Source organism: Girardinichthys multiradiatus, chromosome 7, assembly GCF_021462225.1.
Source record: "Girardinichthys multiradiatus isolate DD_20200921_A chromosome 7, DD_fGirMul_XY1, whole genome shotgun sequence".
Classification (NCBI taxonomy): domain Eukaryota; kingdom Metazoa; phylum Chordata; class Actinopteri; order Cyprinodontiformes; family Goodeidae; genus Girardinichthys; species Girardinichthys multiradiatus.
The window spans coordinates 30,848,650-30,911,356 of record NC_061800.1 but is presented as its reverse complement, the minus strand read 5'-3'; the positions used below and the strand labels follow the sequence as shown (position 1 = coordinate 30,911,356).

The following is a 62,707-nucleotide window of genomic DNA, read 5'->3' as shown; positions in this document are numbered from 1 at the left end:
GGTTTATATCACATTCTCCTAGTCTACGCAGGTCATTTTTAACATAAAGTGGTAATAAATCCGGAGTAAAGTTTGTGAAAACATGAATAATGTGTACAAGTTTGACCAGATCCCGCTCCTAGATATCAATGTCACCACTCATCTATGCCTTCCTGAATTGTGGGAAGAGAAGTAAACATGTTTAAATCCCATTGTATTAAGTTTGCTGTGTTCTGGATTGTCCAAAAGGGTTCCTTGAAGGAATGCTATTTGGGCTTTTTCTTTCTTTAATTTAGACAAAATTTTATACCTCTTGATTGAGTCAAGTACTACATGATATTATTTTAGTGAATGTCATCGAGACCAGTCTCTCTTTAACAACTTTAAGGGTCCTGGGAAGTTTCCCCATCCCTAGAGGAACAAACAAGGGTGAACAAAAGAACGTGAAACAAAGTGGCAAACATCAAACCTGGAGTTAAATGTTTAAAATGACTTCCTATGTTGGGATTTGTGGAAGAAGACCCTGATCGGCCTCAGTGGGAGGCTCTAACAGAAAAAAGATTAAAAACCCTGTTAATGAAAACTGGTAGAGCGGCCTTTATCTTGGTGGCAAAGCAGTATGGGTTGAACATAAACCACAGAAAAAACTAACAGTATAAAAGGACTTACCAGCGTAAAATCACAGCCACCGCAAAAAAGTACGAAGACACCTTCAGCCACTAACCAACTCTGCTTAGTCCATTTGTTTGCTGAAGGTGTTGGGGAAGATCTTCTGAAGGTTCAAAGCTTTTCTTTATAGTTGATGCCGGATCAGGACCTGGACTAATCTGTCGTGATTCCACTTTTCTCCACGTAAACCCCTGTATCTGCTCCATCATTGTCTCTGGGCATCTTCACAGAAAAGCTTCTGCTGGTTGGATCTTCAAATGCCTCCTTGACTGAGTAGTAGATTTGGGCTCCATTCTTGTGTTCAACCCTCAAACTGGATGCAAAAAAGCCTCTGGAATTGGGTTTGATTTTCTCTCAGAACTCTCCTGATATCCGCATATTCTCTTCATGATCTCTCTGTTGTTTTGAAGCTTAAAACCTTAACAATTATGGAGCGTGGTGGAACCTAGAAAGGTGACGTTGTCCCTCCTGAGCAGTTTCGCTCTTTCTATTTGCAAATCAGGCTTACCTCGTTAAATTTAAATCATCACGAAACAGTCCCTCAAGGAATGTAATCATTTTTCAGCGATTCTTTCTCTGCCTCCTCAGGTATGCCTCAGCTCAAGGCTCAAGCGACTTTCCAGGTCCATCAGTCCCTTATCCAACCTTCAGTGTAACTTTAGCATCTCAGATAAAACTTCCTCAACATTTTGTATTTGTCCTTCTGCCTATGTAATTCCCCCGTTCTGCTTCATCTATCCTTGTATTTATCTTTGTGATTTCATCTTCAATAGCCTCTAATTGCCCTTTATTTTCTCTCGCAGTATTACTTCCCAGTCAGACATTTCTTGGCTTCGGGCTTGCATGTCTGTGGTCTTTGCTAGTCGTTAGCTTTAGCTGCTTGCTAAGGTTGCTGTGCGCTTCAATAAGTTGTTTCATACTCAAAAACTCTGTAGAAATGTGAATCCCTTCATGGACTTAATAGGTTCACTCACTTCTCATTTTTACATGGGGGCTTTTTCGCGCTTCTCAGGTGCTGACGATAGCTCTCGCCGCCATCTTGGTGGTGGTCAGACCAGAAGTCCTCTTCCACATCCACATCCTTGTTAACTGAAGAACTGGTGTAGGTTCATGCCCATCCAAAAAATGGCAACGCATTTCACAATTTAAACTAAGTAGTGATCCTCGACTGAATAACACAATATATGGGCAATTACTTTTGAAGAAATTTAATTATTATTTAATAACGGTCATAAACAGTGCTCTGTGTGTTTTGTTCCTGGTCCAAGTGGAACCTGAAAGATGTAGTCAAATCAGCCATTATCTCTCTGTGTTGGTAAAGACAATCCTCTGATGCAGAACAAAACAAAATGCAAATCAAACTCTTTATTCAGCAGAATGCAGAAACAGAGTTAATGTGGCCAACAGAAAAATAAATGAAACATGTCACAGATTTTTCCACATGAGATGCAGGGCAAATTTTGTGAGGGACATCTGACAGGGTTCCCCTGTCCTCCTGAAGTGGAAGTAGTCCCGGGAAATAAACAGTTTTGTTTCAATGAACACAGCTAGTTAGGGAAAAACAAATCGAAAAAGTCAGATTTTGGAGGGCTTTAATTTTGAAGTTCCACATCAGATCTTGATGAAATGTGGTGAGTGACATCTGGAAGTGTTCTTCTGTCACCCTGATGTGAGACTAATCTCTGGAAACAAACAGTTTTGTTTAATAAATATGGTAACTAAGGGAAAATAAATGGACATTCTTATGGAGGCAAACAATGAACACACAAATGACCACACAAAACAGTGCCAAAAATAAAAAATATATCTCTGTATTAACAGGCGGACATAAACTTTTTTATAGAACATAGATTGGCCTTAATGACACTAACCAACTCGAGTCAATATATGCAAAGAATATGGCTTTTATTTTGAAGGATCTTAGAAAGCCATACTGCCGTAATTCATTGTGTTTGCGTGCATAACAAAACCGGGCTGATTTGACCGTCATTTTCGAAGTTGAGGCTGGCTTTCTATGGTCTTCCGTTGTGTCAGCGTTATCCGCTGGTTTATTCTCACACGGTCCAGCTTTCATACCACCGCTCGTCTATCCTTCTAAAGGTGAGCCTGCATTTAGGTGAAAGTATTTGTACACAGCGGCAGACATCCGCCGGCTGCTGTTTGCAGACAAAACAGCGGACATGGGTGGGATTTAAATGGGAGGGGAATCAGCTGTATGAAGGGTTGTATTGTCCATTTCACCCACTCCTATAAGAAGTCGCGCATTCGTATAGAACACCTCGTTTATGGTCTTGTTTATTCATATGTTTGTGTTTGTAAGGAGGTAAGATGATGATGATGATGCGCTCCGACAATCATGGCTGTCATGCAAAAGAAAGCCCCTTTCTAACCGGAGTAAATCCAGGCTATCCTGCTTTTTTTTTTTTTTTTTTTGCTACATCCGCTGTTGTTTTACCGATTCATCCAGATGGTGAGAGATGTGTCATTTCCTGGACGTAAACAGTCTGCAGCAGGACACAGAGAAAAGATAAACAATTCTGTGCAAAATTTAGCAGAGGAGGCCTGCTAACTGAGGATTAAATAACAAGTAAGCTTTTCCTAACTGTGCTCACTTCCTCTCTGTTTGTGTGTGTTTGTGTGTTTGGATTACCTTCCAGTAATCTGCGTTTTAGTTTTTACAAATGCAGTGTGTGGGGCATAGATTTCAACCCACACATAACACATCAGAAAAGTAGCCAACCATTAAGAGTTCACTGGTTTCAAGGAAAGGATGGCACAGGTAGAGGAAGCCCACACTGAAGGTGAGAGCAGCCCTCAGATGGTCTCCTTAAGATCAGATGTCTCAGCGAGCCAGGGGAACGATGGAGAAGTGGGGCCATCTATGAGGAGGAAGAGGAGGAAGAAGAAAGAGCCCCGTCCCGAGTCCATCATTGTGTACCGCTCTGAAACGGAGAGAACACCAGGGGAGCAGAGTGGTGAGGAGGGAGGAGAAAGGAGCACGGAGGAGGGAGCACAGTTCCTGGGAACACCAACAGGAGAAGGTGAGAGGGTTGTCAAGTAGTGTCCAACTTGTAGAGCAATGTGCAACTTATTCTGACTGTAAAATGCTTTGAAAATGTATTCACATCCCTTAAAGTTTTTTAGTCACAACCACAAACCTCATTGCATTTTATTGGAATTTTATCTGACAGACCAACACAAAGTAATGGATAATTTAAATTGAAAAGAAAAGGATGCATGGTTTTCTTTTTTTTTTTTACAAATAGAAATCCAAAATGTGTGACTGGCATTTATTTTCATCATCCTTTGCTCTGATATAACTCAGTTGTGTTTAATTTAATCTCAGTATAAAAACAGCTGTTCTGTGAAGGCCTCATGGGTTCTTTAGAGAACATTTAGGAACAAATAGCATCATGGAGACCAATGGAGACAGCAGACAGGTCAGATAAAAACTTGTAGAGACATTTAAAACAGGTCTGGGTTATAAAAAGATTTTCCGATCTTTGAACATCTCACAGATTCAATCCATCATCTTTAAACAGGGCACAACAAATCTACCAAGACAAGGCTGTTCCTCTAAAATGACAGGCTGGGCAAATAACCCAAAAGTCCAAGAGCTGCTGTGGGAGGAAGCCGGGGTACCCAGAAAGAACCTATGGATGCAAACTCCAGGGTTTGACTCCAGGACCTTCTTGCTGCCAGGCAACAGGGCCACTAATTGTGCCACTGTGCAGTCCTAATCAAGTGCTATTATTATTATTATCATTATTATTATTTTTATACCTGTGTAGCAAGGTTGTTACTCGGTGACAAAAAATAGAACAATGGACTGTGAACAATGTCTGCTACCTGTGTGACCCCTTCTCTTTTCCAATGGTTATAATCAGTCTGACAGAGAAAGGTATCCCAATCCTTGTGGTTTTTAGTGACCATCAGTGGGACCCTTTGTGGGATTCCTTGAGACGACATTGTTGTAAATAAGCACCGTTTAACTAAATAGTCTGAACTGAAACTATCTCTGTAGTTATGCTGCTATAGGCTTAGGCTGCTGGAGGACATAATGAACACTTTCACCCTCTTCGCTACATTCTCACACTACTCTCCAATTTTGCATTATTTGCTGTTATTTCAGTTTTTAACTTTATGTTCTCTCTCTATTCTCTTCTTAGAAGCTACACCTGGCCTGGCTCTGTATCTACTTGTGACACCTTTCTGGAGAGGGGAATCGTCCGAGCTTCTGCTGTCAACAACTTAATGCTCACCCTCTACCGATGATCCACATGGCCCTGTCTTTCAGTGTTTAACCCTTTCTCTCTCCTAGACATGACGATTGACTGAGTTTAACTGTGACTAACTCTATGTGCTCTCTTTCAGACTCTAACCTTGAAAACTGGCTCAGAGTTTATCTGTTCTTTCTTTCTAGGTGAAACAATTAAAGGAGCTACATCCATTAACATTTACTTTTCCTTCCCATAGAAAGTACTCCTGGATCAGTGCTTCTTTGTTCTTTTTGTGTCTCTGCTCTGTTCTCTCAAACCCCCAGTCAGTCGTGGCAGATGGCCTCTCACACTGAGCCTGGTTCTGCTGGAGGTCTCTTCCTGTTAAAAAGGAGTTTTTCCTCTCCACTGTCGCTAAATGCATGCTCAGTATGAGGGATTGCTGCAAAGTCAACGCCAGTGACTGTCCACTGTCTCTACATGCTCATCCAGGAGGAGTGAATGCTGCAAGTCACTGACTGGATGCAATCTGCTGGGTTTCCTTAGACAGAAAAACTTTTTATCCAATTTGAATAAATAACTGAATCTGACTGCACTGTTCAATGATTAGGATTAATTGGAATGTATGTACATGACTTTTGTGAAGTGCCTTGAGACAACATGTGTTGTGAATTGGCGCTATATAAATAAACTGAACTGAATTGAAAATTGCCACTGCATGTACATATTTTAGTTATCAATATGAATATCAATATGCACTGTGATTTGGTTACTTAGTGCAATGAAAAGAAAAGAGATACATGAAAAATATTCAGTTGAGATTTAAGCTTTATACACAAAGAAGTATTGCAAGTTCATGCTGATAAACACTTATCTGAACTTTTAGCCCGCAGAGACTAACAGAAGCTTTCCTGTATTGCCATTTTATCAGAAAATTAGTAATAGCTAATTAACAAGTAAGAAGTCATTATTTGTCTTTTTTATATATCAAAACTATACAATGAAATGAAATTGCATTTCTCCTCTCCAGAGGATAAGAAAGGATGCTTTTATGTCCAAGTAAAAAAATAATTTTGGTCTAATCAAGAGTTCCCGTGCAGTTATGTAATAAAAGATGGAAAACGTTATAGTTTTAGATTTACAAATGCATATAAATAATCAATTAATAAAAAAAAAATGCTCATTCAGATTATGAAGGCAGGAATTAGCATTGAAAGGATTAAGCCTTATTCTGCGGGTTACCTGGTACCTCCCAGTGGGAGCATATCTCAGGGCAGACCTGAATCTCGCTGGAGGGACTACATTTCCCTTTTGGCTTAGGACTGGCAATGGGATTCCCTAGAATGAGTTGGAGAGTGTAGCTGGGGAGAGTTCTGGGCTTTCTACTGGACCTGCTTCCAGATACGCAGAAAACGATGAGTGGATGGATAGAAAATGCCTCAAAAAAGCAAAGGCCTTTTTCCATTTTTTTCTCTTGTGACATTTTTTGCTCATGTTGTAAAACACATTGTGAACCTGGCTAAGTTGAAAAATATGCAGTTTTCTCTTACTACATTGCATGCACTCCCTGCAACCTATCATTTACAATTTAGCTCAGACCTGAAGCACGCACTAGTTTTTCTGTTTTACTTTTAATTTGAAATCTGTTAAAAATACTTGCATTTAGATAATTACCTAACTGATTAATGATTAATAGGTACATTTAACATTAATTATTTGTTCTTAGATGACCTATGGTGGCCAGTGGTGCAAATTTTGGGTGACAAATCTGGAAATATATGAGTGGGGACAACCAAAAAGTCTTGCTTTTTGTTGGAACCCTGTTAATAGACTTCGCAGATCTCTGGGTGTAATTTTTTTGATATCTTACATTTTATAAAATGTCTGAAATGGGTTTTTAATTGCATTACTTGATTTACTTTTAATTGAAATACAAGTTAAGCATTTATATCTTTGTTTCTATATTCTGTGGTACTTTAAAGATCAGTCAAAAGGGCTGTTGTTTATCTCTCTCCTACTTTTATCTCTGAACAGGAGGGGGCTGGAACCTTCCTCCAGACAGCCGGTATGTGACACTTACCGGCACCATCACTCGGGGAAAGAAGAAGGGCCAGGTGGTGGACATTCACGTCACTTTGACAGAGAGGGAACTCAGGGATCTGGCCAAGTCAAAGGAGCGTCTCAATGCAGAGTGCGAGGCAGGGGAAGGGTCCAAACGCAGCTGCTCCTTAGGAGTTTGCCAGGGACCCCACGTGGTGCTGTGGAGCATCTCCTGTGCTCCTGTGGTTTTCCTCCTTTCCTTCATCACCTCCTTCTACTACGGCACGCTCACCTGGTACAATGTCTTCCTAGTGTACAACGAGGAGCGGACGTTCTGGCACAAGATTACCATTTGTCCCTTTCTCATCATCTTTTATCCTGTACTCATCATGCCATTGGCGCTGTCTCTGGCTCTGTACTCAGCTGTGGTGCAGGTGTCCTGGGCCTTCAGCGAGTGGTGGCAGGTAGTGCGGGACCTGGAGAAAGGCTTTTGCGGCTGGGCCTGTGGGAAGTTGGGGCTGGAGGACTGCTCACCTTACAGCATCGTGGAGCTGCTCGACTCCGATACAATTTCTGGGACTCTGCAGAGCAAGGCGCCCAGAGAACTTGCCCAGACATCATCAGTTTGAAGGAGCAGATGCTGATGTCATGGCAAATACAGTGCCTTGCTACAGTATTCATAGGCCCTTTTCACATTTTGTCAGGTTAAAACCATAAACTACAATCTATTTTATTGGTGTTTTTTGTGATTAACAAACATAAAGACCACCTTTTGTTGCACTTAAAGCTGCTGACCTTTTGTGGTATGTCTTAACAAGTTTTACACATCTAGAGTCTGACGTTTTTTATCCATTCTCCTTTACAAAATAAATCAAGCGTAGTCAGATTAGATCGAGACCATCCATGCACATTAATTTTGCATCGCTGCCTACATATGGCTTTATTTGAACCCTGGTTTTGTCATCACCCCTTTATAAAAGTCAGATTTGTAACAGTTGTCCTGTTAACAGATGTTCCCACCTGAGCTGTGGATCTCTGCAGTTCTACCAGAGTTATTATGGGCCCCTTGGCTGCTTCTCTGATTATTGCTCTCCATGCCTGGTCTAACGGTTTGGGTGGACAGCCATGTCTTGGTAGGTTTGCAGCTGTACCATACTCTTTCGATTTTTGAGTAATGAACTTCTCTACAACTTTACCACTGACTTGTCTGTTGTGTTCCTTGGCCTTCATGCTGTTTGTTTACTGTTCTCTAACAAACAGAACAGCTAGACTCTGTTTCTTATTATAAATCCGCTAGATTACAATTTTATTCATGGGTATCCGAGTAAATAGGGAGGAATAAAAATGCATGCCACTCTTTCAGATTTTTATATGCAAACCATGTATCATGTCCCAGTAAAATACATTAATGCATATGGTTTTTTTCTTAACAAAATGTGAAAAAGGTTCAAGGGGTTTGGATACTTTTGAGAGGTATTGTATTTCTGTTGGCGTCTGATGCTCATGTGCTTTCATGTGCTTTTAACTTTTCATTTCAGTTTCAAGACAAGCACCTAAAAAGGATTTTTGTAACTAAGAATTTTTTTCAGATTTCCTCATTTCAATTCCAAATTCTTAATTTGATTTAAATTTGTTTCTTTATTAAACTATTTAGGACAAAACCATAAGGACATTTTCCTTAAAATCAAACGTGAAAATGTTTAAAAGCTAATTAACAAATGATTCCTGCAAGATATAACTCAGTATGCACTACCTAAGCTGTTAAGGTGTTGAATTATTTTTACAAACTGTTATTAAACTATGAGCATATTCGGGTATCAAGGGTCAGTTTTTATGTTTACAGGTTTTCTACATATGCCACTTAACAGCTACCAGGGATTACTACACAGATCTGAGAGACCTTTTATGACACATTGGAACTGGCTCAGAAAGCCATACTGGAGATCCAGTAACATCTTAACCAAGTTTCACTTTATCTGTAAATATCTGTAATGAACATTGTTATTCGCTGTGCAATGGCATCAGAGAGCAGCACTTATTTGTTTGTTAAGCTGTTGTAATCACTTGGATGTTGGAGCCAAAGCCTCTTGCTTTGGAAGTTTTGCATGACCTGTTCAAGTGGGAAGAACACTATTAACCCATTATCAACTAAAACACTATTTTGAATTTTGAAGCACTGGTTATCTATTATTTGATATTGTTTTTTGTATTGTCAGTCAGTATAAAAAAAACAGAAACAGTGTGTTGCTGGTCTACTAAAATTCAGACTTTCCATGTCCTTTTTAGTATCATAGCTTTCTATATTCAACCAACTTGCACAGTTTTGTTGCAGATTAATGTTCTATAAACACTCTTATGCATAGAGTGTTTATAGAACATTAATCTGCAACAAAACCGTGCAAGTTCTATAAACACTCTTATGCATAGAGTCAGCTCAAGGTTAACCTGTGTAATTTTGCATTAAGACAAAATTCTGGTTTGCTAATGTAATAATTGGTATTAAATGATGAACTGTGGTCTGTTGAATATGATGTCATATTTTGAATTGTTAGAAATTGGCGAATAACGGTGAATATTTAATTCTGCTGAACGTTTAATACCGATCAGGAGGATGTCTGGAGTTACTAAAAATATTTTAAACACAGTAAAACATGGTCCATGCTAGTGAATATCCAAGAACATGACTGCATGTAGCAATAGTGAGGAAAAGCTCCAAGGTCTTTCAAAGAGATGCACCAATCAGGATTTTACCAGCCAGTACCGCTTTTCTTGAGGTCTCTGTTTTCTTTCTATTGAATAAAACTCATACAAACTCATTTGTGTAAACACTGTTTAAATTCAACAATTAAATGTGACAAGCATTCATCCAAAAAGACAAAGTGCTGATAGAGGGAGTAGTTTTGAATCCGAAAGAAAATAAAGGTTACACGATTATTCACTCTTAAACATGCATTTATTAGTTTTTTACAATTCTCAAAGTGCATTATGGGATTGGTTAATGCATTAAAAGTTGGAAAATCAGGGAGATTTCCGTTCTGATGCATTGACTAAAGAAGAAGAAAAAACAGAATTTTCAGTATTTGATCTGTCAATCACTGATTAGAGCCAATCAAGGAAAATTAGCCGATGTGGTGCTTCACTACTTTTTATTTTATTTTTATAGTCACGTTTTTATTCAGTCTAAACTCCTTTAAATGAACTGTATGTGAACCTGAAACGTATTGTGTTGTTTTCATTAAAATAGGTGTAGCTGTCTAGTTGAGAAATCTCGTCAGATTCCCACATGTTCTTATTTTAAAAATCCTCTCCTTTTCCTGCATTTATTTCTGTTATCCTTTCAGAAGTTGTTCAAACTACTGTATGTGTTTTGTACTCCAGCACTTTGGTATAAACTAATTCAATGGATATTGGTTTAGATGAATCAGATGATTTAAATGCTTGGTGTTTGTTTAGGAATATTTAACTGTATGGCCTCCCCTTTCTGAGTATGATCTTCATGTTTACAAGGAAAAACTTTTATGTGGTTGGGGACTGAATCATTACTTTTTGTAAAACCTTACAATGGAAAACAAAGAATAAAAAATGAAATAAAGAGCTGCATCACTTCAGTTGTGGGATATTTTCATAATCGATACCCCTACTCTTGCTGAAAAATAACAGGTTATGACCAGATCTTACTTTCTGTGGATGCATGTAGTGTTAGCTCTGCTGCCTGGCAGCACGTAGGTCCTGGGTTCAAATCAAGGCAGGATGCAGCTTCTCTTTTCCCAGTTGATGTTTGGTTTAATGTTAGTTTGACTGTCCACTCTAAATTGCCCTCAGGAAGAAGTGTGTGTGCGCATAATTGTTTGTCCTGTATATTTCTGTTACCCTGCGATCAACTGGCAACCTGCCCAGTCTATTGACTGCTGTGGAATGGCACCAGCCTGCAAGAATTAATGCATGGATGGATGCATGTATTCACAAAGAGAAAAATTACATGTGACTCTGCATGTTGAGATCAGATTATGAGCACAACATTGTTACACTAGTTGTATACATTCCAACATACTGAATTGGACTGCATGGTTTGGATCATTTCCAAGGAAGATGTTCTGAACATTTCCAACACGGGAGGAAGTCTCTGGTTAGACCCTGGACTTGCTAGAGTGACTATATCTATTGACTGACACAGAAATGCCTTGAAGTTGCTCTCAATGAAGCGGTAGAAATGACTGAAAAGATGTTTCCCCCAAATTCTCTGATCCAGATAAGCAATAGAAGTTGAACTGAGGGATGCAATTAGGTGCCCAGCAGGGATGTCAATTCCAATCCTTCTTGTTGCAAGGCACCAGTGCTAACCAGAGGTGGGTAGTAACTAGTTACAGCCTCAGTTACATTACCTTTTATAAAAAATATATTTTTAGAAGTAGTTTTCCTGCCCTGTATCTTTCACTTTTACTTGAGTAATATTATTTTGAGATATTACAAGTCTTACTTGACTACAATTTCTGGCTACTCTACCGACCTCTAGTTACTTCACTGATTAAAGAACAGGCATGTTTTAATCCCAAAATGCACCAGATACACTCACACATCGACAGTTTATGTTAAAGATAGATTTTGTGTTTGTACACCATCTTCACTGTTTTATTTTTGTTTTATATCTGCTGAGCCATTTGGAGGTCAATTCAATATAGAATTCGCAGTATATATTGTCACTGAAACTACTTTGCCTTCTTCTAACATGTTTACTGTAAGCAATAGCTTCAAACGTTTTATGTAAAAAAAAATTGATTTGAAAGAGTGCTTCTTTTGCCTGATTTTTAAACTTTGTAATCATGTAATTTATTTGTACATATATATTTTTCAATTTTAGTCCTTAAAATACCAGAATTTGTATATAACTTATTTGTCTGTCTGATTATGTCATTTTTAAAATATTAAATCAGATGTTATGATGAGTTACTTGAGTAGCATTTTTCCATATGCTTTTGAACTTTTACTTGAGTAATTTTTTGGATGACGTTTTACTTGAATAGAACTATGTTGAAGTAATGCTACACTTGAGTACCCTATTTGGCTACTCTACCCCACCCTGGTGCTAACTAACAACTGGTTCACACTTTGGGGCTGTTGACAGACAGAACTTGTTTGGCAATAAATTAACTTGAAAAAGCCACCCTAATCTTAATGTCTGCAAGACTTGGAGAAATACCTGAACATATACAATAAGAATAATTTCTAATTCTCAAATTTTTAGAGATCCAATTAGTTGAATAATAAAAATCTTTTGTTAGAATTCAATTCAGCTTAAGTTTGGTTTGTTTTTAAACTAGATGATTTGATGCATACTTATAATATTATTTTATGTTTTACGGGAGAGCGAGCAGAGCCACATTATCTGATGTAGGGAGCCACATAAAACGCAAGAGGGCGTTTGACCTACATCTGATAATTTTTTTTAAAATATAAAATAAGAGTTCACATCATTAACAAAATTACACTGACCTGTAACCGTTCCGTTAAACATATAAATGATATTTTCCTGTCCAAAACCCATGATAAATACATGGGAAGCTTTCAAATAGAAATCTACGCGGTCGACGGGTCCATTGTGAACAGCCAGTTGTTGTTTCTTTCCGGAGTAATAACACAGTGACACACCCCAGTTGCGAGGGAAAACGAACAGGATGGCAGGAGGAAAAGTAAGTTATTTTTTCATTTTTAATGTGTTTTAATTTTACCCAGGCTGGTGTTAATTAGTCATGACATTCGGTGCATAATATTCAGAAGACACTTTCATTTTTTTGTTTTTTGTTTTCGTTGTTTGAAATCGTTTCAAGCTGCTTGTTTTCGTCCAGGTTAGTCTGTTCATGTTGAGAAATGTCTCGACCGGTCTTTGGTCACGCCTCTAGCCTCAGTCTCAGCTCATTTTTATCATGGTGAGGTTGTGATTTTACAACACGAAAATATCTAGTTTTAACGCATTAAAAGAAACCTGCACAACATGTTCATTCTTAGATATGCAAGTAAGACAAACACAGTGCTGGCTCAGCTGTGGTTTAAGCATAACTTAGTGAGATGAGTTGCAGGTTTAGTGACAGAAAGAATATGTAAATATTTAGACTATTGTAAAAAAAAAAAAAAAAGGTTTAAACAAGTCTGAGAAACCTGTTTAATGACCCCAGCGGTGTTTGCTCTGCAGTCAGCCTTGGTTCTCTGCATGGATGTGGGCTTCTCCATGTCCAACTCTGCCCCAGGTGAAGAACCTCCCTTTGCACTGGCCAAAAAGGTCATCCAGAAGTTTGTCCAGCGCCAGGTACAGCAGCACAGTCACTGAGGAAACCACAACCCGCTCAGGTAACGTCCTCAAAATTAGCCTCATATCTTAATGCTGTCTTTTTCTGTCAGGTTTTTGCAGAGACTAAGGATGAACTGGCTTTGGTTCTGTTTGGCACGGATTCTACCAAAAACCCTCTTGACCAGGATGGGCAATACCAGAACATCACAGTGCATCGTCATCTTACGGTGCCAGACTTTGACCTGCTGGAGGAGATTGAACATCAGATCCACCCTGAGAATCAGCAGGCTGACTGTATCCTTTGTTACGCTTATCAACACAACTGTGCAAGTTCCCTCATAGGAGGATCTAGTACAAATTTCTGTTCACACCTTAAAACTAAATTTATTCATGTTTACAGATGGATCTGAATAATTTGAATATTTTTGTTAATTTTTTATGGCCTATAGTTAATAAACCCCCCAAATTTAGTTTTTCAGAAGGTTACAGTTCTGTGTAAAACTAGTTTCACTGCAAATTGCATGTTTCAGATCATTTTATTGAATTTAATATCTAAATAAGATAACCTGGATAAATACAACATAAAGTTTCTAAATGTTTAATTTTTTAATGGCAAAAAGCTATGTAAACCAACCTGGCCTTATGTAAAGAGCTGATAGCTCTCAAACCTAAAGAATAAAGAAATAACTTTAATAGAACCTGTCTGGTGGCAAGAAGTAGGCTAAAAGATTTCAAAAAGCAACATGTCATGCCTCCATCTAAAGAGATTCAACAACAGATGAGACAGAAAGTCATTGATATCTGCCAATCTGGAAAAAGTTAATAAGCCATTTCGAAGACTTTGGGACTCCAGTGAACCACAGTCAGCCATTATCTGCTAATAGAGAAAACTAGGGATGGTCGTGAACCTTCTCAGGAGTAGGTGGCCTAGTAAAACTGCTCCAAGAGTGCATCGACAATTCATCCGGGTCACGGAAGAACAAAGAACAACATTTCAAAGCCCTGTAGGCCTCACTTGCCTCAGAGGTCATGATTCAACAATGAGAAAGAGTCTGGGCAAAAACGTCATCCATGGGAGAATTCTAGTGCCAAAAGCTCTGCTGACCAAAAAGATCCCAAAGGCCCATCTTAACATCTACCATAAAAAAACACCTTGATGATTCCCAAGACTTTTGGGAAAATGTTCTGTGGGCTATTGAGACAAAAGTGCAACTTTGGAAGGTGTGTGTCCTGGTACATCAGATGTAATACTAACACAGAATTTCAGAAATGGGCCATCATACTCGCAGTCAAACGCCGCCGGTGGTGGTAATGTGATGGTGAGGGGTTACTTCTCTGCTTCATGTGCTAGATGACCTGCCATAAAATCCTGATGGAGAATGTCTGGCCATCAGATCATGACTTTAAGGTCAAATACACTTAGGTTATGCAGCGAGATCATGATGTGAAGCACAATAGCAAGTCCACACAATAAACAAAATGTAGTTCTTTAAATGGCCTAGTCAAAACCCAGAATTAACTCCAAATCTGCATAACTACAGAATGGCATGGAGGTGATCAGCTTCTCCTCTGTTTGTTCTTTTATGAGCTCCTTAACTCATGTTTAACAGGGCTGGATGCTCTTGTAGTCTGCATGGATCTTCTTCAGACAGAAACCCAGTAAGAATCGATGTGTCTCACTTCAAAAATAGAAGAATCAAAAACGGACAAAACTTTTTTTCTGTATTCCATTCATCCCTGTGTCAAAAAGACTATCTGATTGTGCCTTTTTTTTTTTTTAAAGAGGGAAGAAATGCGATCGCCTCAATATCGTCTTCCTGACTGACCTGAGCACTGAAGCCAGTTCAGACAATCTGGATGTTATTATTGAGAACGTGAAAAAAGCTGGAATCACCCTGCAGTTCTTGTAATAACAACTTTTCATATCACTAAGGAAAACAGCTTTTTCTTTACTTGTGGAAACATTAAGATAATTTTCTATTCTTCTATTGCATACTGACTTTTTTTGCCTTTACCAACTTATTGATTTCCAGTTTGCCTTTTCCATTGGAGGATAAAGAAGAGGGTGATGGAGAAAGAACAGGTTCTGGTGACCCCGGTAGGGGCAAAGGCCTCTCTAGGGAACAGCGTAGTGGCCTGGAAATGGTTAAACACATCATGCTGAGTCTGGATGAGGAGGATGGTCTGGATGAAATTTACACATTCAGGTTAAAGAGTTTTAAAGATTTTGTTTTTTTCCCAAATCAAACATTCCTTCTCATGTCTCATTTAGGTTTGGTCCCTGTAAATATTTTCACCACTGAATCTCACCCTTCTGTCTGAATTTCGGAGTAAATGATCCTTGCGGCAGACAATATCGCATGACATTATTTCCATTTGCTTTGATCCTGTTGCAGGAATGCTGTGGAGCAGCTGTGCATGTTTAAACGCATTGAGAGGAGACCCATGACCTGGCCCTGTCAGCTCACCATCGGCAGCTCTCTGTCCATCCGTATTGTTGGCTACAAAGCAGTAGGTTCACCACAAAGAGAATTTCACTACAATTTATGTAAATCTTAAACAGCTTAATGTTCAAATGTTCCATATTTACAGTGCACTGTGAAAATCTTCATACCTTCTTAACTTTTTCATATTCTATCTCTATGCAGTCACAAACTTTCAATTTCAGGGGATTTTATGTGATAGACGAACACAAAGGGTGCATTTGTGTTTTTATTTTTATTTTTTTTGTTAAAATAAAAAAAAAAAAATCTGTGATGTGCACTTCCCTGATTTGGTTTGTAGTTTGTCAAAACTGCAAACATGTGGAAAAAGAGCTCTGGGAACAAAACTGAACCTTTTGGTGTTTATCAGCATCCTCAGGGGAGCTGGTCATAGTTGGAAGAAAGACGCGGCAAAGACTTGAGCAGACTACAGCACCACCTTTAACATATAGCCAGAGTTACAGTGGAATGGTTTAGATCAAGTCCCATTAATGTGTTAGAACGGCCTAAACAAAGTCCTGCCCTAAATCTGAAGTAGAATCAGTGTGAATTAAAAAACATATGTTCACAGACGCCCTACATCCAACATGACTGATATTGAGCTATTTTGTAAAGAATAAGTATCTAAGATTTGGGTCTTTAGATGTACAGAGCTGGTAGAGACACACCCTAAAAGACTTGCTGCAGTTATTGTGCCAGATGTTGGGTGTACATAGTTTCTTTGTTGAGGGACAGAGCACAGAAGGACATCATATTTTTCCAGATATTTACCTGTAAAAGGTTTAAAAAACATGTAAATAAATAAAAAAACATGTAAAATTTCCTTCTATTTTTACAATAGCGCACCAATCTGTGTCGGTCTGTGTAAAACCCCCATTAAATACATTGAGGTCGATGGTTTTATTGAATCAAAATGTAAAAATGTGGAAGAAGTATTACTGATTTTGCAGTTACCCTTGTTTGTTTCAGTCAGCCTATAAGTGTAACATTTTATCTATCTGTGATTCCTTCTTAATTTTTGTCACATAAACCTCACTGATAAATGTTGCGTTTGTACACCAGGTGACTGAGGAGAAACTGAAGAAAATGTGGATCACAGTCGACGCTCAAACCAACAAGAAAGATGACGTGAAGAGAGAGACTGTTTACTGCCTGGACGACGACAACGAGACAGAGGTGCAGAAGGAAGACATTATTCAAGGTGAGGACAATCTAAGACGTTCTTCTTTCTTTGTCTTAATATCTAACAGACTTCCATAATTAAATTCAAGCCCACCTATGTTTGTGTTTTCAGGTTTCCGTTACGGAAGTGACATTGTTCCTTTCTCCAAAGTGGATCAGGACCAGATGAAATACAAGCATGACGGGAAGTGCTTTGCTGTTCTGGGATTCACTAAAAAGAACCTGGTACTTTATCTTATTTTTAATCAGGTCCGCGACCCAACTTGACAGCTGAAGCGTAATGTTATTTATTCTTCATCTGTAGGTTCTTCGCCACCAGTTTATGGGAACACAGGTTGTCAAGATATTTTGTGCGCGAGATGATGAGGTAGGGATGTACAGAGCTGGTGTTTTTTTTTTTTTTTTAATGACCACATGTTGAAACAGATCTTTTTTGTTTTTATTATCTGAGCAGCATGCAGGCGTCGCCATGTCGGCTCTGATCCGTGGTCTGGATGAACTCAACATGGTTGCCATCGTGCGGTACACCTACGACCGGCGCAGCAATCCTCAAGTGGGAGCTGCGTTCCCGTGTATCAAGCCGGAGTATGAGGTCAGGTCATAGACTAAGATACTGTAGATTTTTCTGAGTTTATTCTTACTAAATTCACAGCTAACAACTCTCGTCAGATGCTGTTACAACTAGATCCTGACATAGACTGTATAAAAAGACAAACAATCTTTTTCTCACAGTTTCTCTTTAAATCAGTCGAACCATTTCCTGTTTTAGATCAATTGGGATTACCCAATTCATTTCTATTTGCTTAGTCTAAGAATAATATTTCTTTTACTTAGAAGTTTATATTTTTTTTGGTATAATTGCATTATAAACTGTATGACTTGGATCAAGTGTTTTGGGTGTCAGACCTGATGTAACGTAGGCCACATTTGCTCACAAACAACACCTTTTTTTTTTTTTTTTTTTACATCAGCTCTCAACTTTTCTATGAGATTTAGGTCCGTGCTTTGTGGTTGCCTCTTCAAGATGTAGACTTTGTTGCCACTTTGTAAATAATTTGGAAGTCATAGTTAGGATGGCGTCTTGGGGTTTGCAAGCGTCACCTTCTTTCCTCTACATTTAACACTGGTGGTTACGGCCAAACACTTTATTTAATTTGACATGTCAAATATAGGACATGTCGACAACAATAAGTATAGGACATGTCGACAACAATAAAGGTTTTTGTTTCTGAGTGGATTTGCAAACTGTGGTCTGCCTTCACAAGGTCTAGCACATTTGACAGCAAAACACATTCATCTCTTGGACACAGAACCCGTCTTGTTTCCTGTACAGAATGAGGGCTGGACATCCCCATGATGTTTCTACTTGCAGATAACGGTCTAAACAGACAGCTGTGGCACCTTCTGGCATCTGGAAATGGCATAAAAGGATGAACCTGAATTGTGAAGGTCCACAATTCTCTTTCTAGAATCCTAGCTGATTTCTTTTTGAGGTTTCCTCAAGTATTCACTGTGCCTCCATTCTTAATTATCAGAAGCTTACAAGGCCATGCTGTCATCTTCTGGGCTATCCAAGTATCCTAAATGACCCAAAACAGAAACATTTAAGTTTGATTTAAAGTCACAGTGAGGAAAAAGTGGTTTTGTGTCTTTTCATACAGTGCATGTAAATGTCTGATTTCAGCTTTATGCATCTCCCCCTGCAGTGCCTGTTATACATCCAGTTGCCCTTCATGGAAGATCTTTATGGAAGACAGCACATGTTTCCTTCTCTTGAAAACAATAAGAAGATCGCTCCATCAGGTGCAGTAGAAGCAGAAAGTTGTAGTTGTACAAGTATACAGTTAGTACTTTGTGACAGAGCCTGTTGATATATTTGTATATTCAGTCTAACGGGGTACACTACATTAATTACTGTGAATTAGATTAAAGTGCCTGTGACATCGAATTTTCATAACAAATCCAATTACATTTATGGAAAGGAAATATTCTTAAAATATTTCAAAAAGTAAATTTATGCCACTGAAATAAACAGCTGTTGAGATATATGGACATAAAGTTCACTAAAAAGGCATTTCCAGACTACTCCTTTGTGCTCTTTTAATGACATAGAAAGGGAACCCCAGCACATAGATTGACTGCTGCTACAATGGCCAGCAACACAGACAGCGGTGAAGAATCTGATGTTTCTTTAGATATATTTCAGTCACTATAACAGAGAGACGCAGCAGAGTCAGGAGAAGAGAGTCAGCTGTTATCAGATGGCAGAGCTAAATCGACCAGAGGCTATTTTTGCAGGATGCCGGAGCACGGCTGGAGTCCATATGCATGAATCATACCACAACACCAGGAAACAGAACAAGCACAACATCCCGATTTTCAAAATAATCCATTAAAGACGGACTAGATCTCGCTATAATACATAGTACAAACACCTGAATTAAATTACAGAAGTACCGCCTCAGCATGCAGGAAACATTTGCTGGTAGTGGTCCTGGTAGTGATGTTTGACTCAGGTGTTTGAAGCACATCTGAATTCTTTTGTATTATTACAAAAGAAGAAGACACGGTTTAATTAGTGTAAATATGCATAGTGATGATTCCCAGCAGAGTGGCTGGGCACTCTGATTTTTTATTGTTCAGATTTGTCTTAAACCCTTGTTGTGTTTGCTGGAAAGCTGAAATTGAAAAGAGATTGTTTTTCTGCATCACAGCGAGTCCAAACTGTCCTCCAAATCAGCAAAGGAATGAGTTTATGAGAGGGAAATAATTGTTGTGGAATGGCCATTCCAGGAGATCTGCAGTATCTCCCATTCAACCTTGGGCACCACGAGGCCGGTGGGACACGGTTGCTGCTTCATTTTCAAATCACAAAACAGAACCAAAGATTTAACCTCACAAATATATTTTATTCTATATTTATAATTGAGATTGAAAAATAAAGGGGTTGTTGGAAGCGGTTTATTCAGGTGTTATTAATTTGGTCTTAAATTGCACCTGAAATCTGAACTTGTTATTGTGTTTTGTTCTTTGCTTCCTGTAGAGACGCAGCTGTCAGTCGTAGACTCTCTCATAGACTCTATGATGCTTGTAGCAGACGATGAAAATGAAGAACTAAGGGATCTGTTCAAGCCCCACCATCTTCCCAACCCTGCTTTCCAGAGACACTTCCAGGTGCGGCTTGGAAACGCTGAAAGTTAAAAAGGCAGCTTTTCTCGCAGTTTTCAAAAGTATAGATTTACTTTTATTAATTTCCAGTTCTGGTTAAGTATGGGAAAAAAAAGAAAATTAAGTGTGGGAGAAAGTTTGACTTCCATTTTCTAATGATGCTTCAGAAATGCAGTAGATTTATTTTGACCTGTATTAAATTTGTTACATCACATGTTAATTTAACATTTTACCATCCATAATTGGGCTTTTCACTAACTGACTACATACTTATTAAAGAAAAAGCATTACTTTATTACAATTTTGGTCTCTAAACAACTTTAAATTCAGATTGTAATGGACCTGCGGTTCTTAAACAGGGTCGAAAATGCCAAATAAAGCCCTAAAACTACTATTTCGAAGAATTTGTACAAAATAAATGAAGGTACCACAGTTCACAAACTGCTTTAAAGTATCCAAGAGTTTTACATTTTAAGATAGAGCTGATCTAAGTTTGTCCAGATGCCACAAAAGCAGTGGCCCTATACCACACTTTTCTAGCACTAAGGGCACCTAGTGCTAGCACCTGAAGACAAAAATGGAATATTAGGTCCAACGTAGATAAAAGAAAAAAATTTATGTGGCCACAGAGGAGTAAATTTCAGAAAAAAAACATTTTACATATTTACAAGAAAAAACTAGGATTGTCTATGATGTCGAAAAGTCGCAAATTTACAAGAAAAAAAACAAAATTTTCCACAATTAAAGTAAAGAATCTCCAATTATTTTGTTTCGTAAGTGTGTGAAATTATTATAGAAATTTCAAAGTGTTTTTGCCACAAAATTTATTTGGTTTTATCTACAATGGCTACAATTTTTTAGTCGCTCTTCTGCTGTTTTAAATTAGAATACCTTCAAAAGTGAAGGTGTTTAAATAATTCGGTTTAAAAAGTGAAAATCAAATTCTATAAATTCATGCACTTATATATTTCAAACATTTGTTTCTGTTAGTTAAGATAATGAAAATCAGTTCTACAAAAAAAAAAGAGTAATACATAAGAATGATAAAAAGAATTTAATGAGAAATATTATATGACGACCCGGGAAGGCTATTGACATGACAGTCGTCCAGTAGACCGACATTGACACTCTATACAAGGAGGGCAAGTCACAAAAGGTCTTTGCTAAAGCAGGGGGTTGTTGACAGATTGCTGTATTCAAGCTATAAATGGAAAGTTAAGTGGAAGGAAAAAGGGTGGTAGAAAAAGGCACACAAGCAACATCATTATGCCATCTGCTGGTGTTGGACCACTGGGTTTTATTAAGTCTAAAGGGAGTCGTTTACCAGGAAATCTTGAAGCAGTTCGTGCTTCCCTATGTGAACGAGCTTTATGGAGAAGCTGGTTTCGCTTTTCAGCAACACTAAGGCTTTATTCACACTGCAGTCAATTGCGACCCAAATCCTACATTTTTGCCCTAATGCAACACATATCCGACCTTTTCATGGCAGTCCAAACAGCGTAATTCTGATATTTTTACCTCCAAAAAAATCCAGATTGTGCCACTTTCATGTGGTCCTAAATCTGATAGCTTTCAAAGAGGCTGCAGTCTGAATGGTCATGTCGCATTTCATCCAACATTATTGTCCTGGTCGACTACAAATCCACACAGACTTCTCTACAGAGGTAGAAGTTACTGCTCCACTAAAGGCCATTGTTAATAGTTGTGCTTTCCTTTTTCGTCATCTTATTATGACGTCCATTTTTACTTCTGCAAACAGTGAGGTGCTGTGTGACGTCTACTTTCTCCTTCTGCACATGCAGGTCACTTTGGTGTTATGAACCATTCAGACTGAAGTCTGATGGCGGTCGCAATTAATTAGTAGTTTCAACAACCGCTTGAAAAACAATCTGATTTCAGCAAAACATCGGATTGAGCATCAAGACCTCCTGTGTAAATGTAGCATTAGAACCTTTCCACATTTCTAAAAATACCAATACTTTCTATTTCATTTTCCTATTTCTAAATTTATTGGTTTTATGAAATATAAAAATTTTCTTAGAATCTGAATTTTTCATCAACTGTTTGACAGATACGTATCAATATTAATAGAAATAAGCTACAGATCTTTGGCTAACTGCTAATTTTTTGTGTTTATATTAAGGATAATTTTCCTATTAGAAGCAAAATCCTACCCAGCTAGTAGCTGACATTATTGGTTCTGTTTTGCCAAGTGCTGGTTTCACCTTATTTAAATCATTTTATTATTTTAGTGTCTGCACCACAGGGCTGTACACCCTGACTCTCCTCTTCCCCCCATGGAGTCGTGGCTGGAGGCTGCTCTCGACCGCCCTGAGGTCATTAAGGAGCGCTGCCAAGCTCCACTGGAGGAGATAAAGAAGCTGTTTCCGCTCACCGAAGTAGAGAAGAAAAAGAAGCTGAAGACAAGTGCTCAGATTTTTGGCAAAGAGTGAGTTTGTTTTCTGAGTCCGGTTGGGTCTGTGCAGACCTGCTGTAAAACATTTACAGAGTAACATGCATATGATTTTTCACGTCACAAGAAGCGGTAAAGGATTGTAAATGTCCTCCTTTATGATTTATAGCTCTGAGGAACCAGATGCCAAGAAAGCAAAAGAAGACGAAGCAGAGGAAGAGTTCAACCTGGCAGACATCGCTGAAGGATCTGTTACTTCTGTAAGGATCAGAGGAGCTGGCTGACATAATAGCAATCCTCAGAGATCACTCAGGGTTCCTACACAGTCTGGAAAAGTTTGGAAAAATATAGAATTTAATGACAGTATGTTTCGTAGGATAGGTTTGAAAAATAGGAGTGGGAAAGGATTCATATTTCCAGACTTTCTTCACTATCTTGTTGTCTACATGTTGTATTCTTCCTTCTGACTTTTCTTTGTTGTATCCTTTCTTCTTTTCTTCCATGTGTCCTTCTTTACTTCCTTGTGCCCCACATTCACTCCTTGCATCCTTCCTTCCCTGTTTCCTACTCCCTTCCTTCTGTCTGTCTTCCCTTCTGCCTTCTTGGTGTCCGCCCTTCTTTCCTTTTTGGTCTCTTTCCTTTTATTCTTCCTTATGTTGCTCTTTCCTTCTTAGTATCCTTCCTTCTTTGTACCCTACCTCCTATCTATCTGTAATTTCCTTCCCTCTTTGTGTCCTACCTCCCTTTCTTCTGAAATTCCTTCCAAACTTGTGTCCTTCCTTCCTTCCTTTTGTCTTTTCTTCTTTGTGTCCTAATCCCCTTCCGTATGTCCTACCTCCATGCCCTCCTTCCTTCTGTCCTTCCTTTCCTGGCTTGTGTCCTTTATTCTTTCGTTGCATCTTATCCTCCTTCAGGTTCATGGTTTTTCCAGCTAATATTTTTAAAGCCTTCCCACTTTGGAAAAATCTGCCATAAACTCACTCTTTAGATAAAAGACTCTGGAACGTTGAGTCTGGGAAACATCTGGACTTTTTACTGTAAAAATTCTTTCTAAATAACTCCATCCAACACCTGTATTAAATACATTTCCATCTCCCTCTTCAACCAGGTGGGAAGCGTTAATCCGGCCCGGGATTTCCGTGCTCTGATCAAACAGAAAACTCTTCCGTTCGGAGAAGGTGAGGCCCAGTTTTCCGGTTATTTCTCTGTAGAGCCGGTCAGATGGAAATCGGTGTGACTCACGCTCAGCCCCTGTAATTATGCCTCTCTCTCTCTGGTTCTGGTGACCTTTGCCTTTTCAGTCTGTCAGCAGCTGACTCACAGGATAGAGCAGCTGCTTAGCAACAAGAACATGCAATACTACATGAAAAGCATCACCTGTATCCAGGCTTTCAGAGAGCAGTCTGTTAAGGTAAATAAACATTCATTATCTAATAGGAATGCTTGGTGATGATGTGCTTTCATAGTTTGGCTTCCCCTCGGAGATTATTAATCTTAAGATTAAAATGAGTCTGTTTCTTTTCTTGTGTCTTGAGCTGAGGCCAATTATCATAAGCATGTAAGCATTTACAAGAGCCCTAAATGGAATTTGAATGTTTTATGTTTTTCATAATTCAGCAGGGGAATGCTGATCTGTTCAACAGTTACCTCCAATCCCTGAAAAGGAGTATTCCCAGCAGAGCCCTCGAGGTTTTCTGGGACCTGCTTGTTCAAGGTACGATAAGCTTTCCTTTTTTAGAAGCTGCAAGGTCTCTACTAAATTATTCTTCCCCTGGGATGAGAGGAAACCTCTGCATGATTTGTGTGCAGAATGGTGCTTTAGTTACAGTACAAGCCTACTGAGGAGTTGAGCGTTTCACTTCTTTGTTTGGGCAGACGCTGTGACTTTGATCAGCAAGGACGAGGTGGAAGGAAGCGCTGTGTCGAAAAATGAAGCCAGTCAGGTGAGCTTTTATTGTCTAGACAAGTTCATCTCAATAGAGAGGAATATCATTGAAAAACTGAATTTATTTCAGTAAGTCTGTTCAAAAAGTGAGACTGGTGTGTAGATGTAGATTCATTAACACGGAGCAACATAAAAGTATTTATTTATTTTTTTTGTGATTCTGGTTTACAGCAAATGGAAATACCAATATGCAGTGTAGCAGATAATTTGAGAAAAAGCTGTCCTGAGTTAACTGTAATTATACACATGCATGTAAACCTTCCAATGTGCCTGAATTTGACAAATTTGTTAAGAGTGGCTGAATTCACCTATTAAAGCAAACAGTGCTTCCTTCCTATTAAAAACTAATTCCTCTTGTGTAATATTCCAATTTATGAGAAACTAAATTTTAGGTTTTTCATAGGCTGCAAGCCATAATTACCAAAAATAACAAAATAAACCATTTAAATATATCACTCTGTCTTCTAAGTCTATAAAGATTCAGTTTATGAGTTGAATTGCTGAAACAATTACCTTTTAAAGGATATTTTAAGTTATTTAGATAGTGTAAATGAAAATGTTAAGCTCTTAAATACTAGTTGAAGCCTACTTTGTCTGCAGTTTCTGTTGGCTGAGGAGAGGAAAGAGCAACCAGCTCCTGAACTGGTGGAAGATACTGGAGATGTTGATGACTTGGTGAGTGTTAAAATGTTCCCTCCAGCAGTCTATGTTCTCTTTTTATATAAACACATACAAATGAAGAATTAGATTTACATTAGAACCGTTTCCTCTGTAGTTTTCATGTTCGTTGTGGGATTGAACTTTTAGTGTCTCATTATAAACTCATCAGGCTCATATCCTTCTCTTTGCTCTCTTCCTGTGCAGCTGGACATGATGTAAGAAAAGGAGCGAGAGGAGTACCGGCAGAAATCTAAGGAATGTGGTGCTGGAACCCACCCAGAGCAAACCAGTTGAACCGTCCTTTGTCCTGCTTCTTCCACTGGAAAACCCCGTTACAGGGTGCATTTAGTCAGCTGTACTTTAGATAACATTTAACTGAACAATTAACAAAAAAACTGAGTAAAAACTTTCTGTCCAATTTTAAATGTAAAATTGCTCTCATTGTATGAATCTTTTATAATCGCATTTCCAGTGGTCCAATGCACTAAAAACTGTAAAATTCACTGTACTAGAGGTTTATTATCTAAAATCAGTGGTTGAGAATATGCTTAACAGCAAATCTTGTACTTTTTTGTGACAAAATATATTAAAACACAATGCTGTGTGACAATGTAGCTGAATCGTAATAAACAAGTATTTTGTTTAAAGAACGAGCCCAGTTCATTTTGACCTTATAATCCATTAATGAGAGTACTGTCAATTTCTTGTACCAATGTATGTAAGTGGGATGTTTGACAGACGACACACATCAGCAGACACTTAATTTTTAATCAAAAAAAAAATCAATCATTGATCTTGAACCTAAAACTTGTAATACATGCTACTGTGTGCCATATTTGTTAAAAAGCTCTAAAAACATCTTATAAATGCAATGAGTGGGAGGGGTTAAGTAAGCTTGCTAGCACCGAACCAGCTTCAACCATAAAACACTTCATAAAGCTGCATTTATGTAACATTTACTTCTTTAAAATGAGACTGTTCTTACTTTGTTTAAGGAAGAAACCTTTCAAAAGCAGAACGTAAAACACATAAAAACACACTGCAGTATCCTGAATTATTGCAGACAAAGAAGATACAAGACCTTATTGCTGATTTCGATTTGCCTAAGACATCAGGCCCAAATCTCAAAATGACACCCAACGTTCAAACAAGTTCATGAATTAAAAGGTTAAAAGCAGTGAATATTTTACCTGTAGTGGATATCTCTTAGTCTCATCTCTTGGTTTAAATCCAGACTAGTTGGTTACAGAGGCTGAACTTACTGGCTAGTCAGAGAGGGGACTAGACCAACTCTAATCTTAAAAATGTCTTGGCGGTTTATGCAATTGCTAGGGTTGGAGGGGGGCTGGTGACTATGGCGGTCAGCAGGCAGGAAGTTGGGGTCAGCTGGTCAGCTCACCACACACCATCACAGGGCAACAGAAAGACAAACAGAACAACCAACCATGCACACAATCACTAAAAACGGACATTTTAAGTGACCAGGTAACTGACACGGGTATTTAGCTGTGGGACGAAGCAACGCATGCACAAACTCTATGCAGAAAGGCCCAGGCCGGGGTTCAAACCCTGGATCTTGCTGAAAGTCAGCAGTGCTAAAATACGCACACATTTAAAAAACTTCCAATGCCTTACTCTCTGCTAGGTTTTCCCAGTGGAAGATCACCGGTGGTGCATCACCTCCTACTTTCATTTCCTGTGGACTCTACCGGCCAAAGGTTTTACATACACTTTCTCACTTATTGGGTCTCTTTACTTTTATGACTGTTTACATTGTAGATTGTCACCAAAGGCAACAAAAGTGTGAATGAACACACATGGAATTAAAACAAATAGTAAACAAAAAGTGTGAAATAACTAAATATTTTTATATTTTAGATTCTTCAAAATAGCCGACCTTTGTTTTGATTGCTGCTTTGCTATTTTTTGTCTGCTACATAATTTCATATGTGTTCATTCACAGTTTTGATGCCTTCACTGAGAATCTACATACAATGTAAATGGTCATAAACATAAAGAAAACCCTTAAATGAGAAAGTGGTTTCATAACATTTGACCGGTAGTGTAAATAATATTCAGCTTCTTTGTTAATAACTCCTCTATACATACATGCCAACAGCCTAAAGGTTCATACAGCATTACAACATTAATTGCTATAAAATTTTGAAATATTAGTTGTTTTAAAGGGGACATGTCATGGTTTTAAATCCTTCCTTTTCACACGTAAAACATCCAGTTGTGGCCTATATAGAGTTGAACTGCAACTAAACTAAAGTCCTTGTTATTGTAGCTTCATAGGCCCTTCTTTTGCACCTGTTCTGAGGTGCGTCTGAGAGCAGCTCGTTTTGGTGCCATCTCTTTAAATACTGTGGAGACACTTCACAACCCGCCCCCCTCGAGGTCAAAGAGCGCTCCACTTTAACCCATTCGGCCATTGTTGTAGTTTGATAAAAGTTATCTAGCGATGCAGAAACAAGACAAAAACGGCAAAAGCAATGCAAAACTGTTTATGTAATAATACTATTCAAAACACTTAGTACGGTTCTGTCCTCAAGCATCTAAAAGCAGCACACAGCGCAACAAAAGCAGATGGCTACTGCTATTAAAACAATGGCCAGGACATATCAACACACAATGAATTCATGTCTAAAATAAAGTTTGCTGTCATTTCAGCGTTATTTGCAGCTTACCAATTTGCTGCGTCCATTGCTTCCATAGACAGAAGGAACTGACCCCTTAAACAGATGAAGGCTGTGAGCAAATCCTTCTTGATACTGGCGGATGTTGCTGAAGAACTCGTCCTTGAAGTGGGGAAATAGGAATTTCCCCACTAATGTGGGAATATTTCCATGAAAAATAAAATTTAACCAGCCACTTCGAAGAGGATCTGATGCTGGGGGAAGGTATAATGAACTGTGTGGGTTAATATACCCAACAACAGAACTGAACTTATTCTCTTGCAGCGTAGGCATGCTTGAGCTTGGACTACAAAATCTCAGCGAGAAGTAAATATGGCGGGTACACAGAATTGGTCAGCCAGAAGTTCATGACCTTATTTAGCTGTTCCACAGCAAATACTGTGTCATAACAGTTGGAAAAACAGATTGAGAAAAGTGAACGGACTGAAAAATATAAGCCAAACAGAATATAAAGATATCTCTGCAACACCTGGAGAGACTAAATTCAACTTTTCTGCACTCATACAGACTCCTAGTACAAAACAAAATATATTTAAAGGCTAAAGAAGTAGATTTTGTATGCTATGTACCCTTTAAACCAGCAAAAACCTCCTTGATCTAGGTCCCTCTCAGACTAGCCTTCACCTTCAGCCTCTTGGGAGGTGAACCAGAAAGTACTCCTGGTTGTAACTGACATATTAGCGAATTCTAATGACAATTTCTCTGTATTATTAAAATGTTTGTGTCTGGATAGGAATTTGTTAGCATGTTTGTAGAAAATTTGGATAAAGAAAATAATCTTGCTCGACTGGCTGTCAGATCAAATCATTTACCCATATTGTGTTGAGGCCAAGTTTCTGGTAATTGGAAAACTAAATTCAAACTTTTCATATTTTTAGACCAATCTATGAAACTTGGAAGTGAATCTAATTTGATATATTGGTACAAACGAAAAAAGGTGTTGTTCTTCTCCATAAGAATATTCAATTGCGGGCGAGAGGCAGACACAGAGGAGGTCGGAGCCACAGACATCCAGAACCTGGGAGCCCAGGGAGGACCACCGCTTGTTGTCATGTTTCCTTGTCAGGAAAATTCAATTCAGTTTATTGGTCCAAAATGGTCACCAAAATAATCTGGGTTGATAATAAAGGGGTGTCTAATGTCATTGCCAGTTAGTTCTCACCATTGGCTCATTTCTCTTAGTTTCAAATTTGAACACAAAGAAAATCAGTGCTGGTAAGAATCAGGTTCCTTAGAAAACCCCCCGAATATTTCAGTTTTTGTACATTCTTGTTTCTGCTCTCTGACTGAGGTGAAATTAGTACAAAGCTGACCATAAACATCATTTTCAGAATTATACAAGGGTGAATTAAACTTGAATTAACTATTAAAATGCTAAAGTAGGAGCTGTAGCACCGGTATGAACCTCACAATGAGCACAGTCTCTCTAACACACCCACCGGATGAAACGGTTAAACAAACTAGGCTGTAACACATCAGAAAATCTCTGTCCCTTAAAGATGGCATTCTGGTCACCCATAGCCAACTTTATTAGGACTTCTTCATCCGCATCACTTCCTGTGGAAATCACAGTGGAAACAATCTGTTCCCTGCGCATTGCATTAGCTGCCTCGTCCAGGTTGGTGGTGTCAGTGATGCCATCTGTGATGAAAACAAATGAAACCTCAGCGTCACGTCTGGTTTTGCGAGTGCTTCCTTTACCCAAGATCTCATTGATGGTTTTAAAAATGGCAGGCCCCACTGCTGATGAAGAATCAAGATAACTTAACCCTGATAGACCTGAAGCAATACCATTCAGCTCATGTGTAAGAAGAAAGGCCACTTGGTTTTCATTCTCCTTGCCAAACTCTATGAGTGCCAGGCGAGCCCCGTTTAGGTCATTTCTGGTCTTGGCCATTGTCAAAGCATTTGCCACCATCTGAACGAAATGACGGGCATGGCCAAAGTTTTCCATCCCGAGGCGCTCTGAGCCATCAAGAAGAAACACCAGGTCTACAGGTCGTCCAACGCATGGAGCTACATCAAGTTCTGTAGTGAAAGAGGACAACTTACTAACATTCATTTTATTTTAGCATTAAACCAATAATCTAACCATGCATTAAACCAACCAGTTTTACAGGGAAGGTCTGGACACTTAATCACCGGATCTGAAAATTAAACAGACATACACTGCAGTTTAGTCAGATGCCAAAAGGAGCAGATATCACTGTGCTGCAAACTTTGACAGACTTACCAGGACAGAGAACTGTTTCCATCTTCTCAATGAAGTTATCAGCGACCAAATCTGTGTATTGCTTCATCTCAGTGATTCGGTTCTTATTATTGCAGGCTATCGACACTAGGGTCTCGCTGTCATGTTTCTTGTCAAACATGTCACCAACCCCAATGGCATTCACCACTACAGCGGGGTCATCGCAGAGGTACCTGAGCTGACTGTCGTCATCACGGGGGTCAAAGCGACCGTCTGTAACCACCACAACAGATACCTTAGCACGGGCTCTCTTGCTGTCCCTGATCAGGTTATCGTAGGTAAACTTGAGTGCAGAGGGTGTAAATGTGCCCCCAGCAATCCACTGTAGTTTCTTCACTGCTGTCTTAAATGAAGACATGGAGTTTATGGACGCGTCATCGAGACGTATGGCTTCAAAGGTTCCATCATGGCTGAACTGCACAACTCCAACTCTTGTACCTGGAAGACACGGACACTGTCGGTTAACTTCAAGTTGCTAGGATTATTAAATTGTGTATTTTTTTAACTATTAAGAAATCCCATAAAACTTATTTTGTTATAATTCTCTAGAAATTGGCAATAAACAGCTTTTATATTTCAAATGAACAGTGCTAATAAATCTGCAGGACCATCATTATACCACAGCACAGGTTTCCAAACTTTTTTTTTTCTATGAATATGTTGAGACCAGTGTTAATTTAGCTCTAGGTAGTGGAAATATCATGGCAAAGTTGTAATGTGACAATAGGCAGGGAAACAATGGGCACTTACTTTCAAATGAATGTTACTTAAACATTTCCAGCACTTTGTCACATGATCTCTATCACATTTTTCACGTTTTTTTTTTTTTTTCTTACTGTACCAGTTGGTGATGTGGGGTCAGAGGCCATGGATCCCAGCTTGTTGATGGTGTTGATAACAAAGTTCTTTTCCAGGGTGAAGTTGGTCAGCCCAACACTCTCAGAGCTGTCGATTACAAAGACAATGTCCAGAGCTCCACATTGCTTCTCACAGTCTGAGTTGAAAAAAGAAAACACAACAAGTGGATCAACATTTTTAAAGATAACAACCGTAAAGCTGTGTTGGAATGACGGTCACGTCTGTCTGCCTACCACAACAACCACATGTCTCCCTGATGTACGTCATAACATCACAGTCCTGCAGTAATATGAGTGCTGGTTAGAGGCATTGTGTTTAAAAGAAAATAAAGAGGTAACTTTTTTTAATTATTAGACTTTTTCATTTGACGTACAGTGAGCCCAGGATCCCCAGCTGGTCCTGGATCCCCCTGCACAAATACATGACAAAAAGAGAGCAGAAGTATTTGATCTGAAATCTTTATGCATGGTCAAGCAATTACAGAAGTGGTTTTGCTGATGCTTCTTACATTTTGTCCAGGCCCTCCTCGGGATCCTCTCTCTCCTGGCTCTCCTGGCTGGCCTGGTTCCCCCTGAATACAGAATATTTCTCTGGTGAAGTGACTCATACTTCATACCAAACATGTTTTAAGTATTAATGACTCATTCTTTGCATAAATATAAAGTATTCAGCTAAAGTGTTTTTACAGAAGTTGTGGTCATTGATTTTGGTCCTTGTTTGAAGAAGTATTGTGCTACCCATAAAGATAATATCAATAATAAAAAAATCGTTGTTAAACAGAAGATATTAAGCAGAGATGATGATGATAATGATCTCTGGGCCTCCTGTGCTGCAATCATTTTCAGTATTTCTAAAAAAGAAGCTGCACCTTGTGTAACACTAAGTGATTCTTGTCTTTGTTTTTGTTTTTTCCAAATTACTAAATTTGTTTCATTTTCTATGACAAACATAGGCCCAGGTTAGTTTGGATTGTTTTTCTATTAATAAATGAAATCACCATTTGAAAACTGTATATACATTTGCTATCTTTGTCTGATCCTAAAATAAGTTTGATGATCTGAAACATTTGAGTGTGACAAAAACACACTCCTCACTCCTCACTCTTCTTTTCTGAAACATTTGAGTATGACAAAAACAGAAGACCCCTCCTTGAACCGTCACCTTAACGTGGTGGAGGGGTTTGAGTGCTCAAATGATCCTAGAGGCTATGTTGTCTGGGGCCTAAATGCCCCTGGTAGGGTCTCCCATGGCAAACAGGTTCTAGGTGATGGGTCAGACAAAGAATGGTTCAAGAACCCCTCATGAAGAACAAAATATCGAGGCACGTGACGTCGCCCGGTACGGAGGAGCCGGGGTCCCACCCTGGAGCCAGGCCTGGGGTCGGGACTCGTCGGAGAGCGCCTGGTGGCCGGGTTGCTCCTCGCGGGACCCGGCCGGGCCAAGCCCGAACGAGAGACGCGAGGCCATCCCCCAGTGGGCCCACCACCTGCAGGGGGAACCGTGAGGGACCGGTGCAAAGAGGATTGGGTGGCGGACGAAGGTGGAGACCTCAACGGCCCGATCGTGGATGCTTAGGCTGGCTCTAGGGACGTGGAATGTCACCTCGCTGGGGGGGAAAAAGCCTGAGCTTGTGTGGGAGGTCGAGAGGTATCGACTAGAAATAGTCGGGCTCGCCTCCACACACAGCGTGGGCTCTGGAACCCATCTCCTTGAGAGGGGTTGGACTCTCTTCTACTCTGGAGTGGCCCACGGGGAGAGGCGGCGGGCTGGTGTGGGTTTGCTTGTTGCCCCCCAGCTCAGCCGTCTCGTGTTGGGGTTTACCCCAGTGGATGAGAGGGTTGTATCCCTGCGCCTTCGGGTTGGGGAGAGGTCTCTGACTATCATTTCAGCCTACGGGCCGAGTGGTAGTGCAGAGCACCCTGCCTTCTTGGCGTCCCTGTCGGGGGTGCTGGATAGTGCCCCTCCCAGGGACTCCATTATTCTGCTGGGGGACTTCAACGCCCACGTGGGGAACGACAGTGGCACCTGGAGAGGCGTGATCGGGAGGAATGGCCTCCCCGATCTGAATCCGAGTGGTGTTTTGTTATTGGACTTCTGTGCTAGTCACGGATTGTCCATAACGAACACCATGTTCATACATAAGGGTGTCTATCAGTGCACTTGGCACCAGGACACCCTAGGCAGGAGGTCGATGATCGACTTTGTTGTCGTAGCATCAGACCTTCGGCCGCATGTTTTGGACACTCGGGTGAAGAGAGGGGCTGAGCTGTCCACTGATCATCACCTGGTGGTGAGTTGGATCCGCTGGAGGAGGAGAAAGCCGGACAGACTCGGCAGGCCCAAACGCATAGTGAGGGTCTGCTGGGAACGCCTGGCGGAGCCCTCGGCCAGGGATGTATTCAACTCCCACCTCCGGGAGAGCTTCGACTAGATCCCGGGGGATGTTGGAGACATAGAGTCCGAGTGGACCATGTTCTCTGCATCTATTGTCGATGCTGCTGCCCATAGCTGCGGCCGTAAGGTCTGCGGTGCCTGTCGTGGCGGCAATCCCAGAACCCGGTGGTGGACACCGGCAGTAAGGGATGCTGTTAAGCTGAAGAAGGAGTCCTATTGGCTGTGGTTGGCTTGTGGGACTCCTGAGGCGGCTGACGGGTGCCGTGAGGCCAAGCCTGCTGCGGCCTGGGCGGTGGCAGAGGCAAAAACTCGGGCCTGGGAAGAGTTCGGTGAGGCCATGGAGAAGGACTACCGGTTGGCCTCTGGCAAACCGTCCGGCGCCTCAGGAGGGGGAAGCAGTGCTTTGCCAACACTGTTTATAGTGGGGGCGGGAGACTGCTGACCTCGACTGAGGACATTATCGGGCGGTGGAAGGAGTACTTCGAGGATCTCCTCAATCCTGCCATCACGCATTCCGTGGTGGAAACAGAGGCTGGGGACTCGGGGTTGGACTCTTTCATCACCCAGGCTGAAGTCACCGAGGTGGTTAAAAAGCTCCGCGGTGGCAAGGCTTCGGGGGTGGATGAGATCCGCCCTGAGTACCTCAAGTGTCTGGATGTTGTAGGGCTGTCATGGTTGACACGCCTCTTCAACATTGCGTGGCGGTCGGGGACAGTGCCTCTGGACTGGCAGACTGGGGTGGTGGTCCCCCTTTATAAGAAGGGGGACCGGAGGGTGTGTTCCAACTACAGGGGGATCACATTCCTCAGCCTCCCTGGTAAGGCCTACGCCAGGGTATTGGAGAGGAGAGTCCGACCGATAGTCGAACCTCGGCTTCAGGAGGAACAGTGTGGTTTTCGTCCCAGCCGTGGAACACTGGACCAGCTCTATACCCTCTACAGGGTGCTCGAGGGTTCATGGGAGTTTGCCCAACCGGTTCACATGTGTTTTGTGGACCTGGAGAAGGCATTCGACTGTGTCCCTCGTGATGCCCTGTGGGGGGTGCTCCAGGAGTATGGAATCGGGGGCCCTTTATTAGGGGCCATCCGGTCCCTGTACGAGCGGAGCAGGAGTTTGGTCCGCATTGCCGGCACTAAGTCGGACCTGTTCCCAGTGCATGTTTGACTCCGGCAGGGCTGCCCTTTGTCGCCGGTCCTGTTCATAACTTTTATGGACAGGATTTCTAGACGCAGCCAAGGGCCGGAGGGGGTCTGGTTTGGGGACCAGTGTATTTCGTCTCTTCTTTTTGCGGATGACGTGGTCCTGCTGGCCCCCTCTAGCCAAGACCTACAGCATGCGCTGTGGCGGTTCGCAGCCGAGTGTGAAGCGGCTGGGATGAGGATCAGCTCCTCCAAGTCTGAGGCCATGGTACTCGACCGGAAAAGGGTGGCTTGTCCTCTTCAGGTTGGAGGGGAGTTCCTGCCTCAAGTGGAGGAGTTTAAGTATCTCGGGGTCTTGTTCACGAGTGAGGGAAGAATGGAGCGGGAGATCGACAGACGGATCGGTGCAGCTGCCACAGTAATGGGGGCGCTGTGCCGGTCCATTGTGGTGAAGAGAGAGCTGAGCCGAAAAGCAAAGCTCTCAATTTACTGGTCGGTCTACGTTCCTACCCTCATCTATGGCCATGAACTTTGGGTCATGACCGAAAGAACGAGATCACGGATACAAGCGGCTGAAATGAGCTTCCTCCGTAGGGTGGCCGGGCACTCCCTTGGAGATAGGGTGAGGAGCTCGGCCATCCGGGAGGAGCTCGGACCAGAGCCGCTGCTCCTCCACAATGAGAGGAGCCAGTTGAGGTGGCTCGGGCATCTATACCGGATGCCTCCTGGACGCCTTCCTCGGGAGGTGTTCCAGGCACGTCCCACCGGGAGGAGGCCCAGGGGACGGCCCAGGACACGCTGGAGGGACTATGTCTCTCGGCTGGCCTGGGAACGCCTTGGGCTCCCCCTGGAGGAGCTGGAGGAGGTGTCTGGAGAGAGGCACGTCTGGGCGTCTCTGCTGAGTCTGCTGCCCCCGCGACCCTGTCCTGGATAAGCGGAAGACGACGAACGAACGAAAAACAGAAGAAATTTGTAAAGGGGCCAAATACCTTTTTGCAGCACTGGTATATATTGAGTGAAAGGTAAAGAAATAAAAAAAATATTCCTTTCAAACTAATGTGGCCACATATTTTCCAATATTATTTAGCATAATTAAAAAAAGCTTGTCTCTGCATCTGCAGCCCGTGTCTCTACCTGCTCAGGTCCCTTTGCTCTCAGCACTTCAGACCCTACCTGAATCCCCTGTATGTGAACAACAAACATTTCTACAAAAATACAACAAAAATACAGTTTACAGTATTAAACGAAATGGAAGCTTGTCATCTGTAAGGTCAGCTCTAATTACAACTGATGAACCAAAAGAAACAAGGGTCCAATGTAGTAAAACGGTCGTGTTGAGCTTCCAGATAGATGATGTTTTGGTTTCTTTTGTCCTTGAGCTTTATTAGAAGGTAAATCCTTTAGCTTCCTCTAGAACCTTAGCTTGTTCATCGTCTTCAGCTCCATTGTCACTACATCTGGTATAAATTCGGAGGCGCTGTCACAAGCACCATCCTTATGTGACTTAAAAACGATCCCCACTATCCTAACATTTTTTTCAGTTCCATGGTCCATGGATTTAGCTATTTGTTAATTGATTTTCCACTTTAAACATGTTTAAAGTGATGATTCAGGATAAAGATTTAGCTTAACTTTACAAAATAAAATAATTTTACCTGGGGGAAAATTTGTTTATTTTTTTAGAGTTATAATCAAAGCAATCACTACATTAATCCACTATCAGTTTTAAATACTGTATATAAATATAAATTATTGAGTTAAAACACGACCCTGAATTTGGATTGTTTCTCTGATGTAAGTTTTTTTAAGTACTTCTACAGCTGTGTGTATGCAGCAGTCCAAGTACTTGAGGCAGAACAGTCTGCTCCGCATACATTTTTAAGATAAAAGTTTTTTCCTGTTTCAGCAGAATTGTATGAACATTTGTCTCAGTTTATCTGCTCAGCATCTCTGTTTGAACCGCAAATTGCCCTTCCATTAAACACCTTCTCTTATTATTCTTACAGGCTCTCCTGGCACTCCTTTATCTCCAGGCTTGCCTTTGGCTCCGCATTCACCTCTGGCCCCTCTGGGTCCTCTCCTGCCCGGATCCCCTCTGTCTCCCTGCAAACCACAGTTAACTTGGACTCAACCATCTGAAACGTGAAGGAAGTCTTATATGATTTGAACAGAAAAATCATACTGTTGGTCCTCTTGATCCTGGGTAACTGAATCCTGGTCTTCCATTGTCTCCCTTTAAAACAGGAAATTCAATGAGTGCAGAACGTTAAATATCATACACAAGGATTAAGTATTGGTTATTAATGTTCCATTATCATCCTAACTGGGTGTAAGAAAACCGTCAAACATTGATAGCTCTAACATAAAAAAATACAAATAGGCATTTTTCTTTACTTTTTTCAGATAAGTAATTTTGAAACTTATGTTTAAGACTCACCAAGAGCCTCATGACTGGTGGAACTACCATGTATAATTAAGTGACATCGGATACCACCAAAGGATGATAGCTAAACAGCCTCAGAGGAGAATTACACAAACTGAATTGTTTTGTCAACAAAAGGGACTGTTCTAAAGAGAGCATGCTAAACAGATATGTAGCTACGTATTGTAAGAACACTGTAAAGGATGGAGTGAGCACTCTTACTCTCCCCAAGAATCTAGCTATGCAGGAAAAGTGAGGACGCTTCATGATAATTAGGTGGGTGAGCTCCTCACTCATCAAAAACCATGTTTCTCTGTTCAGAATCAGAATCAGCTTTAGTGGCAAGTTCATACATACACAAACAAGGAATTTGACTCCGGTACACTTTGCTCTCTGGGTTTAAAAAAAAAAAAAATTATTGCGTTATAAGATATATTCTGCATATATCTTTATGTCCTTAAATACATATATACAATATACACATATACAAGGTGGAATTGCAACTTCAGTATGAGGTTGTTTGGTACACTTTTCAAAACACTTTTTGCTACAAGATTTTTAAGCAAATCTTTCACAGAAGAATCTTTTACCATTTTTCTGCCCTCTTTACAAAATTGAATTTCTCCAAACTTTTCTCCTGCATGGTTTTACCCATATTAGCTGCAGCATTAACAGATGCATATGATTAGCTGCAACATACATTTTTCTTAGTGTTTGAGTGAAATGAAAAAATATAGTGTTTACTGTAGCTGCAGTCAGATTGTAGTACATCAGTATTTTTACTTCTTCAATCCAGCATGTGTAGCATCTAGCAAGCTAGTATTACTGACATTTTAGTGCCAAATAACCTGAGAAAAACTAACCGTAGATGGACTTATAGAGTCTGAGTGACATGACAGACATACTTGGTACAACATTTTTTGCAGCTACATACTGTTTTTATAATTAAAACTTTACAGGTAAAACACAGACTGATAATGTGTAGAAAAGTGAGACTTTTAGGTGTTTCCCTTCACCACTGCTAGGTTTTATAAATCACTTGCACAGCTTGCTGATATTTTCTGATGACACATGTTTTCAGAGAAAAGGGAGAAGAAATTTTAACCACTCCATACCAGAATTTTAGTATTTCAACATTTATTTTTTATCTTACGCAGCCCTCATTACTGTGGCACAACGGCGCTGAGGAGTTTTAAATCCCAAGGTTGCTTGCCTGTTTGCTAGGTCTGTGTGTATGACTGAGTATGTCAGTAACATTTTGAAAAAGTGTTTTATGCCAAAACAATTTTCACTTTTTATTTTATTTGAAAGAGTTTAACCTAAACTTAAAATGATACTGAGATTGTATATCTAGGTTAGGAATTTAGTGGCGTTGCAGCATTTTAAATTTACAGACAGTACATTTTGCAGATGCTAAAAAAAGCATCTGTTTACTTGAAATTAGTTGAGTTTTGAGTATATAGATTCTTGAAAACATGGATTGATTGTTTAAAAGCATCTTACACTCCCATTTCAACCTACTGCCTCTCAGACATTTCTCCTGACTTTCTCCTCCTCACTAGAAATATAACCATATGAAATGAGCTGACATTTGAGCTAACTTTCTTTCTTCTCACTTCTTTCTTCTTGGATGGCCATTATGATGGGAAGCTTTAAGTCTTTAGCAACTTTTGGCAGGTGTCTTATGCTTGTTTTTTTAAGAGTGGCTAAACAAATCAGTACAGGTTTTGCTCAGTTTTATTTATAAAAACCATCACATTTGGAATTCAAAGTTTCCTTTTCTCACTTGTGGTCCAGGTGGTCCAGGGTCTCCCCTTGATCCAGGGTCTCCAGGAGTTCCCACAGTGCCCTACAGCCGCAGAGGATAACAGTTACATCAGCTCAAGAGCTTTAACAAAAAACTGCTAATAATGATGATATTCTGAACAGCACACATTTCCTCCAGCGCTGCCTGGTTCTCCTGACCGACCTCTTGGTCCTGGTAGTCCTTGGCCTCCCTGAGAACATTAATAAAAATGCTTTCACTGGACACAACCTTGGGGATTTGGCAGTGGACAGTCCAGTCAAAATCATTTCAATAGGATTGTGTTTTCCCCAGGAAAAGAGTTATTTTTTCTGATAGCAGACTCAGTTGGAGTTGTTTTGGCTAAGGTATCGGTGCATGAAGGCGTAGCTCCAATATCTGATGTGTAACAAGGCTCTGAGTCATCTCTCCAGCCAAACCCCACCCACACTGTGATCTCCTCACCTTAGCACCCTTAAATCCATCCTCCCCTGGTCGACCTCTGTCCCCTGGTGGTCCTCGATCTCCCTTCAAAAGAATATTCCGTGAGGATTTTACATAATTAAAATCTGCTTAATCTGAATGAAGAAGTGGGAGCAAAACAAGAATATCCCCTATAATTCAAAGAAAGTATCTAAAGCAGTGCATAAAAAATATGACAAGAGGGGGTTCTGCTCTTGGGAGTGTAAAGCTGTGCAGAAAATCTGAAAAAACATGATATTTTCTGTACTTATACTGCTGAAAACCTATGTCAACAGAATGTCATGCTGTTTATCAGTGTTTGAGAAAAATAAATAACAGGGTTTGAGATCATTAGCAGAAACTCTCCTTTCTTCATAAGCTTCAGATTTTTAAAACCCACCACAGTTCATTGAGTCTGTCTGCAGCTGAAGTCCTCTAGCAATTACTTTTGGTTTTAGTTTCTAAACATTATTAACAGCAACAGCTTTTTCCGAATGCAAAACTCACCTTTGCTCCTTTGACCCCATCAGGTCCTGGTGTCCCCTTCAATCCAGGATCTCCTCTCCTACCCTGACAACATTTGAAACAATATTTATGTATAATTCTTAGAACTTAAAAAAAAAAAAGAAAAAACTTTTAATGTTTGAAATACCAGTTCGCCCTTTGGTCCTGGTCTGCCAATGAGCCCCTGAAAGAGATCAAAATGTTATTTAAGAGTCAGTTTTCTACCAATAATTTATGTGGCAGGGCATTTAAATAAATCGCTGATACATACAGGATCCCCTCTTACTCCAGGTGGTCCTGGATTTCCAAGATTTCCATTTTCACCCTAAGAAATGGTAATTCAGGTAAGTGGCTCTGCTTTTTCATCAAAGAAAAACTTTTTTTTTCCTGCTGTGTTTCAGAGTAAAACTCACCTTTGGTCCTTGACTACCCACAGGGCCAGGGGGGCCTGGCTTTCCAGGGAGACCTGTGTCCCCCTAAACCAACACAGACAACAAAGACAATGACACAGCTACTTTAAAAACATGGAGTTCACAGGACAGATACAATACTGAGTATGAATGCCTGCTTTAAAGGACACATATATTTTAAAGTCTGAAAATCTCAAAATCTTCAAAGGATAAAACATGAATAAATCACAATCTTCCTTTTCATTGGTTTCTAAAGCAGAAAAGTAACATTGAAGCACACTTTTTATTTTCTGAAACAAAACAGGCTTCTTCAGTAATACTTACTAAAACAGGAAGGTACTATGAAACATGGAAGAAGACTTTGCATCCGTTTAGTAAGCATCTATGCAGAATAGGTGGGTGAGCTCCGGGGAAGTAAACACGGGTAAGGAGGATGGATCTCTCCTCACCCGCCAAAAACACATGTGGGTGTTGTTTATGAGCATAAGTTTTATCAGGTAAGAAAAATCTTTTCTTTTATTGATGATTAGCTTTACCACATTGTTTTTCTCTCCTTATTTGAACCAAAGGAGCCAGCTAAAAAAGAAACTATCATGGCTGATGCTTTCTTTCCATCCACCACATGTTTAGCAGTAGCTTTATACTTAGTATATATACAGCTAATAGAGCATTAGGGTTTAGATTTATTAGAAAATGAAGTTTATTTCTAAGTAGTGTGTTATGTGAAAACACATCACTGGTTCTTCATCACTTTAGTATAACAGCCATTTTATGGCTGAAAGTAAATCAGTTAAGTGGCTTGAAAAATAAAAACAAAACATCCTTCCGTAAATGGTCAGGATCTGCACTTAAAATTAACCAAAAAGTATCCAAAGTCCAAGGAAAAACTTTTGTGTGTCTGTTAAATAAAAATAAAGTGTATGCTTTTTCAGATCCATGTGGCAGGCGTGTCCCCAGACAGTTTTGTAAGTGGTGGCTAGGGGTGCCACTAATAATCTTGGAACGGCACACCAAAACCAAAAAGCAAGTTTTATTTAGATATGAATGTTGCAATCTGGATCTTGAAATATAGATCAAAACAATACTTGATCCTCCTTAAGATTGTTTTGAACAACATAACTGTCTACTGTCAGGATCTGCCATTTTGGACTTTGTTTTGGTTTTGCGTTTGTTTACTTTTCAGTTACGTGTTTCTATTTCTTTGGGTTTATTAGTCATGTTTGTTTATTTCCTTCTGTTTCCTGATAGTTTTGTTCTCTCTCCTGCCTCCTAGTTTTAGTAGTTCTTTCACCCCTCGCCCATAGTTGCCTTGGTGGTTGCTTTCTCATTTATTTATTACTTATAATGTTTTTTTTTCCTCTGGTTGTTGTTATTATTATTATTAGTCTTATTATTATTAGAACTGTTCTCTTTGCTTCTTTGGGTTTTCTAGTTTAGTTTCTCGGTTAGAGTTTCTGTGCTTGTTTACTGTTTGGTCATTTGTTCTTGCTGCATTCTTCTAGTTTATTAGTTCCCTTTTTCCCTTTGGCCTAAGACTCCTTTTTGTTATTATTAACCCAGTTGCTTGTTTCCCCTTAAGATTAGTTGTTCTTTCCCAGCCTAGCTCTTTAGTATAGTTCTTCATGTCCCTGCTTTGTCTAGTTAGTGTTTCTTCCGGATTTAGTTTTGTTTTATGTTAGGGTTTTATTTATATAGGTTTCCTTAGGTCTGTTTTCCATTAGTTTAGCTTTTTCCCATGCCCCTGTTTAGTTCTTCCTAGAATTATTATTTATGTCAGTTTATTTTTAGGTTTCCTTTCTGTAGAGTTGTCTCTAGTTTAGTTTAGTTTAGTTCTCTCTTCCAGTCTCTGCATTTTCTAGCTCCCGTTCCCATAGTAACATATTCCCTCAGTTCCCTGCAGCCTTGTCCACACCTGTTTCACGTTTCCTCTGATTACCTGCCTCACTGCCTCATTGGTCCATACTCCACTTCCCTCAGCTTCTAAGCTTTCTAGTTTTCATTGTTCCTCGCTGGTTCCTCATGTTGTTCTTCCTCACCGCCTTTGTTGACTTCTCGAGTTCCTCCTTGCGGTTTAGTTTTTGTTTCCCTCCTGAAAATACGCTTTGGACCACCTGCCAAAACTTTGTACACTGCATACCTGCCTGTAAGTCTGTCTACTTCCACATTAAATACTTAATCAACTCACCATGAGACCTGCTCGCCGTGTTCTGCATTCTGGTCCTGCCACCAAACCTTCAACCATGACATCTACAAGTTCATGTTATCAAGAACCTAGGACTCAGCTGATTTGTTATGTTGCAACAGACAATTTTTTTTAGTTCCTGCGAAATGTAATATCTGTGATTTTCAATTACTGTAGATGTGTTTGACTTAAATATGTGATCTGGCGGCCAGGAGTGAGTGGTGGACATTTAAATAGGGGGCCTATGACGGCCAAAATAAGCAAATATTATATCTAGATAAATAAAGAGATGTTTTAACTCATTGAAGCTTCTCCTTCTCTCTTTAAAGCCATGCAATAAAAATGCAAATATCTATGAGTGGGTATTTTTTCTGCTTCCTGTCAGCTTGTTCCTTTTGCTCCTTCAGTATTCTAAAAAACAGAAACACGTTTGTCTGGAGGAGATCATCTTCATTCATGATTCCAACAGTGCTTCTGGGCTGGACTGCTTGGAGATTGGTGGCTGAGAACACTGGGTCCTCAGTTTGTACACATAGAGCAAATCTATGAGTGAGGATGGTTTGGATGTATGGCGCCAGACTGAACAGCAAGGCAAATTCCTGCAAAAATAATCTGGACAGTTAAATAAATTCTTTAATTTGACATTTTGACGCATCTTTTTGCTTTAACAGACTTGGCCTGTGCCAATTTCTTTCAGTCTGAAATATTTTTTTTTCTGTTTGTTTTACTCTCTTTCTCCTTTCACTTTATTACACAAGAGGTAGCTTATTTGATACATCACCTTTCAGTAGCGGTGCTCAAACTGGAATATTCCTCTCAGCTTACTTAAGAAGTGAAAATTCGTATGAAATGTTGGTTGCATCCAGGCTGTTATTTCAACAACCTGACTGTTTCACTGTGAATCCAACCATCCATGAACCCACAGCTTCACTGCATGTTAGTAATGTTGTTTTTGAGCTGTTCTTTTTTTGTTTTTATTCTGTCTTTTGCCAGACTAAAGATATATGAAGTTAGTTAGGTACACTTTTCACACCTTTTCTCCTTTTTCTCCAGATGATCCAGAGTCACCAGCATCGCCTGGGTGTCCATCTGGTCCCTTAAAAACAGGCAATGAATCATTGAGACAACTATCTGGGCGATAAATGATAAAATTAAACATTATCTACTTGATCCATATGTGCTACGTTGTAGAATTGGTTGTTATTTCTTGCAGCATTGTGATGAGACCGGTATACAAAAAAAGATTTCAGTAAAAACATAAGCCTCACCTTGTCACCTGGTTCACCTTTGCAGCCAGGAGCTCCAATTCGGCCGATTTTACCCTGAAATTTTCACAGGTCAGTGAGCATGTCACCAGTATACTGTGCTGTGAAAAGTTATTAATCCTAGGGAAACCAAATAGTCCACCTCTAAATGGGTAAACAAATGGAATGGAAATAAAGGCTTTAGAATGGCCTAGTCAAAGTCCAGACAAATGTTTGTTGGTCATCGCCCCCCAGGGCTGAAACAACTATTTATTAGCTGCATGGAGACAATTAAATTTTGACATAACTTCAGATTAGTTTAGATAGCTGTTTTCCCTTCATAAACGAAATCATAGTTTAAAAACAGCTTTTTGTATTTATTCTGGTTATCTAAGTCTGGTATTAAAACACTATTTTATGATCTGAAACATTAATATAACAGAAAAAGCAAAAACACTAGAAAAAACAAATTGCCGCTCACCTTTTGTCCATCTGTTCCGTTCCTTCCTGGTGAACCCGCCACGCCCTGCATGAAAATGACAAATACAGTTAAAGATAAGATAGAGTCCAGAAACAAATGGTTTAGCCAAGCATTAAAATGTCACTATACCTTTGCTCCAATTAATCCAACTTCACCCTGTTTGAATGAAATCAACTCATTATAGTTGGCATCATCTTTTTCACACTGGCACATAATCGGAAAGCCTGGAAAATCTCACCTTTTCACCTTTAAAACCAATTTCTCCCTGAGAGAAACAAAGCAGGACACATTATTAAGATAATGATAGGAGCAACTAAATACAGGATATTGTACTGAAAATGATAAACTGATAAGCCTCAGCAAACCTTTAGACCAGGTTGTCCAATTGAACCTTCAATCCCAGGATCACCCTGGATCAAGAACATTTTTTTCAACAGTATGTTTTCACTGAAAGTTTTAAAAAAGGAAATCCCATGTGTTTTTTTCTAGGTTAGATGTACACTTGGACATACCTGGTTACCTTTATCACCTTTTTGTCCTGTCTTGCCTCTGTCACCTTTCCCACCCTGGAAAAAAAACAGAAAAATGAACATTTTGACAAAGCAAAAGGGACAAACTAGCATGAAACTCTAACAAAAGCTGTTAGTCATGGAAAACTCACTTTTGGACCCGAGGGTCCTTTTCGTCCGGGGTTACCAGGAACCGCCAGGCATGTAGGTTTATAGCACTGCAAGTAAGGACAAATGAATAATAAAAACTTTTAAAACAAAACATAGTAGCAGTTTCTAAAGTTTTTTTTAAGAATCTTTGTTCTGCATTTAAAACAAAACATTACTTGCTGCAATAACCACTCGAGATGGGTCTGTCAGGTGTGGTTGAACTATTGATGGGGATGTTTTGTTGCATATATAAAAGTTTGGTTATCTCTAGCTTTTGATGATACTGGTTAACCGAGGTTCTGCATGCATTTACTTTCTGTTTGCCATTAGAAATGATTTTGCTTTCTCACTATGACAGATTAAGACCCCTGATCGAATGAGAATAACTCTAAGCAAACCCCTGCTGGTAGTTATGAGTTATTTAGGTGGAGTACTGGGGGAGAACAGATAATAGACTAGCTTTCTAGAAGACAGGTGATGGAATTCTTGTGAAAAAGATGAATTAAGTGCTGTTTTAGTGGACCATTCTGTTGTAAAATTATCTTACCTGTAGATAGGCTTGATATTTCTGCAAGGCAAAAACAGCAGTCAGGGAGTGAAGTTGGTTCTACCTATAAAAATCATATTTAAGTATTTAGAGGAAAAAAATATCTCAAATCACCATGACTTTGATGATCTGATCAATCGTGTCAGTGTTCATTCTTGGTCTTCCATCAATAATTTCCATGACTATGTAATTGTCCCGATACACCTCAATAGGCGAGCTGGCTATCTCATTCATCCCTTGTTCATCGATGCTACTGGAGGCTGCTACTGAAAAAATATGGATCCCCTGATCCCGAGCCTTGTCTGCTGCCGCCTTGATCCCTGCACACGGACTCCCTGTCACATGACCATCTGTGATGACCACGGAGAAGAGGACAGCTTTTGTCCCTGAGTAGTGGTATGTCATCTGGTGGGTCATATTTCTGAGGGCGCAGTCAATGTAAGTGCCTTTGCCCAGGTATTTGATCTGACTAAGATTCCTGATGAAGCTCTGTCTGGTCGTGAACTGACTGAAGACCACCTGCTTCTGAGAGAAGTGCAAGCCCCCAAAAGACCAAGTGATCTGGATCTGGCCCCTGTACTCCTCATCTTCAAGTTTCTGGGCGAATATCTTCATGAACTCCTTGATGCTCTCCACCAGACTGCCAGGGGGAGGCTCCTGCAGGGCAATGGTCTCTGAGGTGTCAATGGTGAAAAACAGCTTGATGGGGCAGTCGATGATCGTTGCTGGACAAGAGGATGCCAACAAAAGTGTAAATAAGTTGCAAATGTTGTTTGTCTATTGTCTAAATGTTGTTGTTAACATTAATTAGAGATAAGGTTAAAATGATATGGTAGAATGCTGTCTTGTTTCTCATGCTCTAAAGAAATTAAATCAGGGTTCCAACATATTTTTCATTTCAAAATTCCATATTTTTCCAGACTCAAATTTCTGGAAATTTAAATTTTCTTTTACTATAAATACAAAAGTTCAAAATGGATTTATAGCAGATACTTTTACGGTGGAAAGAGTTTGACTATGGAACCTGAAAACAACGACAGGAAGCCAGGAAACAATAAAGGATGGGGTAACAGTCAATGGATCGATGAGTGAGTGGATTATTGAACAAATGGCAGATGAATCGATTATATATTAGTATTATGGACAAACATGAATGGATGAAAGAAGTGATGGATAGATGAATTTATTTTTGACAACATGGATGGATATATGTACATGGAATAAAGTCTGGAAATGCTAATATTTTTCTGTTTTTTATTTTCTTTTCCCATCCTTATCCAGAACCATAAAATTCCTAAATTTCAGTCCAATATTTTTCCATACTGTTCAAACGTGTGTAGGAAACGTCCAACGTGGACTCTGCATCATTCTGCAGTTAGGAGTTTTGCATAAAAATGAAAAAGAATATATTACATGTAATGGTTTTAAAAGGTTAATTATCATTGCCAGTCTTGGAGCATTACTCTGTACAAAATAAGCATTGTCTTCCTGTTTTAAAAGACTGTTAAAAAGTTCAAGACGACAGAGCAATAAATGCTGCTCTTAGACATTAATGTAAGTCACCTAATAAATTATAGCACAAATAAGGGCCTTTTCACAATGGAATGACTCATACTCTTTTGTCTGGATAAATTACAGTAATTTCACATTTGTAGAGCACAATTAATGTTCTTTTACAATCTATTTTAGAGGAGTACGAACACCTGCTTCAGCCTTCTTTACCATCTCTATTTCATACTCAGTGGTGCTCAAACCTTATTGCACTTTTAACCCGTTTACATTTTTATTTCCACTGGATACCTCCAGCAATGAATATAAAACAGGCAAATTAAATATAAATCAAAACGACCTCAAGTTCTTCAAAGCAAATCCAGAAAACTGGATATTACATTTTCCTGACCTAAAATGAAATTAAAATAACTCACTCTCACAACCTTCTGGTCTTGGTGTGGGCTCAGGTGGCAGCAGGGTTGGTGTTGGTCCCTGACTGTCACCTCGCCCAGGTATTGGTCTGGGTCCTCGAGGGGATGCACGTTGAGGCGCTGCAGCTTGGAACACAGTCAGAATGATGACCCATGAAATCATTGGGGCGAGTGGATGGTTTCCAGTCATTTTTCCTAAAACAAAGCAGTTGTTATGAGTCAGTTATCTACTCCAAAGTTCTGTTTCAAGTCAGGAAGTTGTTGTCAAAGAAGTGAGACTCCACAGAAGGCAACTAAGCAGAGCTTACAAATGTTTATAGCAGTTTTAAACAATATTAACAAAATGTCTCTCCATATTTATATCTACATTTATCTAAATCAAGAGCAGGAATTTGTAAACAACATAGGACTCTAAAAAAGTCTCCTCCTCGACAAAAAAAAAATAAATACTGCCTGATAAGAGTTGATAAAAATATGGTGAGGAAAATTTTGGCTGGAATTAAGCACGATGATGAGAGCCAACATCAATAAACGATAAACAAAAAGGACAAACTGATGGGAGGCTACTACATTTTTTCCTGGTTTTCAGTCAGATCATCAAACTAATGGGGGCCAAAGTTACAAGCAAAGAAATAACAGATGTAAAAGCCTATTGTGTGTGTTGAAAGCCTAATCATTATATCTCTTTTATGTCTCAGCTTGAAACCTCTTTTTTCATGTTTTGTTAAGGGCTGAAGCATGCTTGAGAAGATAGACATTCATTGTCTCCAGGCAATGTTCGACAACAATTTTAAACTACTGTAACTTGTTTTAAATTTAAACTTATTTCCTTTCTCAAAACCCTTTTTACAGTATAAAACATGTGCAGAAATACCTTAAAAATAGTTAAAAATATGGTTTTAGTTAGGTTTTACAGCCATGCCATCCTAGTAAAGGTGGCGGGACATGAATAAAAATTGCTGTTTTTGTTTTTTCCACTGATAGTGGAAACCGCCAAACATGCCCAATACAGTAAATTGCTGCATAAAAAATACTCACTTAGGAAAAAAAATTATAAACAAATCACAAACAATCCCACGGCTTTTTACGTAAACAGATTCAATGAGTTTGCTATTTTTCTAACTTCCCGTAACAGCTAGCTGTGCTGAAGTGTTAATGCTAGCTAAACAGGAACAACATATTAAAGATTTTATATTCAGCTGTGTTGTTTCTGTACCACTTTATGAGTGCTACAGCTTTCTCCACTTATTCCTGCTTTTAACCTTTTTAAAGTGCATTGTGTTTAACCTGACTGAACATCTTTAATAAAGTTGGATTTATTGATTGATTTTATTGCAGGCATCAACTTTAAAGAGATTAGCTAGCTATTGTACAGTGCATACACTGTACACAACACAGGGGGCTCTCATGCCTCTCTGACTGGACATGCAAATAGGAAATAGAAGACTTATTTGGGACGCAACTGAAAGAGTATTTTCTTCAACCCCCCAAGTGCTTCTGCTGCCCCCTAGCAGAATGGTGCCCTGGGCTTTGAGCCGTAGTACCCATATCGACTTCCACTGTCAACATGTTCCAAAAGAAATTATGCAATCTAACAAATTAGGCTACGAATACTTGAGAAAATTTGCTCCACATTTACTAGATTACTGTTCTACTTGGATTAAGGCATAAATGAAGAAAGCTTCTCCTCCACCTTAACCACCTCCACCTTTTCATCAAAACAAAAGCTGAGACAAAAACTTTGTGAAACAACTGCAATATTTAACAGTGACATTACTAACACAATGGCCCCTGACTAAAATTTGGGCATTTGCTCCTGTAAGACAACATTTGTTAGTCTGAAAGTTTGTTTTATCAAATCAGACACAGGATTTTCATCCCAGTATGTATGAAAACATCAAATGCATTCACTTAAACTGATCTCTAAGATCATCAGAATTTATAAAATTGCCTCGGTGCCAGTGTATCCTCAGTTAAACTGCTCTAAACTAAAAAATGTTTAAATAAAGTATGCACTTCTTACCTCAGCTGCAGCACACAGAGAATGTTAACTCCAAACTGCGTCAGGAAATTCAAGCAATCTCCACAGAATACAATGTCCAGATAATTATCTCAGTCGGAAAGCTCCCATATCAGCAGATTCCTCCGGGGTCAGCCTCTGGTCGGGGAGAACTTCACTGGTGAGAGATGTTTAGATGGAAGCGAGTTTTGTGGGACGACAGCTGGACAGAGACAGTAGCACAAGCTCCAACACAGAGACAGTTCTGCAAGACTTGGAGTGGATTTGGGTAAATACAGCATACTGCAATGAGTCATTTACCACCGAATCTGACAGCACACGTCAGATCGCAGACTGGTGCTCTCCAAAGAACATCTATTTTACAAACACATTGACTCCCACTGCTGCATTGCCTTACATGGAGAGAACAGCTCACAGTCACTCCCTGTTTATACATTACACAGCATGGGAGATGTCATGCTGGAATTCAGACACTGGTGCACTGAAATTAAGAATTTACACATTAATAAACAATTATATGATTTATCAGTCTATCTGCAGGCATGCATACAGACTGTGAAAATATTTTGAATTCATGAAATAATTTTATAGCATCAAAGAAATGTTCAGAAAATGTTTAGGAAATTGTAGGATTTGATATTTTATTCAATCCATAAGTATGCCTTTAAAAGAAATCAGAATATTTCCTCTGTAAAGGAGATTTTGTTTCAACATGCCAAGACAACATTTTATTCGATTTTTCACATATTGTGATGACATGTCACGTTTTGCTTTGTATAAGTTGGTTTTCAATCACTCCATTTCAAATATCACTACCTAAACATCATAATCAAAAGGATCAATACCAGAAAAATCTTGAAGTCAAAGATTAAATATATTTAATTAACCATAAAACTGCTGTTTTGAGAATTTTTGTTTTGTTTAATTATCATCCTTACTAATTATCATGTTTACTTGCTAACATTTGTTATGATTTGGGGTTGTTTGGTTTCTGTTTTTTTTCATATATTCATCTCACAGTTTTTGAATCATGTTTCTGTTTGTTTTCCTGGTCATGCTTTAGTTTTTGTATTCATGTTTTGCTAAGTTGTGTTCTTGGATTGGGCTTCTGGTTATGCTTTGGTTTCATGTTTTTCTAGTTAGATTTCTATTTGTCTGTATCCTTGAAGTTCTGTTTTGCCCCTGTCACGTTGTGTTCTGTCTGTTAATTATCTTTATTCGGTTCACCTGCACCTAGTTAATCTGTCTTCTTGTTTCACCTGGACACACTCCATATATACACACCTGTCCTGTTTATTCCTCGCGGAAACATTTTTCAAATCATGCTCATGTCTAGTTCTCAGATCATCCTCATGTCTTGTTGTTCAGATCATGTCACCTGTGTCTGTTTGTTCATGCCAAGCCTGTCTTGCCTGCCTGTTTATTGTTTTGGTTCCTGCCTCCCCCATGAGTGAGTTTTTGTTTTTTATTCATTAAATCTTTTTCACTTACCCTCATGCTGCCTGCTAGTCCGGGGTCCTGCGCTGCACTGAGCCTAACAACATTACCACATTTTAAATTTTCCCTATATGTCTCCTGTTAGATAAAACAATGTAATAACGTGAATCCCTCTTCGCACTCATATTAAGGCTCAGGAAATGTGTGTGAATTCACATACTAACATGATAAGCAAAACTGAATAAAATTTTGTCCTCAGATATTATCGCTTAAATATAGTACTTAAGCTGCTGCAGCACAAGCTTTCCTCAAATCATTAAAAGATATGACATCAATTTTTCATTGTCTCTTGAACGACATTTTTTTTGTTCGCAGTCATACCCTGTGGAGAGATTAATACAGATGACCTGCCTGTATTTTCATGCCCCTGTGATTTTATTCATAATTTCATGAATCAAGGGTAGGGACATGTCCTCTCTGCAGAAACTGCGACATTCCGTTGTCCTGCTGATCCTGCTGATTGAAACTTTATGCTTCATTTAACCAGGGTATTTTAAAGCAATTACAGATGTACTGTGGTGAAGGAAGTTATAAGAAGCACTTACAGACTTTGGAGTGGATAAATATGCATTGGCTTTTCTGAACTCAGACCCCTACAATTAGGACGATCATTTCACACTGAGATTCTGGGGTTAACCTGAAGAGACAGAGCATCTTAATGTAATTACAAACTTGTTTTAGTTACTGAGAAAATGTTAAGGAAGCTTACAATCATGACCTGAAGAAATAACACCTATTCTGTAGAAAAAGGCATATTTTCCACTGGTTTAATCCATGCCAGTTAAATTTATCTCTGTAAGAAAAACTGGTCCCATTCTAGGTTTGTTAGTACTTTGATTTCAGATCATGCTGAGGTTTGTGTGTAACCTATTTTTCTGTTCCATCAGCAGAATAATCAAGGCTACAGCTATGGAGATGCTGATTGTATTGAAATAAATCAAAGAGGAGGAAGCTTAAAGGAAGTGAGCGAGGACATGTCCTTGATAATGGATCAGTGGCTCTAAGCCTTATTCTTTTGCTTAATTCTTTTGCAATTTCTCCAAGTGGAGATAAGAATAAACTTGGATGTTATGAGAAAGATAATAGACGGCTTGTGATGGGAGAGAAGCTGCATGACCAGCTGCTGAATTGGCAGCCAGCTGACCAAGCTTACCAAGGTTGGATTAAAGAAAAGGCTGGTATCAAACCCCAGTGATTTTGTTTTTGGAGCCAAATACAGCTTTGTCTAGTGTAGGCATTACAGTAGTCTCAACGTGAAGAAACAAATGCATATGAATGTTTTTTAAGTTCAGTTTATGAAGCAAGTCTGAGTGTCACCATGACTTCTGAACGAAGCAAACTGCTATCTAGTGAATAGAAGGAGAACCAGACCAACACAGATCCAGAAATACTAGCCAGATATTTAAGCCTGTTAATAGAAACAATGTCCACAGTTTCAAATCCTGTGATCAAGTAGCACAAGCACACAATAATCCTACAATAGATAGCCATCAATAGATGACAGAATCGCTAATATAGAGCTGTCTCTGGCTAATTATCATGCTGTAAACTAAACTGAGGAGGATCATACATCTGCAGTCAGGCTAAAACATTTTATCTGGCTCTTTTACCCTTTTTCCAAACTTTTGCTTTTAAGTGACAGCTTTGAAACAGGATGAAACTAACAGGCATCCAAAAGGTTTTTCTTTTTTTTTGTAAGGAAATGATCTATGTGTGCCTAATGTAAGAAGAGACACAAGCGTTCACAGTAGTGAGCAATTATGGGCAAACATTGGAAAAAGTTTCAAGTAAGATTGATGGTGGAAGAATCAAATGAAGGTGATGAGTGTGTTTCACAGTGGCTATGATTGACAATAGCTCATTAAGGGTGATTGAAGAAAATGAGGCGAACAGCTTAGTGCACTGTGGGGAGTTCAGGTTATAAGTAAACTGAAAAGGTTTTGACCTCAAATTGGACACCTTTATCTCATTGTGATTTACAAATGCATCACAGTCCTCATCTGCGCAGAGGTGCATGATGGGGCAGTTATGGGGTGAAAATATTAATGGCGTCAAATAAAGTCTCTGGATTATTATAATTATGGTTAATACAAATCCCGAAACAGCAAGACCTGGAAACTTTCACGGGTTTATTGTACAGATGGTTCAATACTATAAAATGTTTACAATCAACAATCAAACCCAAGGTCTTCCACAGGCACTCTGCTTTCCCACAAGAGCAATGAAATGTAAGCATGTGATTATTTAACCAGGGTGATTCAGAGACAGCTAGTTTCAGAAAGGGGAACCTGGGAAGAATGGCATTACAGTACAGTGATCATTAAAAGTCACCAGAATAAACAGAGAAAGCTAAGACTCAGAGGGTCTGAAAACAAATGCTGCACTTTTTCAATTTTTCAAATATGCACTTTTGAAAACCATGCATCCTTTGCCTTTCATGTCACAATAAAGCACTACTTTGTGTTGGTCTGTCACATAAAATTGTCAAGAAGTGCTTCTTGGAGCAAACCCCAGAATGCCCGACAGGCAGGCAGAAGCAACTCGGTGAGCAGAAAAGTTTAATAATAAAACCAAATGGTGAAAAGATATAGCTTGGCATCAGGCAAAAAGCAGGCATGGACATGGATAGGCTTGGCATAAACAAACAGTATGAATCCGCGAGAAGTAAGGTGAAAAGCAGAGTACATAAATTGCATAGCCCAGGTAAAAACAGGGAGGCTGATTAGCATGAAGCAGGTGAACAGAAAGTTGTTTACAATGGCAGTGGGAGAAAGTGAAAGTAAAAACATACATGTCACAAAACAAAGATTCTATGAATAATCATATAAAGGATAATCCAATAAAGAAAAAATCAAAATAAAAAGAACAAAAGAATAAACTAGAAAGCTAAATGCAAATGAAAGCATAAAAAACCTTACAGATATAAGCACACAAAGTGAACTGATATGGCAAGACCTGAAATAACAAAACAACAAGAAAAAAGCTGAAACACATGAACCCAAATAAAAACCATAACCAACCAATATCCTCATAAAATATATAAAGGTTTGTGATTAAGTGGTGACATGTGGAAAAGGGGTGTGAAGACTTTTGCAGAGCACTGTATCAGAGTTTAAATCGATTTTGTTCAGTTTATTTATATATTCACAAAAATGTCATCTCAATGCAGAATAAGGTCAATTCAGTCCAATCACAGATTCCAAGTTAATTACATACATTACAGTTTGAATCTAGTTATCAAACAAAGCAGTCACGTTCAGTTTATCATTCAAATTGGTTAAACGTTTTCTAAGGAAACCCAGCAAGGAAAAATATGATGGAAATATGATGGATTTTTTTGCCCTATACATAGTGTGTAAATGTACCCTCAATAGACGGTAAAATTCATACTTAAAGGTGATAAATAAAGTTATATCTGCCAATAACTTGATTATTTTGGGGCTTTTAAATGTATGAAAACCGAAAACGCAATAACTTACCAATGATGTCACAACGTTTTTCAGCGTATAACATAATACATTTGCCAATAATTGTAATACATGTAGGTCAAATGACAACAGTTTTGTCAAGATCCACACCTGTTTGTGTTTCTGTTAATCTCACTCACCAGTTTGTTATGTAGTTCTTTTCACCTCAGTCGTATTTAAGTTCCAGTTTTCTATCCCTTCGATGTCGGGTTTTCTGTTGCTGCCTCCCTGGTTCCTGTGTTTCCTGCGTGTCATGTAAGCCTCTTCATTAAAGTATTTGTTTACCACCATGCGCCTGCCGATGTCCTGTTGCTGCTTTGGTCCTTCACTACCACAAAATGTGACAAGTTTCCATCCTTAATTTTAGCGCATTCCACTAAATGTTCTAACTACCACATGCTCTTAAATAATAATTTTACATAGATGAAAATATAAATTTACATATCTAAGCTAATAAATAGTATTAAAAATAAATAAATGATTCTCAAGTTGGGTTTTTACCCCCATAATTAAAGAGAAAGTGTGACGACTACACCATCCAGTATACCTGTTTGTGATTAAAAAAAAGATGAACAACAAGTAACTTATTCCCAAGAAATGCCTTTCTATTTATGTGTCATGACATTATTGGCCTGACTTATTACATTTTTAAGGATTTTTTTATGCTATTCCAATAACATAATCGTTTATTACACTATTAATTCAAAAACCTTATTGTACTATTGGCTAGTTATCACATTATTAACTTCATTACATTTAAAATGCTCACAATTATTATGTTGTTGGCATGTATTAAATTACTGGCTGTTATTACATTATTGGTTTCTAAAGAAGTCTTGCTACTTGCAGCCACAGTTTGTCACTTTGGTTACTGTGATTCTCCATCTTTCCAAGAACAAGTACTTGACATGTTACGAGAGGAGGGAGCTGTAAATATTGCTGTATGAAGCTGGAAATTTAGAAACATGTGGCCTACTTTGAGAGATGTCTCTAAATGGGGTCATTTAAGAAAGTCTGATGTTGACTATCTGCAGGAATGCCATCTGGCTGTATCGATGTTTACAGACAGAGAGCTCAGGAAGTCTCTCATCAGGGGCTTAATTAGAGAAATGCAGCAATACTGACCTGCTCACAGAGCCCTGCCACTGTTAACAGAGTTAACAAAGTGTGGGTGTGTGTGTGTATGTGTGGAGGGTGGGAGTGTATTTCCGATAGGATGCTGAGTGAGCACTGGAGCGATTAAGAAAAAAAGCACATAGTCTAAGAGCCTTTTACCTGGGCAACACTCTTTTAAACAGCTGCTGCATTCAGATGAGCACTCACAGCAGAACAACTCCACTTCATAACACACACAAGCACCAAAGATCACTGTAACAGCCTCTAACTGTATGACAAATGAAACAAAAAATCTTATTATATTACATTAAGATATTAAGAACACAGAAAGAGAACTACAATTAGTTAGATTTTCAGCATCTATTTAAACTTCCATCTGCCTTTGCAGGTGAGAGCTAAATTTCCTAAAATTAAAATGTTTTTATTGTGCGAGGCAAGGAAATTACTCTGGGAATTGCTTGCATGAAGATTAATTGAAACTACCTGAATAGGGTTAACATTATTTATTTTACATTCAACTCAATAAAAGTTGTTTAATATTTTCCCTGGTCTCAGCATATTTGAACAAGCTGTCAAATTTAGTAAAAAACAAAAATGCCAAACTTCTCCCTTGGAGGAGGGGTGTCTGGCATTAATGCAACTTTCATTATTTTACACCCACTTTTTAAAACCTTTGCAGTTTGGGAAAAACAATGCATTGGAAATTCATAATTTTTATACCTTATTTCTTTACATTTTGTCGAACTTTCTTGACATCCTGTAAAGCAGTCTTTGTCATGGCCACACAACCATTGACAAGATTTATAACTTCTTAATATCTTACAGTTTGTGCATTTATTTTCAATGACAGAATTACACCTTGCAAAAATATTCATGGCCCATAAACTTCACAATTATTTGGTATTCAAACCACAATGTATTTTATTGGGATTTTATGTGATAAAGCAACACAAATTAGAGTATAATTGTAAATTGGAGGCACAGTCATACATACTTTTCATTTAAAAAAAAATCAATATCCTGAAATGTTTGGCATACATTTGTCTTCAGCCCCCTTTACTCTGGTCCCTCTAAATAAAATTCAGGGCAACCAATTGCCTCCATTTGCCTTCATTTGAGTTAAAATCCTTTTTCTAGGTTTATTGAATGTTTTAAATATATTTGTTTTCTGAGCATGCACATTTATTTAATAGTTACATTTCCAGAAGCTCGATTGTTTTATTTATTTTGCCATAAGTTTTAAAAACAATATCATATAAAATAACATCATAACTAATTCTTTCTTCTTTTTCTGATGCTGAGGGTTCCTTTCCTTTCATGTTACATGGGAGATCTTGACCAAAGAAAAGACTGCGCTGCAGACTTAGAGTTAATAACAGGAAGTGCTAATTGGCACATACCAAAAGCTAAAACTGGCGTATAAAAATTCTAAGAGTAGAATTTGACTTTTAATATTTCTGACTTGTCATTTTTACTTTTATTTTTAGTTACATATAAAATGTAATTGCTTTTGTTTGTAATTCTCTTGCTTAGTTTGCAATATTCTAACCTGGGTTGTGGGATAAACTGGACTACCCTAAGAAAACCCCTGCATGCATGAGGGAGAAACTAAGAGCATTGATACCCAGGACTTTCATGCTGTGATGCAACAGTGCTGAAAACTGCAGCCATGCAGCCAGTAAGGTTTTGTGAATCCTGTTGTTTTGGCTGAAATGAAAGATGCTGTATTTTTTCATAGTCTATGTGATTCTTCTTGTTTAATAACATTTTGTTTGTCAAATTTACCACACAACCTCTTTTAAAAATAGTTGTACAGTGGATCTTAAAGCACTTGGTTACCAGCAACCAGTTGAATTGCATGTTCATTTATTTATTGCTATTTCTTTTGTGAATTATGTGGAAAATGCTAAAGATAACAGTTTAACAGACAGTAGTTAGTGTTTTAGCCTCAACAGTGTGATTCCTGTTACACACAATGGAAGATCAGCAGAGGTTTGATGCATCACTGATGTCCTGATTGAGAGATGTTCACAAGTCCAGCCTCAAGTCTGTAAAGATTTCCTTTTCCAAATTCATTTAAAACCGACCTGCTGAAAGTCACAAATCATTATTGCCATTAGGCATATTCTAACACATGGACATTTAATAATTATCTCTTAACATTTTAACATTTAACATGCAACATGTAAAACTTGTTGGATTAATTTTAACAATTAATAAAGTGCACCATTTACCTGCCTAAAAAATAAATATACTCTTATGTTCACAGAATGCTAATAGAAATCCATCTCTTTATGATGAATTAGTAGATGAATCAAAGTGCTTTTACTTTTTAGTTAGCACTCAATCTCTGTGTGGATATAATCCATTTTGTCACTATATATTGCAATATTTAGGGTTTAGACTCAGATAATTATTATTATTATCAGCTGTAAAATCTAAACAACTAGAAAAATTTGCATTTCCTGCGAAAATGCAGTGTGAATGCTGTAAGCTGAATTTTTTAGCTGAAAGCTGGCAGAAAGAAGCTGAAATTGACTGCAGAAAATCTGCTGAAATCTGATACATTTGTAGAAATAGCAGAAACAGCAAAGAAAAACTGTCATCTGATCAGTTTGAGCAGGAAGACTATTACCTATTAAACAGCTTAACAATGTAAAGTTACCTCAAAACTACTTGTTGAAAGAGTTGTTGAAATGCAAGAACTGACAAAAACTTTAAAAAAGCAGGAAATAGCTGCCATAGATGAGCTGAAAAAGCAGACTGAAGCAAAAACATAGCCTAAGAATTTGAAGTCAGTGCTAAAATACACAAAACATTTCAGAAATTTCAGAAAAAAATGAACTAACAACAAATACGCTGAAGACACAAAAACAAACAAGAAATTGCCAAAAAAACGCAAAAGTGTTCTTCAGCTAAGAGAGAAGAGAGGAGAAAGAGAAGCTAAAATGATAACATTAGCATATTGGCTATCACTAGCATGAAGGCTGATATTAATTTAACCCATCTACCATGCAAAAAGCAATATATAAGCTAAAATGAGCTAAAATTCTAATGCTTACTACAGCGTATATTCAAAGGTCTATGAAATTGCCGTTTAAAACTATTCACTCTTCAGCATTCACACAATAATAATAGTAATAAACTAGAAAATTTCTGAAGAAATTTAGACGGGGCCTGCCTCTTGGCGCGTGCTCCTTGGACCAGAGCCAAATGTTGTGGGGCTGAGGTACAGAACCAAAGCAACAGAACGGTGTGCATCATGATTGAGGGTAGAAGGTTAAGATGTCTATCTAGACCTGTTCTTGTTTCACCAGTAATCATGCGTCCTTGCATTGCTTTGGCAGTCGCCAATAAATAAAGAGTCCAGTTTAGAGATGTGTAGTAATAGGTGCCACCAGGCAATGGCATGGGAGTCAAGCCACTCACTGTTCTCCCTTCATTACTGTGGCAGGCCCCAACTAAGGAATGTTGAGACTTTTATTTTGTAAATATCAGTAAGTTTATTTTGAAAGGATAAAGTAGATCCATTTCCATCACAGAGTCCCAGCAATAGTGTTAAGACCAATGCTGCAATTAATGCTGTGTGAAATATGAAGGCGTTTATTTTGTAGGGTATGTCTAGGTGTTGTTTTGAAAGTCCAGCATGGTTGTCCTTTTAGGTATGGCGTACTTCCACTAGATAAAAAGAACCTGCTTCCTATTCTAAAATCATTGTGTATGCTATTACCAGCTTAAAAAAAATCAATACAAACTATGGAAGCTGAGGCTTTTATTTTGAAAGTTTCAGTAAGCCTTATTTCAAAGGTCTAGCATAGTCCCATTTCCAACACTGTGTGAACTCCAACAGTAGTGTAATGCCCAGTCCTGCAATGATATATAGTTTAAAACGTAAAGACTATTATTTTGTAGAGCATGTTTTGTCTTATTTTGAAAGTCGAGCGTGGTTGTCCTTTCTGGTCTGGGTTAGTTCTGTTAGTTGTTCTAAAATCATTGTCTATGCTATTATCAGCTTAAAAAATCATTAGTAACTATGGAAGGTTGAGGCTTTTATTTTGAAAATTTTAGTAAGCCTTATTTTAAAGGGCTGATCTGGTCCTATTTCAAACACTGGATGAGCTCCAACATTAGTGTGAAGCCCAGTGCTGCAATTTTCTATAGTTTAAAATGTAAAGGCTTTTATTTTGTACAGCATGTTTTGTCTTTTTTTGAAAATCTAGCAGGTTTGTCCTTTCAAGTCTGGGTTATTTCCATTAGTCATATAGAACCTGCTTGCTTGTCTGAAATCATTGTGTATGCTATTATCAGTTTAAAAAATCATTTGTAAATGTGGAAGATTGATGTTCAGTGTGAAAAAAAGGCTTTTATTTTGTAGAGTATGTGTAGGTCTTATTTTGTAAATCTAATGTGGTTGTCAGCTATGACTGACTTATTGTGATCACTCATGGAAGCTTCTGGCCTGATCTCAGCCTCAGAGCTACTCTCTGTCAGAGGTTACTTAAGTTCACTGGCAGCTGTGTTCTGTTGCTATGGTAATTAATGAGCGCCCAACAGCTGCTGTTTCTCACTCACGCAGCACTACATTTTGTGTCTCATCATGGCCTGGCTTTATATTTATAACATGGTGGGACATGCTCCCGAACTACTGCCCATAACTCGGAAACCGTAAGGGCTATCAACGTCATTCTTGGACCATTTTTCTCAGAACGGACAAGAGAACGAGAATATTAACACATTTCTGTTGAAAATATAATAATAAAGGCACAACACTAGGTGAAAAAAAGGGAAAAATGGAGAAAAACACAAAAATGCCTGAACATGTTCTCGAACAACGTCTAATACCTCGGAAACTATAAGGGCTATCAATGTGATTCATGCACTGTATTAATCAGCAGGCCCTGGTGAACAATCATGGAGCTTCTCAATTTTCTACAAAAATCTGTCTGGGAGGTGTGACCCTGTGAAAAAGCGGATAATTTTGACCATTTTTAACCTGAGTGAAGGTGAATTTTTCAATGTCAAACAAACCTACTTCACGAGGAAACAATAAAAAGTATCCAAATAATTTTTGGACCGTAGGTATCAGCAGGGATCAGTGAACAATCCTGGAGATTTTCATGTGTCTACATAAATCCGTGTAGGAGATGTGACAGTGTAGAAAAGTGGATAATTTAGAAATTTGTTAATTTCAAGCGATTTTGAGAAGGACAGATTTGGTACTCCTAAACAAACCTTTTTTATGACAAAACGATCAAAGGTATCAAAAAACTTCCTTCACTGTGAGTGCCAGCAACGTCTGAAGATTAATTGGTGCAAAGCTCATGTCTCTAACTTGAACGGATTAGGAGAGGCGGCGATTCGAAAACATGTGAGTTTAAGGATTTTTTGCTCAGATTTTTTCTGAAATTCCTATAGGTTTCCATTCAGGGTGTGTTGACTTTGCGTTGCTCCCGGACGTGTTGCGTGAAATCCGTTAGTCCTACATTAATGAGGGTGACATTTTCTGAATCGCGAAAGAGCATCCTACATTTTGATACCTAATTTGTGCCAGTAGAGTGAAAATTGAGCGAGTGAGGAGAGTTTGTTTGTTCTTTCTCAGGTTATTCAACAACCTAGAGCGTACACTCTACCAACTGACGAATTCCGCCATAGGATTACATTATAAAATCAAAAACGTCAAAAATCTTGCCTAAAATTTGAATCGCAATTGTAGAAGAACCGTAATAGATATCAAAACCTGAATCATCTGAAGATAGTTTAAAGTCTGGTGAACATTTTAAAAGTTGAATGGTGTTTCTAGCTGAAAGTATGCAGAAGTAGTAACCTGTTAAAGAGCACAAAGTTTTAGCTGAATTTTGCGGAATTTTTAAGATTTTCCATTCATTTCAATGGGCCGAAAATCGGCACAAAAAGCTGAAAATTTAAAAAAAGTATAAAAAGTATTAATACCAAAAGTCATAGCCGTAATGTCCTAAATGAGCTGAACATTTTAAAAGTTGAATGGCTGAAATAGCACAAAGTACGAAGGAGGAGATAGGTGCCAAAAAAAGTATTAGATATACATAATAATAAAGAGAAACATGATCTCTATAGTGTGAATGCCTTCAGCATTCACACAATAAACATGTTTCAAGCAATAAAGTGTAACATAATCTGTGAGGTGAAATGTAGAGAGTTGAAGAGTGAGAATGTCCAATTTGTGCGTGAACAGATTACGTAAACATGGTGCTGTTCTATAATGCTGTAAAATATTATGGCCACTTGTTTAAAAAGGCATGAAGAAAACCTTACCTTTTCTTTCTTCCCTTTAACTTTGTTCTGGGCATTCCATTAATATCTTTACTGAGGGTCTGGTCCCATGTGTTTGTTTTGGAGTTTGCATCATTTGTGTATTTGCAGCACATTTTGCCGTTTGTAGCTGTTTGCCGCGCTTTTGCACCTGTCGGCCACCGCAGGGTTCTCTATTGGTTGGAGTTAGCTTAAAAGTGAGGAAATATAATGTGTTTCAGTTCTGAAATGACCTAAATTCGTTCACTTGGATAGACACCTGTTTCGTCATTGTCAAAATAAGGTGAGATCTTTCCATGTAATCCATGCAACATTTAGTAACTGCTCACAGTTAACTCCATAAAAGTTACAATAAATATCCTTATATCCTTAAGTGTAATCCATGCAATAATTATTAAAACACACAGTTGAAGCAGTGGGGAGTGAAACAAGTATGTTCTCATATTCTGGAGCTGAGAGACTGGAGAAGCCTGTGTGGAGCCACATATTATCTGCCACATGTTATCTGTCTTATCTTTTGCAAAAATATAAACAAGTATATCCAAAGAAATGATGTATAATGATTTTATATTCTTTCACATGTATTGAATAAAATTAGTAATCTTTGATTAACAAGTTAAAAGATGTATGATTGAAATGTGGTTAAGAACTGAGAATTAGAGGAAAAACATTAAGGTTTGACATTCTCAATCAGCTATATATGAAAGAAATATAACATTAATCATTTGTAAAGCATGAATAAAAAGAATGACGTGATGGTTTTGCAACGGTGTTTTAAAGTGAATGCTGAAAGCTGAAGAATGGAATGTGTAAAACTGTGTAAAGTTTAAAACTGAGCAGATTAGGGAAAGAACTGTAGGATGATTAGGAGTGACGAGAGCCAGCTGCATGCTGACAGCGACGGGAGGATGCGACTACAGACCAGCGTTGCTATTATTGGCATCTCCAAGGCTGAGAAAAAGAATCAGTGGGTCACAGTGACCACGACTAAAGTATTGAGCAATAATCAAGAAGCTGAGCTGAATAGATTGCGCAATAACTAAGAACCGGTGAAGGCATCAAGCGCTATAAAAACAATGCTGAGAGCAGAAACAGGGTTGTTTCCTCGCAGAAGACAAGCGAACAAGATCACACGGAGAAAATAAGACTGTGCCTCAAAATTAAGAATCTGATTTCATCTAAAGCCTTTTTATCCAGACAACAGAAGTGAACTTGATCGGTGAACAGCTGATTGCTCTAAGTTTCAGGCTTCTGGAAGTCCTGAATCAACATCATTTATGTCCCCGGGTTTCCTTTAACACTTCAGCTTCTGGAAACTACTGT

General features: G+C 38.9%; 3 protein-coding genes across 6 annotated transcripts; 2 read left to right on the top strand and 1 right to left on the bottom strand.

The window, feature by feature from the left end:
• Positions 1-2,565: 2,565 nt before the first annotated feature.
• tmem169b (transmembrane protein 169b) lies at positions 2,566-10,513 on the top strand. 3 transcript variants are annotated; one of them, XM_047371516.1, is made up of 3 exons: positions 2,566-2,748; positions 3,116-3,689; positions 6,900-10,513. In XM_047371516.1, exons 2-3 carry the CDS (start codon positions 3,419-3,421, stop codon positions 7,532-7,534), a joined length of 906 nt encoding a protein of 301 aa, XP_047227472.1. In that variant the 5' UTR covers positions 2,566-2,748; positions 3,116-3,418; the 3' UTR covers positions 7,535-10,513. The 3 variants fall into 3 exon arrangements, with proteins under 3 accessions (XP_047227472.1, XP_047227471.1, XP_047227473.1); XM_047371515.1 differs by having other exon boundaries at positions 2,567-2,748; positions 3,306-3,689; XM_047371517.1 differs by lacking the exon at positions 2,566-2,748 and having other exon boundaries at positions 2,769-3,235; positions 3,413-3,689.
• A 1,988-nt stretch (positions 10,514-12,501) lies between these two features.
• xrcc5 (X-ray repair complementing defective repair in Chinese hamster cells 5) lies at positions 12,502-25,686 on the top strand. The gene is made up of 21 exons (XM_047369922.1): positions 12,502-12,592; positions 13,093-13,206; positions 13,299-13,482; positions 14,799-14,847; positions 14,972-15,094; positions 15,222-15,395; positions 15,585-15,699; positions 16,734-16,872; positions 16,966-17,078; positions 17,158-17,220; positions 17,308-17,445; positions 18,560-18,656; positions 19,897-20,027; positions 22,274-22,470; positions 22,604-22,694; positions 23,543-23,612; positions 23,736-23,845; positions 24,052-24,148; positions 24,310-24,377; positions 24,980-25,054; positions 25,244-25,686. The coding sequence occupies exons 1-21, from the start codon at positions 12,578-12,580 to the stop codon at positions 25,256-25,258; spliced, it is 2,178 nt and encodes a 725-aa protein (XP_047225878.1). The 5' UTR covers positions 12,502-12,577; the 3' UTR covers positions 25,259-25,686.
• Positions 25,687-28,988: 3,302 nt separating this feature from the next.
• On the bottom strand, positions 28,989-49,352 carry LOC124871003 (collagen alpha-2(VI) chain-like). 2 transcript variants are annotated; one of them, XM_047369920.1, is made up of 28 exons: positions 49,020-49,352; positions 47,009-47,191; positions 45,189-45,799; positions 45,075-45,095; positions 44,530-44,595; positions 44,381-44,434; positions 44,234-44,278; positions 44,107-44,133; positions 43,998-44,024; positions 43,869-43,913; positions 43,412-43,465; positions 43,177-43,239; positions 39,965-40,027; positions 39,823-39,876; positions 39,700-39,735; positions 39,555-39,617; positions 39,051-39,113; positions 38,737-38,799; positions 38,589-38,651; positions 36,563-36,613; positions 36,385-36,483; positions 31,356-31,418; positions 31,221-31,256; positions 31,081-31,126; positions 30,831-30,983; positions 29,972-30,427; positions 29,847-29,885; positions 28,989-29,766 (listed from the first exon to the last, which is right to left on the bottom strand). In XM_047369920.1, the coding sequence occupies exons 2-28, from the start codon at positions 47,184-47,186 to the stop codon at positions 29,165-29,167; spliced, it is 3,141 nt and encodes a 1,046-aa protein (XP_047225876.1). In that variant the 5' UTR covers positions 47,187-47,191; positions 49,020-49,352; the 3' UTR covers positions 28,989-29,164. The 2 variants fall into 2 exon arrangements, with proteins under 2 accessions (XP_047225876.1, XP_047225875.1); XM_047369919.1 differs by having other exon boundaries at positions 47,000-47,191; positions 49,020-49,351.
• Between the last annotated feature and the right edge of the window lie 13,355 nt (positions 49,353-62,707).

Excerpts from the sequence above, each read along its gene's own strand:
- tmem169b (XM_047371516.1), top strand. The coding sequence starts at position 3,419 with ATGGCACAGGTAGAGGAAGCCCACACTGAAGGTGAGAGCAGCCCTCAG. Across the intron at positions 3,690-6,899 it reads GGGAACACCAACAGGAGAAG|GAGGGGGCTGGAACCTTCCT; the intron begins GTGAGAGGGTTG and ends ATCTCTGAACAG.
- xrcc5 (XM_047369922.1), top strand. Across the intron at positions 23,613-23,735 it reads AACTCTTCCGTTCGGAGAAG|TCTGTCAGCAGCTGACTCAC; the intron begins GTGAGGCCCAGT and ends TTGCCTTTTCAG. Across the intron at positions 23,846-24,051 it reads TCAGAGAGCAGTCTGTTAAG|CAGGGGAATGCTGATCTGTT; the intron begins GTAAATAAACAT and ends TTCATAATTCAG.
- LOC124871003 (XM_047369919.1), bottom strand. The coding sequence starts at position 47,186 with ATGACTGGAAACCATCCACTCGCCCCAATGATTTCATGGGTCATCATT. Across the intron at positions 31,127-31,220 it reads CTGGGGATCCTGGGCTCACT|GACTGTGATGTTATGACGTA; the intron begins GTACGTCAAATG and ends ATATTACTGCAG. Across the intron at positions 29,767-29,846 it reads AGACCTTCCCTGTAAAACTG|AACTTGATGTAGCTCCATGC; the intron begins GTTGGTTTAATG and ends CTTTCACTACAG.